Source organism: Eschrichtius robustus, chromosome 4 (assembly GCF_028021215.1).
Source record: "Eschrichtius robustus isolate mEscRob2 chromosome 4, mEscRob2.pri, whole genome shotgun sequence".
NCBI classification, from domain to species: domain Eukaryota; kingdom Metazoa; phylum Chordata; class Mammalia; order Artiodactyla; family Eschrichtiidae; genus Eschrichtius; species Eschrichtius robustus.
This window is the reverse complement of record NC_090827.1, coordinates 145109433-145181521: the sequence shown is the minus strand read 5'-3', so window position 1 is coordinate 145181521 and position 72089 is coordinate 145109433.

The following is a 72089-nucleotide window of genomic DNA, read 5'->3' as shown; positions in this document are numbered from 1 at the left end:
ACAAAACACTATTTGCAGTGTTTAGAATAAACAATTAGTGTCTTCGGTGGCCTGTATAAGGAGTGGTGGGGGGGGGAAGCAGAGGAACCTGCAAACATGGGAGATTGAGCCAAGTTGGTGTGGGATCAAATCCTGAGTGCCCTACTTATTATCTGTGCAGTCTTGAGGAATTTACTAAACTACCCTAAATTCCAGTTCCTCATCTATAAAATTGAGTTAATCATAGAGCCTGGCTCATGAGATTGCTGGGAGGGTAAATTAGGTGTGGACTTTTCTGCACAGTGTTCCACGCACAATATATTATTGCCATTACCATTATTAGTAGTAATGTTACAGCCAAAACTCCATGGGGCAAGACATGAGTGCTAAGCAATGACTCTTTACACTTACCAGATATGGAAAAAAGTTTGGGTCATCTCCAGAGTAGGAACTTTCTGTTTTGAAAGAGTAAAGCTGAGAGTAGGAAACTAGAGTACAGAGCGAAGAATTAAGTACAACTCTGGGAGAAGTCAGAAAAAGAAGGACATTTCTTGACACTTTGAGTCTTCTGTTAGGGTGACAGCTTGCTCATAGGGGAAAAAAAAATAAAAGAGAATCCCAACTTGCACTTCAGGTTCTCTGTCTTGAGGGTGAACGGTATGGAGGACTTCTTTAGGCTGTAGCAAACACCAAGGAAACTAATTTAGAGGAAGAACTTTAATCAGAAGAGAATTATGGACTATAAAGTTCAGATTTGGAGATAAAGGAGATGAAGTGAATTGTAGTTTAGAGGATAAATTGAAAATTAAAGTGCCAGGGGTGATGATAAATATTTAAGAAGCAAAGAGACCTGAAAAGGTACCACATACCAGAAGCCTATGAACTGACTTCTTTGATGTACTGTTGTTTCAGTTAATATACTTGTGGATATTTTTTCCTTTAATATCCTTAGAATTACTTAACAACTTTAAGTAAAAGTTTCCTCCCTTGCACGAACTTTTTTCCATCTAAATGAATTAAGCAAACATTAGCCAAAGCTAGACTGTAGTTTATTTGTTTGAGAAATCGATGATTAATTTAAACAAATAGATGAAGTGGAAATCGAACTTTCATTGTGCAAAACTTGGCGGGGGGAGGGAGTTAATGGTTCCAGTCGATTCTTAGGCTCTCTAAGTACTTGTAGGCACCTACTTTCCTCTCTCCCCTTGACCCAACAAGGCTCCCAGCTCAGGAAGTCTTGGCTTTTTCCTTGCAACATTCTAGGGGATTCATTTAGTCTCTTAACGCTGAACTCGGCCCATCAAATTGTAAATGTTCTTCAGCCATTGCTAATCTATGCTTCATGTTCCATATGAGACAAAGGGCTCCCCAATGAGGCTTGTAGAGCCCCGAGCTACCACCTGGCAAGAAGGCAACTCTACCTTTGCTTTTATCACCCATGCCTCCACCCCACCCCCAAATATTCTTATATTGACTTTAGGTGTCCAGGTTGGACATCCTCTCCTCACGCACGACAATGGCATCCAAGTTCTCATTATATCATGTTGTTCTGTACTTGCCTTCCTCTGGTAACATTTCATTTTATTGTGATATTAGGGTCAGTCATGATGTCAGTCTATTCATTATTAGAAAGTCCATCATCAAAATTTTGCTTAATGATTTTACTAGCTGTTGAAGGTCATTACCTAGATCTATTATTTCATTGTATTATAAAAGACTTGATAACAGTAAAAAGATATTATATTTCCTTTTAACTGGGAGGTTTGTACTCCTTTTATTTTCGTCTTTTTATTTTTGATTTCCCTGTGATACTATATTTAAGTGCTGGAGTCCATAGAGATTGCTTTTACTTTTCTATTCTGGGGCCATTTCGCCTACTACAAAACTTTGAATTTGTATATTGCTATGATTTCCTGGTCCCCTAAACCATGTCTTCAGGGGTATAGACATTATCATTTGTATTTAGAAAATTTATTTAATGAGCATGTACTACTAATAGACTAAGGGAAAAAAGTATTTTTAGAAACTGGGTAACAGAAACAGAGTAGATCTAGTGCAAACTACTACTGGTAAATAATTAAATATGCCTCCCGTATAAAATCCAAGGAGACCCTTTACTTATAATGATAGTCTGGGGACACATTGATGTATTTTATGTAAGTTAGCCTACTTACTAGTACTCTTATGATGAAAGTTTTTTTATGCTATCTTAAAACAAATAAAAGAGATGGCCCTCAAGAGAAGTGTACTATAATTCCTATGGCCCAAAATATAGCATAATGAAATATTATTATCCCTGTTTCAATTATCATAAAGGTTTTCAATAAACTTTTGACATTTTTGAAGGCCTGATTTTCAATAACATCATTATAGAGCAATTGGAATTATGAATCCTCTGTGAGAGCTTTGTTTCTAACCTCCAAACCCAAATTGCCATTTTGCAGATTAGTTTTAGAGGGCATATTTTACTTAACTGGAATACTCACAGTGCAGACCTCTAACAGCCCTTCTAGGGAACTACATCTAATATTTACCGAGGACCCATGGAAGGGTAACACTGTGATTATATTATGTATGTTACGGAAAGTAAAGGGTGATTTCCAACACAAATGCTAACTTGACACAAGTGAGTGTTCTTGGCATTGGTTTTCAAAAAAAGAGGAAATCTCCATGTTAGATTACCTTCTGATAAATGCAGACTAATAAACATCTGCTGCAGAGAGTTAATTTCATGGTTTGTAATTTTTAAGTACAGGTTATATTTATTCCACAACAGGAAAAAAGGTTTAAGTTCCCTTAGAATTAAATGTAAGAATTGCCACAGCAGTGCAAATTGACTAAAATCAAATGATCCTAAATATATCATCTTTAAAAATTTCAAACCTAGATGCCCCAGGATGGGGCAGTATTTGAAATATTGCTTTCACCATGCCATAACTAAAAACTTCAATTCAGTTCTGCAAATATCTACTTAGTAACTTCTATGTGCAAAAAAAAATGGGAAGGCATGAATGACACAGATTGTGATTTTATTAATAATAAATAAAACCACTTGTGCTCTGTTACAAGTGAAAATTTCAAACATACACTAAGGACAAGCCAGAAAAAGAAAGCCACAAATCTCTCGAAGATAAGAGGTGGCATTGTTTAGAAGGGGCATTGTGGCAACCTAGGAAGGCATTGATCATTTCTAATGGGTTGGACGGAGAGGGGCAATTGCTTGTCCACTCTATTGAATTGTTGAATACAACCAAGTTTGGCCTGCAGCCCCAGCATGACAAGATCTAATTGTTCAATGGTATTGAAATCCCTATTTTTAGATAAATTATTGGCTCATTTAAAAAACCCTCTATTCTAGCCAAACAAAATACTTTTTTAGAACCTCTGCACTAAACTCTTAGACACATATGTGATAGCTACTTCATATTCTTTGATACACCATTTTCCCCAATGACATTAGTGGAAAAAGGAAGCAAATGCCTATTATTATTAATTTAAACAATTGTATTTAAATGTAAATTTCTTGTCTAGGAAACGAAAATATAAGACGGTCAGTATCCCTGACCGTCCCCTTCGCCTCCACATACTGGACACCCTGAGGTCTTCAGCACATTTTGACATCCATCCTTCCTCAACCCACTTTGGCTTTTGTTAAGAGTGTATGGAATTTTACTTTCAGATTTTTATTTTCATTGCTATGAGTATTGGCTTTTTATATTTCAAAAATTAATTTTAACGACAGCATTAAACCTCAGTAAGCAATATCAAAACCCTGTTACAATTAAAAAGTTGTGTCATATTTCTTACCATTCTTTCCTGAATACCACAACTTCCTTTCTATGTACCTGCCTTTTTAAATAACACAGTTCTTTCCTTTTCCTTAAAGGAGAAAAACATTAATAATTTGAATTATTCAAAAATCCTGATAACTCCAGCCATCCTGGGCTTTCATTAGAGTGACTGGTTGAAATGGCGATGCAAATCCACAGCTCAAATAGTATCAGTGTGTTAACAATTGTAACTTTTAGTTTCAGTTCTGTGTTTAGATCTGATGTATTTGGGTCTTCTTCTTACCCTTTGGCTAATATGAGCCAACAATGGAAGGTATTGAGAAATAGTTCCACTTGCTAGAAGACTTTTACTCACTGTTGAATTTTGAGTTCGAATTTCCTCTCTGCAGAATAGAAGCCTTCCACATGAAAAACAAACCCATCAAAAGACTGGACGATTGAACATCATTCCCTTCCCTGCTTTGCAATGAATATAAACTGACTCTGTTTCAGTTTATGCACCTACTCATTTTCTACTTTAGCGCAGCTTTTATGCTAAGAAAATGTCTGAAGAACTCCTTTCTCCTGGGAAGGAAAATGTGTTATATGTCAAAGCTGCAATTGTTAAAAGACTGTAATATTTTCAAAGGCTGGGAATCAAGGTCAAATCAAAAGGCTAAGTCCCTTTACTTTCTTGCATATATTGTTTCTGTTTCTCTTTTCTCTGTTAAAATCATGTCTGTTTGCTAAAAGGTTATGCAAAATAAATTAGGCTTTTAGAGCCCTGACAACTCGGCCATAGAGAAATTCTTTCCTCAATTTTTTTTTTTTTTTGCACTTTATATGTGAACACCTGCTACACTTCTAATGAGCTTTAAATTATACTTTACACCCATGTAACAAGAATGGATATTGCTCTTTAGTTATACTCAAAGAAAATATCAGGATGACTTGTTTTTAAGAGCAACAGCTTGACAAAAAAATGATACTTCCTCTAGTAACAATACAGATAGATAGGTCCAGCATTGATAGATGGAAAATATGATTCATACTTCATTGAGAGTTATCAATCTTTTAAATTTTCTTGTCTTCTGTGATTTAGGAATTTGTCATTGCTCTGTGGCTATGCCTAGATTATTTTCTTTTGTTCTTATCTTTGTTCTTTCAGTCTCCTTGCTTCTTATAGGCCAAAGGAAAAGCAAAATTTCCTTATGCTTTTATTTCCGTCTGACACATTAAAATGGATAGACTTTAAATAAGATTCCAAGAGCTCCTTGAAATACCAAAATATAATGTGATATATATTTCTTTTTCGAATTCTGTTTTCCCCTATAATTTGGTTCACTTTTAAATACTTAACCCTATTTAAGTGAGCTTTAGTCATTGTCAGATTTTCTTTTAAAGGAGTTTAATGTACGACAGAAAAGCAAGCATTAAAAATGAACGTTAGCAATTTGGCTCTGTACCATCCTCACATGAGAGATACTAGACATCGTGGCCAACCAGAATTAATTTCTTTTCCACAGTGGTACCAATTTAATGCCACCTACAGAGAAGTGAGATGGTTGAGTGGAAGAAAGGACTATTGTGGAATTAAATAAGATATAATATAGTGGAGACAGAAAACGGGGCCATGGCAGAGAGACCCTGGCATGAAGATTTTGTCCGATGTCCCAGTCAAGCACTGAGAAAAGCAGGATAATACAATGGAAGAGTTGTGGCCACAGGGGTCACCACCAGAGTCCGTAAAGCACAAGGAGGTTCTCTGTTGGGAGGAATGCCTACCTGTTTCTTGCCATTAGGTTGAGTCATGGGGTGAAGATGTGTCCATAACATTTCCTTGATAGGTACATTTGGATTCATTGTTTTGTAAGTTTTTCCCTCTACACTGAGAAGTAGGGCTGACCTCCGTGTGACTATTCTGTTTTTAAAACGCCTTTTTCATATGGAGTTGAAATGTAACACAAAAAGAAAGATGAGGAGAAAACAATAGAATGGAACAGGAAAGAGACTATGGAGATTAGTGAAGAAAGATGAAGAAGAGAAAATAAAGAAGCAAGGTAGGAATATTTTAGCATATTTTCCCATGCCGTTTTATAATCCCCATAAGATTTGGAGAGCAATGCACTGCTTAATTGGAAAAATAGTCAACATAGAAAATTCCGTAACTTAAACTTTCGAATTTTTCATTTTTATAAATATTCTTTTAAAGTTTTTGAACTAAAACGAATAAAAATGCAATAAATATCTTTTCTTTCTTCATGTGTTCCCTAAAATAATATACCTTTGTCTGTATGAGCACACATTACTATACTCTCCTTTTCAAAAAAAGAAATTTAAATGTCTTATTAAAAAGCAGCAGAAGAAATGTACTTTTCCTCTTATCACCAGTAACAAAAAACTTCAAAAAATGTTTGGTTCCAAAGCTCCTCAATATGCAAGCTATCTATTTATACTAATTATTCAAGCCTTGAGAGACTGAAAACTAGAGATAAAATTCTCATGAGAATAAACAAACTCTGTACATTACATATGATATTTCCTAAAATTCACTGCTTCCATTCAGAGTAGCTTCAGAAAGAATATCATGTTGGTATTTTAATTTAGCTAATAACAATGATAACTGTTTACAATACAATAATAGCAATAATAGTATATTTACAGAGAGATTTCTTTCTTTAAATAGGCTATAATTACATTATTAAGTATGCAAAAAATGTCCTTCAAGCATCCTTGCTCATTTTCTCTGAAAGTAACAGACTAGAATACAAAATACTGGAACTAGTGTTTGATTTTTCATGTGACTTTGAAAAAGCACAGAGATAAAATGTATTAAATCCAGTGAACGTGTTCTGCTGTATTCTATAAGACATTTTCCAATTCAGGGAAGTTTTTATGATGTTATCTTACCTTGCTTCTTTCCATTATATCTGTCTCCATGTTCATTAAGTGGTACTCAGTGTTCCCAAAGTGCTAAAGCAGAAGATCAAATACAACTCTTTATCAAGTATCCACTTATATTTAATTGTGTCTATATAAAACTTAAAATCCCACATAATTTGACTCTAGGCCTTGTCTTAATTAAAATATAATAATGTTAGACTTCATTCAGTTATTTAATTGAATCTTTACTATGTACCAACTTAAAGATTCTTTACTATTTAAGTGTAAGCTTGGGAAGTCATCAAACAATTAAATTTGGAAAACAATCTTTTTTTGTAAAATTAGAATTGTCTCCTTTCCTGTCATGCATGAAGAACTCGTTTATTTAAAAAGTTTATTAAACATTGGATATGACTTGTGTGTCTGAGTGTTAGGAGAGGGCATTTTAAGTGGAGGTAAAAGTAAACGGCGACTAGAAAGTAAGAGGCCATCATTTGATATTATTGGAACTTATTGAACAAATGGCAGAATTACAAGACTAAGCAGACTTAGTGGACATAAAGATTGAAAATGAGAGAAAAGAATGCCTGTTTTGATCAGTATGGAACCCTGAGTTCCAGAAGACTTCCTAAACATTGGATATGACAGACACATGTTTGTTGAATTACTAAATGGAGGTAACTGATTAGAAAGAGCAGTATCCATTATTCTACCTAATTTGTCTGTTAATTCTAAGCTGTACAGGCCTGTTTGAGTTATGCTTTATTAAAGTTTTCATGTTTCTAAGTTATTTTTGCAAGTGCTGACAATGTTCCAACTCTAGTCTTTCTCATTCCTTTTAATATTATACAAACTAATCTCAGTCCCCATATTGGAGAAACCAACTTCTAACAACAGCTTCTCTCTCCTTTCCCACCCTCCCACCCAACTTACCTCCCTAACTGCATCTTGATTGGTAACATATATAGGCCCACAAAATAATAATTTTGCATCTTAGCTCCAATATCCCTGTAGTTTTCTGAGCAGTACTCATTAATAGAGTTAACAGGTATACATGAAACTCTCCTAGGTTTTGAGGCCTAGATGGTATTGCAGAAAAAGAGGGACAAAGACTTCCCCAGGCTGATTTATGGTGGATCACCGTAAAACCTCCTGCACCTAACATTAGTCTGAACTAATGAACCCAAATTAGTGATTGTTTTTAGCTAACAAATGGACCCTGGCAGAAATACCCATGTAGGTAGGTTTAGGGACCCCAGAAATGTATATAATGATTTGTAAGACAAAAGGAACAAAGCGAAGACGCATTGGAAGAGACCCTTCATCAAAGTGTTTAACTTTTTGGATGCTTTTTCTTAAGAAGAAGGAAATGTCATATTAGATACGCAATTTTATTTATTCTTTAATTACCTTCAACCTTTTAACACAATCGGGTAAACTCATATATGTCTGTATGGTTTGAAAATTACAGAGATGGGGTTAACATAAGAGTCCTTATCCCTCATTCATTCCCTCAACTTGTCCCTGCGCCACATGATAATATTTTGGCATGCAAACAGATTCACATTATCATATTTTCTTTTGCCCAATAGTTGTCATGTTGCTCCCACATTTCTCTCTCGTTTCTTAACACATTTCAGTCAGTAGATAGAGACTTCCATGCTTTTTGTGTCAAGTGTAGAACATCCCAGGAGAATGGGGGGAAAATGAGAAGTATTTTCTTTGCTTTTGGACTTTGATGGTATAGAGCCTCTGTGAGAAACAAAGTTTTCATCGCCACAGAAAACAAAGATTCAGGAGAATTCAAGTGAGGTGTGAGCAGAGTTTCTCACTTCTAACCCCTCCCTATGTGGGGGATTAGAGGCTCAGAGAGGAAGAAGAAAGAGCTAAGACACTGGCTGGAGCCCTGAACCCTGACTTCAAATGCATCATCATGGGAAAGAGAATGGATACAAAAATCCCACATGGATTTGGGGGAGTCTGAATTCAGAGGGACCTTTAACTCCTTTTCTTGGTAAAATTCAAGGAAGCCCAGAACAGATTCCAAACAGAAATTTTTGCAAGATTAGATGACAGGCTGTAAGACCCTTGGAGAGCTACCCAATGCCCTGCATGATCAAGGGCAGTAGAACAATTCTGATGGCACCTAGAACAGCCTGGAAATGGTGAAGTCCCATAGGTGTCGCCAGGAATTTCTCATGTCTGCATCATGATGGAGAAGCGACAGAATGATCACATGCACTAGAGAGGACAATACAATTTGGCTCAATGAGAGTCAAACAGAGAGGCAAAAATGATGACTATTGTGCAAAATTAATGACTTGTGGCTTCCTTAGCAGATTGCAGATTACCACTGGAAGCAAAAGCATCTCATCAGATATCAGGGTGTATTGTTAATGGCTTAGGTCAGATGGCAACCCCTAATCCCTTCAGGGGAACACTAGTCCTATAGGAATGGGGGAAACTTAAAGTGTCTGAGATTAATTTTCCTTCACCCTGTAGAATGGATGCTCATACTAGAAAGCCCGTTGGGTTATAGAAAATGTAAAATTACCTTTATTGCACTCCTGAATTGTGTGATTAAATTCAGACTCAGAATCCACACCTCCCCAGAATCAGCTTCGTGTTCCCCAAGATGGCACAGAGAAGAGGTGAGTCCTTGGAGGTGTGGGTGTAACTGGGAGGAACGTGGGATGCACATACGCAGCTGCCGGTGGACGACTTAGAGAGACCTCAGAATAGACCCCAACTTTCAGTCTATTCAATGGGAAGGGGAATTTCTGAAGATCTGCTTTTAAACCTTTCAGACGGGTAGGGGGGGTGGTAAATACTTAACATTACTAACAACACTGTTTACCTTTATAAAGACACATTTATACTGTATTAACAGTTAAAAGAGATCATATATGTAAAGTACTTAGATTAGTTCCCTGCTGCGACGGTTAATCCTATATGTAAACTTGGCTGGGCTACAGGATGCCCAGATAGCTGGTAGAACATTGTTTCTGGGTATGTCTTTGAGGGTGTTTCTGGAAGAAATTAGCGTTGGATTCAGTAGACTGAGTAAGGAGATCTGCCCTCATGAGTGTGAGTGAGCCTCATCCAATTCTTTGAGGGCCCGGATAGAAAAAAAAGGCGAAAGAAGAATGAATTCTGTCTCTTCTTGAGCTGGGATGCTTATCTTTTCTCGTCCTTGGACATCAGAAGTCCTGGTTCTTGGGCGTTTGGACTCAGAATGAATTATACCACCAGCTTTCCTGGTTCTTCAGCTTGTGGAATGCAGATTGTGGGACTTGTTGTCCTCAATAATCATGTAAACCATTTCCTATAATAAATGTCTATGTGTATATACACACACACACACAGACACACACATATACATTTAGGGTTGGCCAAAAAGTTCGTTTGGGTTTTTAGTAAGAGGTTATGAAAAACCCGAACGAACTTTTTGGCCAATCCATCTATATCTCTCCCTCTCTATATATAGATATATATCTGTATCTATCTATCTATCTATGGAGAGACAGTGTGTGTATTGGTTCTGTTTCTTGTGGGAACCCTAATACACCTGCATATAAGCAGGTGTACACATTCTCTCAGTTTCCCTTGTGATTTCCTTCAGAGATGGCTCTAAAGTTAAGCAAAAAGCTTTGTATTTTTGTTTTCTTTTGGTAGTGGGAAGGAAAATGAGAAAAGGCAATTGAGGGGTCAGTAAGTCAACCTAAGAATTTTAATTTTAAAGTACTAACTTTGAAAAATAGCTAAAAAGGCAGAATCCATTGAAGAAAACCAACCAAATGTGTATAAAATGCACATATTCTGTATTTTACATATTTCTATTTTTATGTAAGAGAATGTGTTTTCTAATCATTCTCATTTGCCTGCTCACTGAGCTGTTCATTCATTTCAAACTGTTCTGCATTTCCCTCTGCAAGAGATTCTGAGTGGGTAATTTTGATTAGTAGCTCTTTCTACATACACATCTTTTTCTTATTTTCAACTGTTGCAGTTTTACTTTTTATTTTAATATGGCTTTTCATTTTATGACTTGAGATTTAGACTAATGTCTTTGATGTGAGTCATTAATGCAGAGATTTGATCATTTTACAGTGACAAAGGTATGAAAATACATTCATTTATTCCTTTAATAAGAAATGTCATACCACAGGGATTTAATAAGTAATCGTACAGGAGAAAATGAAGGTATGTCAGTGTCTTTGTTAAGTAAAGGCAACAAGTCATGTAATTTTTATCTTTGTGAAGAAATAGGTTTTCTTGGAGATAATAGTATAAGAAATATTTAGCAGAAAAGATTTTTAAAGAGAGTGATGGGTAAAATGGGTAGACTCTGGCACACAGTATGGCTCCACCATAGCACCCGGCAATCTTGCTCGTCTCCACAGGGACCACGTAGGGAAGACTCACTCAACCATGGGCTGAACCAAGTGTGGGTCGAATGTGCCGTGATTCTCCCGGGAACATGGTGAGACAGAGGCTGTCACAAGGCTCCTATTGTAGGAGTCTGTTAGGAAGCAGTCTCTCATCTGCCTCCCTAGTTCCATCAGGACTGAGAAGTTCTATGTCGCCCTCGTTTGGGTACAGCTGCAGACTGTAAAACTGCTTGACGGGGGTTTAGAGTTGGCTCCCTAAAGACAGAGCCTCCACTCTCATGTTTTCTATCATCTGGCTCCTTGTGTTTGCTGTGGGCTGTAGAACTAGGCATGTGGGGAGCTGATATCACTGACCATGGTTTTGCTGTCTGTGAAAGGAATAAACTTGCCAACTCCATTTGGGCTCCTTGTCGCCATTTCAGACGAATCTCTCGAAGTACCGCAAGCCATCCTGACGACTGCCAACAGGCTGCTTAGGGATTGATGGACTGCTTTGACTGGCACAGAGATTGTAACTAATAATAATCTGCTATCCTGTGTAGATTGTAGAACCCCTCTCTTCATCAGTAGTAATCTTCAGTTATTGTCATATGTTTCCCTCTGTGTATTTCTTCCTTTCTTCAAGCACGTGATGTTTTCTTTTGTTTTCCTAGGTGGACTGAGGTTTCTTCACGTATCTCCTTTCCACATATGAACATGTACACGTTCATGGATATTTTACCAAAATGGTAAACAGTATGACTATAAATGTTTAAAATAAAATTCCATGCAGTAAAAGGAGGAACTGCAATACATTCTTTTTTTTTTTAACAGGGTGATGGTGGTGGTGGATATTCTCTTTAATTATTTCTCTATCCTCTACTAATATTCTCTGGTATAAATTAAAAGGGAAGAGAAGTCTGTTTTCCCTTTTAATTTACATTAGAAAATGATCAGCTATTATTTGCCTTCTCTTTCCAATCAGTAAACCCATTCTCTTCTGGAGCTTGTCACTGTACTTTTACTCTTGACCTCATCTTTGTTCTCTGTTTCTGAGAACAATTAGACTTTTAAAGTCTTGCATTATCTTTTATTTTTAACATTTCCTCCTCTCCTAGGTGTTTTGGACAATAAATAATGATGGTCAGGGGTCATTATCATTATAAAAATAAATAAGAACACAACATTTATCAAACTGGAAAAATCACTTAGCTTGAATCCAATGTCTACCTTTTCTCTCACTACCAAACTTCTTGAAGAGTGAAAAGTATCCTACACTCATTGGTCCCAGGTGTTTGCCTCCCGCTCATTTCTCAACCCCGCTATAATTTGGTGTGTACTCCATGCACCCTATTGGAATAGTGAATAGGTTACAAATGACTAATCACAAATTTCTGAGCCTTCTTAACACATGGATTTGCTTATTCTAGATTTTTATCTTACTGTACATCTACTGTTTCTAAATATGCTCTTTTAGCTTCTTCTCCTTTGATTTTCCCTAAATACAGAACTTTTTCAATTTCTTTACTGTTTTTTATCATTTCTCTTCTTTGAAGATCTCTAGTTTGCTAGCTTTAATAATTACATATATGTGTTTGATTATCAAATTTGTATTTACAGTCCATATATTCTGCTGAGCTATATTTCTAGGTATTTATAGGAAATTTTTATTGGGTACCTTACATTTGTAGCCCCTTAAAATTAATATACCCGAACACTGCTCAGCATCTTCAATGCCCACCTGTCTCTCTTATGAATTCGTTATCTCTACAGTAAATGTTTCTTTTTTCCAGTCCTTTAATTACCAACTATTCACCCATCCATTTGCCACTTTCTCTTTATTTTACTTTCCCAATGTCCCTTGAAGCAATCTCATCTTTTCATTCTTCACTGTTACTCTCCTAATTTAGGCTTTCATGACAATTCTTAAAATAGACCCTTTATCAACCAGCTTATTGCCAATATCCCTTCCTCCCCTAAGTCTCATACACGTCTATGTCAGATATGCTTGTTTGTATACACACAACCATCACCTTCCTCCCTACTGGGAAAGCCCTGGTGCTGCTTTGGTGTTTACTATTCCTTGTCCCTAGGAATGATAACTTTCTGTAGTCCCATTGTGTTCTTAATAATTGGTCCAAGGCAGTCATGTTTGTTTTATTTCCTTGACATGATTGTTTTTGTCATGGCCTGTGACTCATTCGTAGCAAATTGTACCTGATGGGAAATCTGTAGGCTTCTGGGAAAGGTTTTTACTTATGGATTAAAAGAGATTCAGTGTTGAAAATGCCCGTTTTTAACAGGACGTCAGCTTTCTGCATGTGAAGCTTAGAACTGGTGCAGCTAATTTTCAATCATGAAGGAAAACATCATCAGCACATGTGAGTGACACGACAGACTGATAGAAAGCCTCTGTTGTTTTTTGTTTTTTTTTTAAATTGGGGTATAATTGCTTTACAATGTTGTGTTAGTTTCTGCTGTACAGCAAAGTGAATCAGCTATGTGTATATATATATCCCCTCTTTTTTGGGATTTCCTTCCCATTTAGGTTACCACAGAGTATTGAATAGAGTTCCCTGTGCCATACAACAGGTTCTCATTAGTTATCTGTTTTATACATAGTGGTGTGTCTATGTCAATTCCAATCTCCCAGTTCATCCCACCACCCCCCCATTTCCCCCCTTGGTGTCCATACGTTTGTTCTCTACTCTGTGTGTCTGTCATACAGAGTGAAGTAAGCCAGAAAGAGAAAAGCAAATATCGTATATTAATGCATATATGTGGAATCTAGAACAACGGTACAGACGAACCTGTTTGCAAGGCAGAAAGCCTCTGGTCTTTAATGAAATGACTGAGCTACTGGATTTGCTAACCCTCTATCTATGCTGTCTCTAGTCACTCTTGTTTCTACTCTCATTCAGGCCCATTTGTAGTCTCGATTCTACCCTTACTAAGTAGCCCTACTTCCTGGGTTTTGGAGCAGCTACTTGGTCCATTTATAAAATGGATACCTTTATTCCAGTTTGGGTCCTTCAGTTAACTCTTGGTTAGAACACTGGTCAAAAGAATGACTCTTAAACTCTTGAATTTTAACACTCATCTAGTCCCATGATTTAAATACACACTTATATTTTCACTATTAATAACAACAACAACAACAATATCTCTAAACCATTTCCCTAAAACTTAAAATTTAGATTTTTATATAAGATACAGAGTTATTCATGTGTTCCGTAGGCATCTAAAAATTATCACGTCCAAGCTCTGCTCATACTCTCTCTCTCACTTTTTTCCCTTCCTGCATCCTATGCCATGTGGCTGTCCTCAATGTTCACCCGCTCACTCAGGTAGGAGACATGGGCTCCTAATCCAACAACTAAGAAATTCCAGTTAATTCTGCTTCTCTAATGTCTCTTAAATTCTGGTCTTTTCTTTCATCACTACTGTTAGGGAAGCTTGCTTAGTTTAGCACACAAACTCTTAACTTCCTTACTTGCCTTCAACGTAACTTCCCTAATTTATTCTCTACACTACTGCCAGTTTGATCTTTCCCCAATATAAAGCTAATCATAATACTCTATTGTATTGCTCAGGACACAGTCAACTCTTTTTCTTTCTTTTCCTTTCTCCCTCCCTCCTTCCCATCCTCCCTCCCTTCCTCCCTCCCTTCCTGCCTTCCGTCCTTCCTTTTTTTTTTTTTATCATAGTGCTACTGACCTGGATTCTTGGGACTCTTTAATCAATAGAAATTGATAAGAGACCAGACAAGAAATTCAGGCAAGGCTTTACTGGGACTCATGCTGCGGCACGAGGGAGCAGAAACAAGTAACAGTTCCCCTTGCTCGCTCCCTGAGAGGGGGTGAGCTGGTCCCTTAAATGGGGTGAGGGTCGGGCCAGATGCGTGGCTTAGGTGGTCTGTCCACCAGCCCCTTGGTGGTGCTGTGTGCAGGGATCATGTGCAGTACCCTGCTTTTGCTCCCAACACCTCAGAAACGGCAGTTAGGTCTTGGTCTTTCTGCGTCTTCTTGCTCACAATTTGCGCCAGTTGCACATGCACACAATTATTTTTGTCCCTTCTAGTTTCTTTGTATCTGCTGCTGGAGAAAACGTTTGTCCAGGTGCCAGCTCTACAGCAGAGAGCCCCAGGTTCCAGGTCCCAGTCTGTCTCAATAGCAAATTAGACACTCAGCCAGCTCCAACTTCTCTTATTCTCTGACATGTACACTATGCTTCAGTTATCTGGAAACATGTACCTTTCATAAAATGAATCATGCTAAGCTTGCCTTGGTGCTTTTTGACATGTATTTCCTTTGCCTGGAATGCTCTTCCCTCTCCGTGACTTTCTTAATTTTCCTTATATTTCTGGTTCACTCACCCATGTGTTAAGACTTAGTTCATTAGTAAGACCCATCCAAATGTAAAGTTTGAGGGAATGAACACTTTCTTTGGGCTTCCAGAGCTCCTACCATGGGCCTAACAGTATTACAACTCTCCTAGATTTAGACAATCTGCATTTATTATCTGTGTATTAATTGAAGGAAGGCAGTGTACTTAATTCTAGAATTAAGCACAAAGTTGGGCATATTTACTGATAAATATGATAAATGTTTGCTGAGTAAATGAACTAACAGTGCCAAGGAGGTAGTGGAGAAAGCACATACAGTGTTTCTAACAGTCACTATCAAGCTCCCTTCCATTCTTTAATCTAAACAATTTTTTGTATTCTTAAGTAACTACCTTAAAAACAGTTCTCTAGCACCCAACTATGTCTTCCCCAAAACCACTTGCTACCCCAAACTATTCTGTATCAGTTATGGGAATTCTGACTTACAGTAACTTTTAAAAATCCCAATTCAAACCAGTTTACAAGTGTAACCAAGCAGGATCCTATGGGGCCTTCCCAGAACACTGGACACTGGGACAGATTCTGCCCCCCTCCTCCCGCCATGTCCTCTGCCTATCTCTTGTTTGTTGAAAAACAGCCTCCTAGGCCTTCCCCAAGTTCCAAATAACAAATTTAATCAGAGAAGTGAGAAAATGCAGAAACAAAGGAAGACAGTCAAGCAAGACAAAATAATAACGGTGTAGCCATTCAACAAAGACCACAACTTTTAGTCGTTTTGGTGTAACCAAAATCCCTATGGGATGCATCCTCAAGGTCAGTCAAGGGGATTGTACAGTTCCCAGGACTCATATTTAGACATCACATCGTCCTCAAGGAGAAATGGCCACCTGCTCCACCTTTTTGTTATAGAAAGAGGAAACCTTTCCTTGTGCCTGTCTCCATTTCTATCACCTCAAGATTCATTTGCAAACTTTAGGTAATTTGTGTGTCTTAATTTAGGTCTCTCCAAATGCTGACCCTGAGAAAATAATTTGAATGAAATAATTTATCTGGGAAGCACTGTGAGAAAACAGTAGGAATGCAGCATAGGAAGGAAAACAGAGAGCGAATTACACTCTGGTTAAGGGAGTTCCATCCTGCCAGGGATCCTTTGAGAGACTGTGCAGAACACAAAGAAAGCTGGGAGATTTATTCTTCAAATCTTATCCTTCTCTAGGTTATAGTATTCCCTGGCACTTCCATTAGCCTTGCACATGGTCAAGAACCTCATAGTGGCCAGAGAAACCCTCAGGCAGTTAGATGCAGGCGATTCAGGTAGAAAGTTGATGGTAGATACAGAAACTATTCATTGAAGGTACCGATGATATTTTGGGTGGGCCAAATAGGGCAGGACACCAATAGTGTCTGCTACAAAGCCCATTCCCAAATAATTCACCACCAGGGTTAATTTGAAAATAATATTTAGCTTAGGCTTTTCAGTTATGCTGGATAGATATTGATTGGAGTGTCAGCCTTCATGGCCACTATGACCTCTATAAAGGACTTTTGGGTTTATACTGAGGAAATGAAACTAAGCTAAGTAGGTACAGTTGGTTTTCATTACTATCACTGTATTTAACTTTCCAGGCTAGCGAAGTTTAAAAGAGACAAAATATAGATAAATCTAGTATTCTAATACCTGATTTATTTCTCCATCTTCACTAAAGTCTCCCATCACCATGCTTCATTCCTCTCAGAATTTTGCTTTTTACTATTCTTATTTTTCTGGCTGATAACTCACTTGACTCCACAATAAAGATATAAAGATGTAAGAATATAATGTCACTCTTACTGCCAATATATTTTTTAAATTGACTTAAAGACAAAACCTAAATCAAAGATTTAATAAGTTTTAACATTCAACTTTATTTGCTTTACCCTTCTATCTGTATCCAAATATGATTTATCTATGGATCTATCCATCTATCTCTCTCTTTATATTATTTGCCAAACAAAGTGAGAGTAAGTTATAGACATCATGACATTTCACTCCTAAATAATTCAGCATGCATTTTCAAAAAACACTGGTAATCCTCTTTATAACCAAAATAATATTATCAAACTCAATAAGTTTAACTTTGATAAAATGATGTTATATAATATAATAATGTTATGTAAGATCCTTATTCAAATTTTCCATATTTTCACAATAATACCCTTTATAACTCTTAGACTGTTTTGTTAATCTAAGATAAACATAATTATGCATTATAATTAGTTGTCAATTATAATGACAATTCTTTAGACTCCTTAACCTAAAATGTTTTTCTCACTCTCTCAAAAAATTTTTTTGGTTAATCATGGCAGTAAAACTTTTTTCAGGCCTAGGCCAGATTTCTTTAAAACAACAACAACAACAACAACTTTATTTTGGGATAATTTTAGATTTACTGAAAAGTTGCAAATACATCCAGAGAATTTGCTTACATCGCTCCTCCCCGCCTATTTTTAACATCTTACATACATGATGTGCTTTTCAAAACTGAGAAAGCAGCATGGATGCATTACTATACTCTAAAATCCAGCCTTATCTGAGTTTCATCAGTTTTGCAGTTAAGGTCCTCTTTCCATTCCTGGGTCTGATCCAGGTGCCACCTTGCAATTATTTGTCTTGTCCCTCAGGTCTCCTCTGGTCTGGGTCAGTTTCTGACTCTTTTATTGTTTTCCATTGTCTTGATAGTTTTGAGGAGTACTGAGTACTGAAGTATTCTGCAGAATGTCCCCAATTTGAGTTTACCCTTTATTTTTTTCAATTAGCTAGAGCAATGGGTTTTTGAAAAGGATACCAGAAGTGAAGAGCCTTTCTCACTTCATCTATCACAGGGGTCTTAATATCCACATGATCTCACTGCTGAGGTTTTAACAGTCATCATTTGGTTAAGGAGGTGTTTGCCAGGCTCCTTCATTGTAACGTTACTATTTTTTCCTTCCTTGTCCTGTTTTTAGAAGCAAGTCACTAAGTGTAGAACACCCTGGGGTGTGGAGGGGTGGAGGGTAGGGTGGATAAAGGGGCGTAGATGTTGGTGACTGGAATCAAACTCCACTGCCTGTAAGGTAGAATATCTACATACATTGTTTGTAATTCTTATGCATAGGAGATTTGTCCACTGTTTTATTTATTTAATCATTTATTAATATAAGTATGGACTTGTATATGTTTCTTTTATAGTTTGGGTTATAATCCAGACTTACCTTATTAATTTTGTAGCTTCAATTGTTCTAGCTCTGGCCATTGGGAGCTCTTTCAGCAGGCCAGTTTCTTTGATAATCATTTTTTATATTCCCCTTGATCTTCATTCTGCCTTTTCCCCAAATCTCATATCTACACTATCTTATAGGATAGAAATACAACTCAAACCATTGACTTTCAGTATGACATAGAACCAAGAAGAATACTGTTCAGTTCTGTATAATTTTGTAAACCTACTTTCCATCATTTGATTTCTGCAACAAATTAATTTGACATACGGTGCATTATTAAAATATATTTACTATGGTGAAAATTAGAACCAATAGAATATAAAAAATAAGCTATCAAGCCATCTGTTGGAGAAATCTTGATACTTAAAAGGACTTTCCTTTCCCTGGCACTTGTACTTTTCTCCCACCTCTCATATGGTGCTCTAAATATGACAGCTGCCATGGGTGATTAGATTCTTCACCTGCAAAACCTATATTTCACATGCTTAATATATCATCTTATCTAAAATAATATAGTCATAGAAAGGCTACCTATATTTATACTGTACCTGGATATATTTGTATGTTGGCAACTTATATGCCACCACAGTGCTGAGAAAGCCTCAATATGTCAGTTGCATTTGACAGAAGACTTACTTATTGCTTTAATTTTTCAAAAAGGGGATGAGTATTTTTATATACTTTTGTCTAATTTTAAGTGGCCTACTCAATGTCAAGTGGCTTTAAAAAAAAAAAAAACAGGTTGATTTTCCAAAAAAAAGTTTGATATGGTGGCTATTGGTTGGAATTGAGCAAAGAACATGTTAATAAAAACAAGGCTGAACCTATCCCCATAGCTTATCTGCTTTTTAAATGGTTTTGTATATAGCCTTGTCTATTACATTTGAAGAATACAGATGTAAAGTGGTATAATGAAACGATATAAAGTTTAGAATTCTGACTCCACTACTTAATATTTCCCATCAGTATAAAGCAGAGAAAATAATAATCTTTTTAAAGGTCATTATAGTAATCAAATAAATTTAAATGCATACTTCGTATTTTTATTTAGTAGTCTGTGGAGCAGTGATAAGTCATATTTCACTTTTTTATATATTAAAACACATGCATTTATTTTCTCTAAAAGTTAAACAAATTATGGTCATTTTAATGAGTACTTTGTAATTATTCCAGACGGTGAGTCAAACCATACATGATCATTCATTGAACAAAATCCTTCCAGGCAAGAATACCCTTTGCCTGGTGATTGAGGATCGTCCTAGCCTTGAACCCACTTGTCAGTTGCCGCCTCCCCGTCCCCTTCCAGAGGATTTAGCGCCTGTCCTCTCAGTGTTGTTACTGAGCGAGAGAGTCAGGAGAGGTGAAGAAGAAATACAAAATATAACAGGGATACTTACAACCATATTCATTCCCTAGTCCTTCTCCAATAAACGCACACACATTTTTAGTAGGGGAGACTGAAGCCCCTCTGGAACACGTAGACTCAGGCTTATGCCGTAACTTTGCTGATTTTTTTCCTAATTAAGGCTTATCTTGAAATTCATTTTCATCTGCTATTGCTTCTGGAAAGTGATAGGGAGACTGTGGAGAGCATAGTGAACTTGTGCTCTGTGATCTTTAATCCCTAGGTGTAACTGTTTTGCTTTCCCTAGTGTTCCATGCTTGTACGTTGCCTCTTTGGAAGCAATATTAATTTATCAGAATTAATGGAATATAAACAGGTAAGAAGTTACCTCTCAATGAATTTGATCATATCAGTGTCTTAGAAAGATAAGTATTGTTTCCATGGGTATATAAAATTACTGAGGCCAATTTTAAACAGTGTGAAAATGCAAAATCATCATAACACCCACTGTTGCCCACACACATTTGCTATATTATTTCCTGAACCTTATGAATATGTATACATTTTTTTGCATATCATATGTCCATTCTACCTAAAATACTTTTTAAGTTACTGAAGAAAGTCAAATACTGTGTACAATGTCAGTGGCTAAACAACTTACCACCAGGGTCACGATTTAAGCACTGTGGCAAATATGTACTTACCTAGCCCATAATTAAAGGAAATATCCTTAGCCTTTATATTGGTAATAATTAAATATATAGTTACATTTAAAAAATGAATCCTGAGTTTAAGAAAGGTAATATGCACAAGCTAAATTATAGAATATCAACACGTGTCCCTTTGCTTTTTATGACATATAACATTTTGTTTTGAATATTAAATATTTCAAAAAGTCTTTTCCCATATATGTGTGTGTGTGTGTATATAGACAATGTGAAAAAGAAAAGAAAAACAGACATCATAGCTAATCTTCACACGTTCTGATAATTTAGTTTGGTACACTTCTACCTAGATCATATACTGTATATAACAGCTTCTTTGGTTTCAATCACAATTTTGTGTGGAGAGAGAAGGTTCTCTCAATAATATCAGAATTATTATAAACAGTTCATAAATAGCAATACACAAAAATCTCATTTCCATTTCTCTGCTCATATTATAACTATATAACTATAAACGTAATTTCATGATAGTTTGCATGTTTTTTATAAAACCTTAAATATTATTAAACACATCAAAAATTAGTAAAGAAAACAGAAGTCAGTTCTATACTCAATATATTAGAATGCAGTTCAAGCTAGATTATATTAATAAAATAGTAAGTAAACCAAAGTATGTACTACCCACTTCATTCAAATTGTGTATACAGCACAAATTTTACACCTTTTTTAAAAAAAAGACAGTTGTTGCACTGACTATACATCCAAGTATAAGACTAAGATTGATCTTCATTTTATTTTCCTCGGTATACCAATAGGAACACTAACACTCGTTATAAATCCATAGATTTTGTGTTTGATATTGAAAACTTGTTCTTATAAAGCCAAAACTAAAGAAATAAGATATTTACAACTATACCCTCCAATATCACTTTAAATTTATACTAGTATGTGATTATAATAGAAAGTTTCGTTTTAATTCTTCCTCTAAAAGACTTCACCATTTCCCTGGGAAACTAAGACAGCTTCATAAAATGATCTGTAAATGTGGTAAAAATTGGAGTCAAGTGTGTCATCCATCAGCAGGTAATCTAAGAAGTTCAGAGATAAAGTGACCAATGTAGTCTTGTGCTGTGGGTGGGAAAGTAAGACCATCCAGGGTAAAAAAAGATATCATTGCCGGGCAGTAAATTGAGATGAGGTAGAATCAGGGAGACGTAGCCATGTTAAATTTGGCCTGAAATAATAGATTAGAACAGTGATACATTTGAATTTTAAATTTATCAACATGAGCAAAAAGATCAAAGCCTACTTAAATATGAAAGATTAACTAAGATCTGACTTTTTTAAGATGCTAAATTTATTTTAGGAATGCGGTCTAAATGATTTCCAGTTCCTAAAAAGCTTAAAGACCGTATTAGTAAAAACCTATAGAAAATCTTTCTCAATGCTTATAACTTTTCATTTTTTCCTGTTTTTATTGCAAGTTTTATTTTATAACTGTTCTAAAACTGTTTCTAAAATATATTGCTGTGAAAATGGACTTCTACCTGATGTATTAATTGATTGATTGATTGATTAATGAAAGGAAAATGCTTCAAATACTTGTTGAGCAAAACTTCTTCTAGCATTGGAAATCATAGGCGTTTATTTATTTCAAAAGTAAATTTGCAGGGCTTCACTGGTGGCGCAGTGGTTGGGAGTCTGCCTGCCAGTGCAAGGGACACAGGTTTGAGCCCTGGTCCGGGAAGATCCCACATGCCGCGGAGCAACTAAGCCTGTGCGCCACAACTACCGAGCCTGCACTCTAGAGCTCGCGAGCCACAACTACTGAGCCCGCGTACCACAACTACTGAAGCCCATGGGCCTGGGGCCCATGCTCAGCAACAATGAGCCACCACAAGGAGAAGCCCGCGCAACGCAACAAAGAGTAGCCCCCGCTCACCACAACTAGAGAAAGCCCGCGTGCAGCAACGAAGACCCAACATGGCCAAAATAAATAAATAAAATTAATTTATTAAAAAAATATATATATATGCTTCTAAAAAAAAAAAGTAATTTTGCCACTGTTGAGATCCCTGGAATCTCTGAACAGTAGAAGTTACTTTAAATAATTTCCTCTTAAACAACTATGTGGTTTAACTGATAACTCTCTATTGACTCTATAAGAAATGCTGACTCATGCTTATAGAATGCTCACGCCTTGTGACAAACGGCCTAATATCTAATGCCATGAACCAGTTGATTACTCCCAAAACGCCTTATGCCAAAATTACTTATTTTTATAATAATTTAATAGAAATTATGTAAAATGATGCAGTATGAGAAGAATACACTAGCTCATTATTTTTATAAAAAGGTATTTGTAAAGATTTGATAAAAGTAGATCACTAAAATATTGTTCTCTAGGTTTTTAAAGACTTTAAAATTCCAAAAATGCTAATATCTAAAAGAATTCTGCAAAGAGATTGTTTCTCTACTCTCTATACTAAAGTTCTCTCATTTTACTTTAAGGTAACTATAGTGGGAAAACGTATTTCTGTGATATATGCCAGAAATAAAAGAACTCCATATTTTAGATATTTAAAGAAAAGATCCTAAATCTCATGACAACTGGATAGTGATTTGATAAAAGATAAATTTTAGCATTTTTTTCTTCCCACTCCAGGATAAATTCCAAATTGATTAGAGAATAAAATGTAAAAAATGGAACTATATATAAACTAGAAGAAAATTGGTGTGAAGTTTTAATCGGAGAATAATGTAGGAAAGTCACAGTAAGCTAAGTCAAAACCAAACAGCAAACTGGAGTGTAATATTTCCAATTTATAAGACCTAGAGTTTATATTCCAATCTACCAAGAGTTCTTAAACGTCGAGGAATGAAGAACAACCAGTAGCATAATGAATAAATGATATAAACTAGACATTCACTGAAAAAGAAAACCTCCTTAAACATAAGAAAAATTGCTCGTTCTCACTTATAATAAGGGGAAAATGAATAAACATTTTTATCTCATCACATTGGTAAAATTCCAAAAGCATGACAAAATATTTTGTTAATGAAGCTGAGGAGAAACGTGTAGCCTCATACACTGCTGATGAGGTTGGGGAAAAAAGCATTACATGTATGGAGGAACAGTTGGCAACATCAGCAAAATTACACAGTGAATGTACCCTTTGATTCCACTTCTAGGAATCTATCACCAAGATACACTGGCAAAAATATGAAATGACGTACTCATGTCAATACTCCTCTTAAAGGGAAATGACTGAAAAAAAACATAGTGTCTTTCAATAGGGAATTGAATGATTATATCCTGTATATAATGCAGTAGGATACACTGTAGCCATGAGAAAGAATGAGTATTATCTATAGAGAGTGATAAAATGTGATTTCTATGATATACTGGCATACCTCCTTTTACTGAACTTTAGAGATTCGGGTGTTTTGTTTGTTTGTTTACAAACTGAAGATTTGTGGCAACCTTCCACTGAGCAAGTCTATTGGTGCCATTTTTTTTTTCCAACAGCCCTTGCTCACTTTGTGTCTCTGTGTAACATTTTGGTAATTCTTGCAATATTTTATTATTATATTTGTTAAGGTGATCTGTGATCAGTGACTTCTGATGTTTCTACCATGACTCGCTAAAGGCTCAGATAATGGTTAACATTTTTTAGCAATAAAGTAATTTTTAATTGAGGTATGTACATTGATATTTTTACACATAATACTACAGCACACTTAATAGACTGCAGTATAGTATAAAGATAACTTTTATATGTACTGGGAAAGCAAGAAATTCCTGTGATTTGCATTATTTCAAAATTTGCTTTATTTCGGTGGTCTGGAACCAAACCTGCAATATCTCTGAGATATGCTTGTACTTATACATGAAAAAGGCACAATATTGAATATTGCATATAATTTTTTTCCAATTATCTGTATGGGAGAAAGAGTCAAAATGGAGGAGACAGGAGTGAAGGCAAGCCTTTACCCAAATACCCTGTTACCTATGTTATAATTTGCAACCGTTTAACAATCTTACATAATCAAAAAAAAAAAAAAGCAGAATCAGAAAGTAAAAAGTTCCTAAAAATCAAAACTAATAAAACTAATTATATATCACGATTGATTTAAAATGTATTTTCTGTGCAGGTTAATCCATAATGTATTCGTTTTTTCTATAAAAACTTAGAGCAGTATGTTTGAAGGAAAAATTGAGCTGCGAAGAATTCTTGAAACTCATTCAGCTTTATTTTATTAACAATGCTGATGTTATTACATTGAAACAAATTTATTTATAATTGGATAAAGTCAAGAAGTAATAGCATTAACTTTATTTTGGAACCAAAATTTTCAGTAAAAGAGAAATGAACCTAGATTTAAAAGAAAACAGGTTAGATAAATATCCTGCGGTAGAAATTTAAGTTGGAGATATATTATGAACACATACACTTGTTTTGTTTCTAAAGTAATTTTTACTAGCTCTTGAAAAGGCCAAGAGGTGGCCACCACCGAGTGGCATCCAGATTGTGACTTCTCTAAATACCTTTCACCTATAAAAAGAGCAGTAAAAGCTGCAGGAGGAAATATAGACAACTGGCTGAAACATCTTATTGTGCCAAAAAACAAGGAGGCTATGGAAAAAAAAAAAAAAAAAAGAAGGTTACATCAAAAGAAAACAGAGACAATGGCAATAGATGGGATACTTTGGGCGCTATACAAAAAGTATTTCCAAGAAAAATGTTAAATATCCAAGTAATAGTATTATATAGATATTTCCGATCAACTAAGCAAAAGGGGAACTCAAGGTACTAGTCTGTTGGTCTTCAATCCAGGCCTAACCTACCACCACTACCCTCACCCCCCCACCCCTACCTCCCTATCATCCCCACCCCCATAGCCCCCACCCCCACCCCCACTACCTTCACCCCCCCACCCCACCTCCCCATCATCCCCACCCCCATAGCCACCACCACCACCACCACCACCCTCACCCCCCCACCCGTACCTCCCCGTCATCCCCACCGCCATAGCCCCCACCCCCATCCCCACTATCCTCAGCCCCCCACCCCTACCTCCCCATCATCCCCACCCCCATAGCCTCCACCCCACCACCACCACCCTCACCCCCCCACCCCTACCTCCCCATCATCCCCACCCCTATAGCCCCCACCCCCACTACCCTCACCCCCCCACCTCCCCATCATCCCCACCCCCATAGCCCCCACCACCACCACCACCCTCACTCCCCACCCCTACCTCCCCATCATCCCCACCCCCATAGCCCCCACCCCCACCCCCACTACCCTCACTCCCCCACCCCTACCTCCCCATCATCCCCACCCCATAACCCCCACCCCCACTACCCTCACCCCCCACCCCTACCTCCCCATCATCCCCACCCCCATAGCCCCCACCACCACCACCACCACCCACCCCCCACCCCTACCTCCCCATCATCCCCACCCCCATAACCCCCACCCCCCCCACACCCACCACACCCACCACTCCTACCCCCACTACTGCCCTCACTACCTCCCTACCCCCTTCACCCCCCCACCACTACCACCACCACCCCTGATCTTAGCCCTTTAGAGCCAGGCTATGTCCTGGACAATGATTGTGGGGTACCTTACCAAAACAAAGGTCACTCCCAAAATAAATGTTATTTGGGAAACAGAGTTGGAGAAAAATGCAATTATCACTCTTTTTTTTTCTTTTCTGAAATATTTTATTTATTCCTTCTACATGGGTCTTTCTGTATTTCTACAGGGTTTCCTTCATCAATGCATTTGATTATTAATTCACTCATTATTGCTTTTGATTACTTCTCTCTGGAAACTGAACAAGAATCTTATGCATGACCAATCATTTAAATTTAATAACCAGGAAGTAACTGTCAATAATAATAGTTAAACATATTCAGCACTTATTATGTGTATTGGTTTAAAGCCTCTAACTTTAATTCTCAGAGAAATTCTATAAGGTAGATACTGTTATGACTCCCATTTTACACATGAAAAAGACTAATTAGAGGTTGGAAGCCTTAACCAGGTTAGAGTCAGTGGCTGAGCCAGGGGATAAACTCAGACAGTAGCGCGCTGGAGCCCACGCCCAGGACCCGTCCTGGGAGCATATTTTTTGTAGTTACCTGATTCCCTCAGCTCTCTTCCAGAAGAGAACTGTTTCAAGCACTCCCATATATGCTTCTATTTAACTTAATGAATATTAAAAAATCCGTTTTATATAATTGTCTCATAAAAATAAAAAGAGTGTGCTTAAAAAGAATTAATGCATACTTTGTAATCTTAAATTGTAATGATTTGTCACTATTAAAATTTGCTAATCTCTATTAAGGGACCCTTTAATGGTCCTTATACATCCTTTTTAGTCAATTTAGGAATACATGTGTTTTCTCCATATAAAGAGTTTTCAGGTGCTAGTAATTAGTGGGCTCTTATTTTTTTTTCCCCCACTTCTCTATTTTAAAAGAAATTAAAACATTCTTTTAATAGATACAGCTGGTAGATATTGCCTCTCTTTACAGTACACGTTAACAATATGTAACATTTACAAAATTTACAGAGCATAAAAATAGCTTTCTCTTATCTTTTGAAAGCTTTCTAATTTATTCTTTTTATTAAATCTTCAAAAGAAAGCTAAAAATCAAAAATGTGAAATTTATAAATTAACTTGTATTAAAGACAACGTTAAATTCTTTGCATTGGAGAGTAGTAGTGTATTAACACAGAATTTGAAGGGAATTAAACAGTCTTAAGCAAAACCATTACATAACTATTTACAGAACAATCTTAACAATTACGAGAAGTTAAAGAGCAGTGTAAACAACGTTGAATAAATTTACCTCATTGTGGCCGATGTGTTATTTTAAACAAACTATCAGTGGCCAAAAAAAAAGCTTTTGGAAAAATGGTCTTTTCTTTTTTAGCTCCAGTGGGAGAATGCACTTTTAAGTAATTTCTATTTAAATTGGCCTATTTGTGATAATTTATTTAAATAAAAATATATGGAGTAATCGATTTTACAATGTGTTTTTAAGGCAACATATTTCCTTATAAATATATTTCACAAGAGACTTTATGTGTATACTTTGATTTTATAGTAGGAAGGGGATGATATATTACTTCTCTTTACTTTTCTGAATCTATGTAATAATAATGAAATACAGCTTGGGTTTATGTTGTATTTTTATTGGACTTTGACAAACATAACTTATGTTACTAAATTATAACATAAACAGGAAAATAATATTATCTTAAAATGCTTATTTTTCTGCATTCATGTGTGCACACACACACTCAGATAAAATGGGGCCACTTGAACACATGAATTTAATTATCTATCATTATTGCTACAATCACCTATCTAACACTAAATTCCCATATGCCACGCATACTTACCCCAGAAGGAAAGTGTTGCTGTTTCTAATTTGTGGCATTTTTAATTTGTCTGATTAACATTTGCCTCCTTTGAATTATAAACAGATTTTAATAATAACCTTATGATTAGTGAATGACTTTTCCTAACTCTAAATGGGAATGAAAAAGAATGTAGATGTCAAGTACATTAGCATATGACCTCTAGCTAATTAAATTAGCTAACCTTTTTGAGTAAATTTACAAAGAACTTTCATATACTTTATCTCCTATGATAGTTGCAGAAGCCCTGTGAGTTTGCTATTACTAGTCTCACCTCCATTTTACAGATGGGAAAAGTGAATTTCAGAGAGTGCATGAGTCGTCCAAGGTCATATAGTAGTAACTGGGATTCAGACTAAGTTCAGATTCTATATCCAGTCATTTTCTATTATTCTACTGCAGCTCTTCATTGTAAGTAAATATTTTATTATTGGAAAAATATAAGCTTGATCATTTTTAAAAATATAAGCACTCTCAGCTTGACACCTTTCCTTCAAAAATAGATATGGTGTTTGTTGATAAAAAAAATGTCACTATGTAAAATGTGTTATTGAATTTTTAAACAGAACATCCAATCAGTTTTCTTGTACTATGAACATCATTTACATGTTTCCTCCAATGTAATTCTGAATCTCTATAACTGCTGATATACATATTATACATTTAGATAGCTAGAATATATATAAATTAGTAGATATATAAATCATTTATAAATAAGTATATCTATTATATATAATTTGCATAGATACATTTATTATATAATTTATTTATGAACCCTTTAAATTAGGATTTATTTTATACAAACGAGGTGCTGTAGAGGACATGTGATATTTAAGATTCAGCGCTTCCCACATTCCTTTATATCAGTTCTAACACGTAACAGAAGACATTGTCTTTCCTGCATATGAATAAAGCAAAAGAGCTAGTAATTAACCAGTGCAGCTAAACTGGAGAACAACTGTTATGTAAGTGCTGGGAGATATTTTAACTAGTTGTATCTCTCCCTCATTTAAATCCCATATAAGCAACATGAAAAATACACTGCTGGAGTCACCATCCACAACTGCCATGTCCTATGTCCAGGAGAAGCTCAATGCAGTTTGAAATGACTGGGAACTATAATAATCACATGCAAACATCCTCATTCTGTTGTTTATACTTGTAACATGATTGGAAACTGCAAGGTTATGTAAAAAAAGTTGTGTTTTAGACAGAAAAATCAAATCATAAAATAAATCAGAGTACTCTAAATCCCTGGGTAAATTTGAAGTCCGATGTGAAAAAAAAATATATCATCAAAACAGGGTTTTTGATATTTGGGATGATTTCCTGATAATACATTATTTGCTTTATAGAGCTATAGGGAACATTCTTGATCTAAGTGGCAATGGAAGGCGGTAACGATCGGCCATACTCTGTGGAAGGCTGCACCTAACTCGTGAATTATTTCTCTTCATATGAGTTTTGGAGAATAGATATCTTTGAAGCATATATTGTCACCTATCAATAAAATACAAAACCAATCATAGCAAGAGAGTCAATTTGTATATTTCATGAAAATTATTAGGATAAAAAGAAAGGCAGAGTATTTAATTCATGATAGGCAACACAGATTATTTTTATTTATTCAATTCAATTTTATTATTTCTGTTATCGAAGTAAAAATTACAGATGGTGAAAGTCAAATGATGCAGAAAACGTGCAAAAAAAAGCAGCAGCTTTTATATACATGTATCTCAGAGATATATATCCCATATATCCCTTTCTGAATCACAGTTTGGTTTCTACCCCTCTGTAGACACAATGAGTTCTAAATGTCTACATTTGGGGTTCTCTGTTTTTCTCCACAATACTAAGTCATTTTTTTATACTAGCATTTCTTGAAATATGAGTGTTAGTTAACATTTTTGTGTTACTACTTTCTATGATAGATAAAATTGAGAACACATAGAATTCACTACAAGTTGCCTCTTTCAATTTAATTTCAGGTTATATATAATAATTTTAGTCATTTTTATAATCAAATAATATTCTGGAAAGTTAATATTTCATGAATTCATGCTTTTGTTTACTGTTATCATAAAAACTTTCACATATACAAAAAAGCAAAAACCAGAGCAAAATGACTATGCATATATTCATACTCCTCATCATATAGGCTTAGCTAATATATTTTTCTATACATGCTATATTTATATATTTTAGGCTGAATTATTTTAAGTTGTTGGCATTATACATCACCTTTGTATACTTATGTATGTCTTAAAACTTTAAGACATTTTCTTACATAATCATAATACTATTTTCATATTTAAGTGAATGATGTCTCTCTCTTTTTTTTTTTTTTAAATATGGCCAGCCTGGGTGCCCTCCGAGCCAAAAGGCGTGGCGTTGAGGAACAGCACCGGGTTGGCCAGGACGCCCTGGAAGGCGTTGCTTCCGTAGCTCCGTCAGCAGCCCGGCTGCGCATGCCCAGTTAGCAGCCCGGTTGCGCATGTCCAGCAGCTGCGCTCGCTCGGCTCCTCCCAGCCAGGTTGCCGCTTGTGTGCTCCCTGCTGCGTCCCTCTGACCCGGCTCAGCCGCTGCCTTCGGTAACTATTTATGCCCATTATATAAGGTAAGAAGATTAACACACCTTCTTTCTTCCCCCTCTTTCCCAGCTTCCTCTCTCCTAACATCTACTCTTTATACCTAAACTCATAATTAGGTTTTTCTGCTTTGTAGTTTGCCTAGAAAAGTTAAAGCAAGATTACGGTAAAGAAACAGTGGACTGGGGCAAATGAAGACCTGTAGCCAGCTCTTGTCTTAGGTCCAGGTTGGAAACACCATGAGGTTCACGTTGAGTGCCTGTCGTCTTGGGGGAAGTGGCCCGGGGTCTCTTACGGTGGAGTGAGGTCGGGGGATTGGGCAGAACGGGGGGTCGAACGGCCAAGCGCTTGGAACGAAAGCACAGGCCTCAGCTGGGCTTGCACGGAGCTCGAGCCGGGCGCTGTTCAACCTGGTGGGCTGGGGGAGGGGGGCTTTACATCCCCCCTTGTACCGGTCATCGCGCCCTGGCTGGTTGTGGACGGGGTGTAACCTCGGGCCTTGGCAGCTTCCTGAGGCTGTGGGAAGTTTCTGGCAGCCACTCACCTGCAAACTCTGAGATGCCAAGGCTGTTGAAAGGTCAGGGCAGTGCCAGGGTCCTGAAGGGGTGTCTGCAGGGCAAGTCCCAGCATCTGCTGCGTCGCGAGCTGAGCTGCCGGGTGCTGCCCAGTGGTCAAGCCAAAATGAAAGTAGTCAGGCCCTTAATGCCGTACTGCAGTGACGTAAGGACGAGGCTAACCAGGAGAAAGCATCGGTCCCGAAATCTTCCACTGGGACAAGGAGGGGCGAGAGTCAGGAAGATCAGTGAAGACCTGGGGATTGTCTCACTGCTGAGGGAAACCGGAACAAAGCTCCTGGGGGGTGAGAAGATGGGGGGGACTGGGTCCTCGATTGCTGCTCCCCTCAGAGACTGCAGTGCCTTGGCTGTGCTCCAAGTCTGGTGTGGGGAGGGCGCCCGTCCGCCCCTCCCCCTCCCCCCTCCCTCCCCAGGCCTGCCAGGGAAGCCTTTGTAATTGCCCACGGTTGGGTGCGGAAAAATCCCACGTGGGTTTTTGTTCCAGAGCTAGACTCCTCGCGCTGCAGCTCATTCTCCACTGTTACCAACACTAATCTATCTGCGTGTCCAGATTTGAAATCTGTTGGAAAATAATGGTCCGAATTAATCCTTTGGCCTCTCTGGGGGTTGGCCCAAGAAAACCGATGTGGCGTTTCTCAGGTATGGGTGAGGCAAACTGTCTGGAGTCCATTGTCAGAGAATCTTTGGAAGATCACAAGGGTGCAGGTCCTGAGAAAAATGTGCCCCCTCAGAGCTCTGGGGTCTGTGGTGGGATGGTTTAAAGTCAGCCCCGTGGATGTCCTTGATCTTCTAAATATCTTAGCTAGGGGCTGGGACTGTGGCCTGCCTGATTCTGTATCACTGGTGCCCTGATGGAGAGACGCTGTTCCTTTTCACTTGAGGGATTGTGCCTAGTATTTTCTGAGACTAACAGGATGGGCCAACACAGCTGAGACAGCCAGAGAGTAAATAAGATTCAGCACTCACAGAACACATGACGGTCGTAGTAAAGATGCTGGAGGAGGCTGATAATTTGAACAGAAAAAAATTAATTACAACAACTAAGGAAATTCCGATGCTTCACCACACATCCACACACTTACACACGCATATAGTTAAGCAGGGAAAACAAATCTGAATTCTGAATAACAACAAAACACTTCCCTTATATAGTTAGAGGATCAAATTGTCTTTTGAGGCCTAAATTAGTGACCTGGCAAACAAGTTGGAAGAAATTTCTTTAAGTGTACTTTAACAATATAAAACGAGGGAGAAGCACATGGCGTGTTAGATTAATTTTAAGGAAGAAAGTGAACATAGAATACAAGCAATGAATAAATAAATTAAAATAGACCTGAGTATTCAGACCAAAGGAGCTCACCAAAATCCAGGGAGTAATGGGAGACTGGAAACACAGCTGGTTCTAGGCATTTATTTGTATCTGTGGCTTGAAACATATGTCCTAATGCATTGGCATGTGATTGTAAGAGCATGGGGGAATATGTATAATTATACACCAGGTTATGAACAGGTTATTAAGTTAATAATATAGCAGGAGGTGGGGGTGGATTATATGGGTGAGGATGAGAGGGAGAGGTAAAAGAGCCTGCCCAATAAGAGAAAAAAAATGGGGCCTCTCCTAACTAATCATGATTAACGTGCTCCATCTGTTAAATTTAGCGTTAATCTTAATCATTTATCTCAGTTGTTTTCAATTAGTATTGGTTAATTTAAAAACAAGAATGCCTGAATAATATTTCTTCAGAAGACATAAAAACAGAGTAATTACAAGCTCAAGTTTTAGAGCCATCGTATCTATATTAAAATCTCAGATCAGCTCTATGATCTTCTTAGGATCTTCTACTCCTGAGCGAGGATAGTTACTAATTCTCGTCTTTTTGTTCCCTCTTTGCCTTGATACTATTCATCACATATTGGACTGGCACAGCTAATCTTTTTGTCACATATTTTCTCACAGTTTGTCTCCACGTACAGCTCTTCCTTGACTTGTGACGGGGTTACGTTCTGATATACCCGTCATAAGTTGAAAATATCGTAAGCCAAAAATGTGTTCAATACACCTGACCTACCGAACATCAGCGCTTAGCCTCACCTACCTTAAATGTGCTCAGAACATTTACATTAGCCTACAGTTGGGCAAGTTATCTAACACAAAGCCTATTTTAAAACAAACTGTCGAATATCCCGTGTAATTTATTGAATGCTGTACTGAAAGTTAAAAAAGGAACGGTCACGTGGGTATAGAATGGTTATAAGTGTTTCGGTTGTCGCTGCCCAGCATCAGGAGAGTATTGTATTGCATATAGCCAGCCCAGGAAAAGATTAAAATTGAAATTCGATGTACAGTTTCTGCTGAATGCATGTCACTTTGGCACTGCTGTAAAGTAGAAAAATTTTAATTGAACCATCATAAATCGGAGACTGTGTATTCCTTCCAGTAGTGCATTAGAATACTTACTGTTCCATATGTTTTAAACACTTAAAATTGGGGTCTGTGTAGTGCTATTTCAGTTTTAATTTTCATTTCCCTGTTTACTAATGAAATTGAGTAGTTTTCTATGCATTTTTTGGTCATTTGATGACTAATTCATTTGCATTTCAAAAAAATTACATTGAATAGTTTTATTTTTTCATTTTTTTCAGGGAGTCAACCTTTATGTATTATGGAGTCAACCCTTTTTCATTTGTAAAAGTTAAATATCTCCCATGCTGTAATTTCCATTTTCACACTTATAATGGTATATTTTGATGAAAAGGAACGATTTTGTATGATGTATTCAAATTTATCAAGTTTTTCCTTCCATAGTTAGTACTTTTTTGTTCTGCTGAAACTTTTTTCTTCTTCATATCATGAAAACATTCCATATTATTTTTAGAAGCATTATTTACTTACATTTCACAATCCATCAAAACTTTTGTGTGTGACATAAAGTATGTCTTAATTTTTATTTTATTCCTGTATGGATATCCAATTGACTCAGCACATTTTGGGAAAGATCTTGCTTTCCACGCTACCTTGTGGTGCCAGCTTTATGATAAATCCAATGTTTCCATAAGTATGGGTCTATTATTGGATCATCTATTCAGTACCAGTGGCTTATTTCTTTATCCTTGCATCGGTAGCATACTATTTTAATCATTGTAGCTTTATAATATGTCTTCATAATGTTACTGTAAGTCCTTCTGCCTTACAAGAGTGCTCCTGTTATTTTTTTGACCCTTTGCATTGCATACATATTTTTACCAAAATATAAAAAGATTTTGCATTTGGAGTTGCACTGAATCTGTAGAATACATTGAGGAGAACTAGAAATTACAGTGCTGAGTCTTACAACCCAAGCATATGAACATCCCTACATTTACTTAGGCCCTTTGTAAATTTTCACAATCATTTTACAGTTTTATAAATAGAGATCTAATACAATTTTTGGTATATTTACTCCTAGTCGTTTCATTTATTCCTAGATGTTTTGATTCTGTGTATAGTTTTATTTTTTTTATGAATCTATGTTCTACTTAACTGTTGTTGATATAGAGAAATGAATTAATTTTAAATTACAGATCCAAATAATTTTCTCGACACAGGCCATTTCAGGTTTTCTGTCTATACTTGTCTCTGCTTTGTTAAGTTTTTTTGTTTGTTTTTCTGTTCATTTAATCTAGCTTTTTTTTTTTATGTTGGCATAAAGTTTGTTTCATTTGTTTTTCTACCTTATGAATTTTTAAAGTTGGTAGAGTCCATAAAATATCCCTTCTTCCATTAGTAACATTTGTAAATATTTCTGTATCAATTATCCCATGAACTAATACATTTTACTGGTCTTTAGTTATAATAGTTATTAGTTAAGAACCTACTCTGACTATTGATCTCTATTGTACTCTAATTATCTATTATTTTATGCTCTTAATTATTTTATTTTTATTTTTTTTGTGGTGAACGAAAGTGCAGTGTTTGTAAAGTGCTGTACAGGGAGAAAGGGGGTGGCTTATGCTCAAAACCCCAAGCTTCTGCTCTTAATTTTTAAAATTTACAATCTTTACTTTTTAGGGTGTAACTTGCTGCTCCTTTTCAAACTTCTTGAGATGGATGTTTAGATCCCTGATTTGCAGCCTTTCTTCTTGTTTAATAATTACATTCAGATCTATAAATTCCCTTTAGCAGGGTTTAGCTGTATCACGCAAGTTTTGATATAATGCACTTTCATTATCATTCAGTTAAACGTATTTCCTATTTTTAATTGTAATATTTTCTTTGATCTACTGGTTTTTGAAAAATATGTTGCTGAATTTCCAAACACACGGGAGTTTCTTTTTTATTTTCTTGTATTTACATTATGCTATGAGAATACACTCTGTATAACTTTAACCCTTTATCATTTTTGAAATTTACTCTATTCATGTCCCAGCATACACTGAAGTTTAGTAAATATCTTGTGACTATTTGAAGAGTGTGCATTCTGTGGTTTTCTGTTAAGGTGTCCACTTATGCCAATAAAGTCAGTTTTGTTTATTGTATTGGTCAAATCTTCTTGTCCTTCTTTTTGTCAGCTTGTCCAGTCAGATACTGAGAAAAAGAAGTTAAAAAAATCCTCCCATAAAGATGATTTTTCTTCTTTTTTTTGTTGCAATTAACTTTTGCTTTATGTATTTTGATACCACTATATGCATATTATACTAGGTTATATTATCAGGTGCATAGAAATTTAAAATTATATGTTCCCAGTAATTTTAACCTTGATCATTATAGAGAATTCTTCTTTTTGCTTTAGAATCTATTTTGCATGTTATTAACTCAGCACTAGCAGCGTTTTTTTGGAAAAAGTTTCTATGTTATATCTTTTTCCATCTTTTTACCTTCACCCTTCCTATATCCTTGTATTTTTAAAATACATTCATTCAGTTTTTTTAAGACTAATAATCATCTTCTAAATGAATCATTAGCTCATATTGTGAAGTAATTATATAATTATTTGGGTTTAAGTCTATCATCTTATTTGCTTCTTTTTTGTTCTACTATTTTGCTTTTCTTTTAATGCATCTTATTTTGAAACAGTACAACATTTTTACTTATTTTCCCCTATTAACTAGCTTGTTAAATATTCACTTTTCTGCTGTTCAGTTAGCAATTATCCTGGAATTTACAAAGTCATACTGGATCTGTGGACGTTAATATAAATTAGTACTTTACCTCTTCCCAGAAGCAGCATGGATATTTAAAACACTTTACCTCTCTTTAAAATTTATATTTTTCTTGTATGTTAATTGTATATATTTTAAATCACATAATACATTTTAAATATGGAGTTATATAGCATATATTTACTTAGATTAATCCATATATTTATGCTTTTTATTGTTCCTAACTCTGTCTCCAACTGGACAGTTACTTTTGGCTTGAAGAATAGTCTTGTATGTCCTTTAGTGTTGGTTTACTGGTGACATACTTTTCTTAGTTTTTGTTGTCTGAAAATGATTTTATTTTACTTCTACTTTGGAAAGTTATTTTATCTGGTTATTGAATTCTAGATTGGCAGCTTTTTTTTTCTTCCAACATTTTGAGAATATAATTCCATCATCTGCTTTTTTCAATTTGTTAAGAATCAGCTGTCAGCCTTAGTATTGCTCCTTTGAAGATAATATGACTTTATTTTTCTTGCTGCTTTTATTATTTACTCTTTATTTTTATTTTCACTAGTTTTACTCTGATGTGCCTTGGTATAGTTTTTTTGTTTGTTTTTTGATTTAACTTGCTTAGAATTTACTGTGTTTCTTTTGTGACTTGAAAAAAGACATAGCAAATATCACTTTATATAAGAATCCTAGCTCTCCCTTTCCCTCCTGGGAGTCAAATTAAATGCATTTATCATCTCACATTTGTATCACTTTTCTCTTTGTTTCTAACTTTACATCTCTGTGATTTTTATTTTCGATATTTTCTTCTTTCTTTTCTCCCAGTTTACTCTTTCAACTTATCAATATATAATTAAACCCATCTACTGAATTTTTTATTTTTACTTTTAGTCTTTATGTTTAAAATTCCATTTGGCTTTTTAAAAAATAATTTCCATTTCTGTCAAAGTTATGAATGCAGTCTTTTGAATTATTGAAGAGTCTGTTTCTAATCCGTACACTGTATGGATACTCTGTTAATTATATATTTTCCATTGTTTCTTTTCCTTTTCAGACACATCATTATTTTATTTGGTTATTTTTGGCTGAATGTTGGACACTATTTGAAAGAAATGTAGATTTGAGCTCTATAATGATATTACCTTAACTCAGGGAGAATTCATATTTCCTCTGGCAAGCAAATAAAGACACTAGGACTCCTGGATTATTTTATTCCATTTTCAAGATGAAGATGATGTGAAATCAGATTCTAGTCCTGTAAGAATTGATATATTTTACATCTACTTTTTATTCTGGGGTGCTTTTGAAAGTCTTAATGCAAAACATGGTATGTTAAATAGCCTTGTTTTGAAAGGCTCTGCACATCTCATCCTAATTTCTAGAGACCAAGGAGGGTCTCAGAAGTTGTAGCTTTTCTGCCTTTCATCTGACTCTTTAGGAATTGTTGGTTTTCTTCTATGGTAAAATTGACTCAAGGGTATGGTTAGCATTTCTTCTTTTTTTCCCCTGGATATCAGCCCCATAATTCTTCTCTGACATTTGAACTTCCTTACTTGTCTTTTAGTTGCATTTTCAGTTGATTTTCTATTTTGCTTAACTTCCTCTTGTTTTTTTTACTCTCTTTTTGCTCTATATTTTGTAGTTTCCTTCAATTACATCTTCTAGGCTGTTGATCAATTATCTTTTTAGAGTGTTTTTTTTTTTTTTTTCGCTTAAATTATTTGTATTACCTAAGAACACTTTTGGTTTGTGGGTTGTTTCCTTTTTATAGTACCCAATTACATTTTCATATAGATGGAAAAAACTTTTAAAACTCTCTGAGCATACTAATAGGAGTACTTAGAAAATTTCTCTTTCCCCCCCCGTGAATGATTTCAGTGTTTTGGGAGGATGCATGTTCTGTTTTACTTTTGGTCCTTTTCTTTCTTATTTCCCTCAGCAGGAAGTGGGGGCTCCTGGCAACATTCCTGCTTCTCACTCTCCACAACATGCACAGCTTGCCACCGATGTCTGCCTTGGGCCTGTTAGGACCAATTGCATCATGGCTTTTATTTCTGTTTATCTGCTAGCACAAGCAGCTCAGAATTCTCTGATCATCTATCATACTCTGGTTCTGATCCACTTATAACTCTAGGGATCACTCCTGTGATCACTCCTGTGATTACATCTCTTACCAGTCTCCATTTCCTTAAAACAAACCAGAAAACCTTTTAGACCTTAAGAGCTCATTGTCTGTCATCAGCAAGTCTCTTATATAATCAGGCACTTTTGAGGACATGGTCTTTGCCTCTTGCTCAGCCTGAAATCTGAGTTCCCGTATCCCAGTCCTCCTTATGCTGGCCTCTCATGTGCAGACCACTTTGAGGTGTGCCCTCTCACTCCTTCTTTCAGATCATCTCCCCTTTCTTCCATAAGAACGACCAGCTTGGATTCTCATGTCATCAGACTCTACCAGCCCATTCTTTTGCAGCCAGTTACTGCAACTTGGGAGTTTCATTACCTGGCTCATTGTCACTCTCTCCACCACTAATTCTGCCGTTATTCCTGGTTATTTCAATATACTAGTTATTAGAATCTAGTAGATTATTTTCCCAGTAACCTGATTTATTAGCTTCTTGGCCTCCTCTCCTTCATTTCTTGACATTCATCCCATTTATTCCCCTGATCACATTGTAGATCTCGTCTTTACCAATATAACTGCAATTCCTGAAAATTCTTAGTTTCAAATATTCCACTCTTTACTCCACCAACTCATTTTTCCAGCTCTCTCATTCTAGGACTCTATCAATTCTTCCACCTCAGTGTAGCCTACAATATTTAGTTTCTTTCAATTTTCCAATGTATTTTATCCCATCAGGTTCTCATTTGTAGTTTAATTTCATAGTCAGTCATTAACTTCACTTTCTCATACTTTTCACCAACATCCCCCGCTCCATAATTTGTCTCACTTGCTTGTCTAAATCAAAACCTTGATGAATGTTTTTTATCTCCTCTTCTATTCTCTGCCGAGCTAAATGTGACAACTAAAAACTACAACCAGCTGATTATCTCATTTAAGATTAACATTTACCAACTTTAATGGTGGCCACTGTGTGGAAATTATACCAGTTTATTTACTTATACTCTCAGGTGAACACTCTTTCCAGTCTCTTCAAATCTCCAGTATCTCCTACCTAATTCTTCCCCTCAGCTGATAACTTTTACTTCCTATTTCAAAAAAAATAGCTATCTCAGAGTAGTTTATCAAGCTCTCAAAACCACATTATGCCACCTATATAGCATTTTTGCCCAAATACTCCACTTTTTCTTCTTTCACCACAAAAGAAGTGTCTCTGTTCTTGACTTTGTCTAAGCATCCACTTGTACACTAGATGGCATATTCTTATATAAATATATTGCTCAGGCAGTTTTCCCTTTTGCATCATATAGTTTTCCTTTTCTGCTGTACTGTTTCCATGAGCTTGCAAATATACTATTATTTTCCCCATTAAACAAAAAGCAAACAAAAGAAACACTTTTCTTGCTCTCACTTAATCGTCTAGCTAGCTTCACATTTCTTTATCTTTATAATGTAACTCTGTAAATGAGCAGTCTGCATTTGCTAACTCCAATTCTTCATTTTGTTTTCTTTGCTAACTCCAGTTCTTAGCATTTCATGAGAACTGATTCCTGTCAGGTTTTTGCATAACTACTGCAATTGAGCTGCTCTGCCAAAGCTTTCTCCCATCCTGACACGCCTCCCTATGCAATGTGACTTTAGTGTTCCCAGCATCTGTCTCTTTCCCAACTCTTGGAATCTGGAGTGTTCCCATAACAAGAACCTAAAGTGTTCGCTGTTGGCTTTGGGACTGTGCAGTAGGGGAAGGCGGGAAAGACAATAAATAGACTATTGGTGGAGATTGAAAAAACTGTGAAGAAACATATGTACAAAGTATAAACTACATATTTATAAATATGTCAATTATTAGCTTTCACTGATCTTGCTGCTTTTTTGAACTTCGGTCCATCTTAGACTATGGCCCTCTAGAAACTGGACTATAGCTGTATCTGTTCTAGTACTTTCTTGCAGTGTTTAACTCCCTTAAGTGGAGCATTCAGAATCTTGCTTCTGGCCAGCTCCTCATCTCTGCCCAGTTGTGCTTCTTTTTAGATAGCCTAGGTGGAATGATTCTGTCTACACTCATGTAAATTCAACTCCTCCATAAGCGAAGCTGAGCTTCAGAAAACTACATACAACTCATCTTTGCTCAGCATTTTCTTTGGGAGAAAGATGTAATGGTATAAGGGGTTGTACACTAAAATGAAAAAAGGGGACTTGGGTGAGGGTATCGGTAATGGGCATAGGACAGTTGAGCCACTGGAGAAAGAATCAAAAGCAAATGAAGCTACAGAGTGATATCTGAAATAATCATATCACAGCAAAACTACCAGTAGTTTCATACCTTAAAGTGACGTGAAATTTAATATATTGGAATCCTTAAAATCAATGACTAACCTTGAAAGATGGCCAGAGATTATTGAGTAGACATGTAGAGGACAAGCAGAATTTTAGATACTTTGATGGTGAGATCCATGGGGACAGACACTGTCTTTTTTTTAATCTCTTGTCTTCCCAAAAGCCAGTCAAACTATTTGCATATAATAGTGACTCAGTAAATATTTGTTGAATATGGACAAATACATGTTAAAAGTTGTCAATCTTTATGTAAAAATAGTACGGGGAGAAGAAACATTTATATATGTTTGAGAAATAAGTAGTGTAGCTTGGCTGGAGCCTAGAATGGTAATAATGAAAGTCAAGGGACCAAACTTGAAAGGGAGTTAAGACACTTGCTATCATATTAATATCTTCCTATTGTGTAATGTAATCAGTAGAAGATAAGCATTGCATAAGAGCCTTAAGGAGATGATAATTTTTTCAAGAAATGAGAGTGTCAGCTTTGTAATAGGGAGTGTACATATTTAGGGTATTGATACGCTTTTAAGCGTGTCTCAGATCGCACCACTACACGTAGGCAATTTTATTTTGAGACTGTGAATAAGGTTATATTTTCCTTGTATAAATAATATGAGATGAGACTTACCTTATTTGAGGAATAGTTTGTTTTAATTATTTTGTATTCTTAAATACATTCATGGAAAGCAAATTGGAAATTATTTTCTGGGATCCTTGCTGATCAATATTCCCAACTATTTGGGGTATATCTGAACAGGTGATTTAACTAACATGTCTACCAATATGTAATATAGTGTCTTATTCTGGTCAGGAACAAATTAGTTAATAAACTGGGATGTTGCCTTCAAAAGTAGTCATTGTCTGTTGCTCAAAAGACAGCTTCCGTTTTCATCGTAGGACGCCGACACTGCGGAAGAAGGGAATTGTGGAACTGTGTAGCACAGCTGCACAAGGCAGTGACAGCAGCAGCAGGAGACTGGGGTGGCAGGTGCAACTGGCCAGAAATCGGGAAAGGCATGCTGTGCTATTTGCAGAAGAAGGTTCAGTCCATACCCTTACCCATGGTGAGGACACATTAGATTTGTTGCAAATTAATAGGCTAAGCCTAGAAATTGGATACAGTTCAGGAAAGGTTGGAGAAGCAGTGAGTTCAGAAAGTCAAAGCAAGGGACAGGAAGTTACCAGGAAGCCGAGCTGAGTCTCTGTAGGCTTTGAGTGGAGAATTAGGTGTTCGTCTCTTGCTATATTAGATCTCCTGTAAGAAAGTTACAGCTGTCCAAGGACATTAAATCAATATTAAGAAAGATATGTTGCTTTTCTTATGTACTTAACATCTAACTGTAAACCTGGGTTGAGCATATAGTTAAAAAGAGGTGCATAATCTCATAATTCAAACAATCTCTGAAATATTCTAAATAGAATATTATATATAGCTCTTGGGAAAGAAAGAAAGGAAGGGAGGATAGGAGGGAAGGAGAGAAAGAAACAAAATTATTTCTTTAGGATTTTAGGCCAGCATATTCTTCTCTGCTGATGGCAAGTAATAATAATATTGCTTTGACTCCCAAATTCTCCAATTTTTACTCTCTTCAAGTACAGCAATTATATTTATGTAAATGTGTGTTTGTGTATGAGAATGAAAGGGGAAAATGACTCTTTCTGAAACAGCATCTAATGTTGAGAATGAAAATGAGCACTGAAAGGAACTTTAACTTTAGTTAATACTGTATTTGACTATTTGAAATTAATACTATTGTATTTTTATTTGGGGATATTTCATTGTTTATTTGCATGGTGATAACTTAAAATTTATTAGAAATTCTTATGCACTGGAATAGTTTAAGAAGCATATTGATTACTTGGCAGTTAAATATATATAAAAGATCTTGCGTATTTAATGATGGAAATTAACACTTAATGGGTGATATATTATTGGATAGTTTTCAATATATCATACATATTTATGTGTAATATTTATTGGTCTCCCTTCTTTTTTTTTCTCTATGAGTTTCTCCCTGTCCCCATGCCTTCTTAGAGAATCTCATTATATGTATAGCCTTTTCAGAACCCATGCTCTGTTGGTTAAGCCATATACCATGGAATTCTTGAGAATAAACGAATTAGTTTCAATTACTTTGAAGACTGTTTTACAGACAGACGTATTAAACCAAGAGTGTATCGGTAAATGTTTAGAATCTATTTTTAAAATAGTGTAACCTTAAGGGAAACGTGAGTCACTGGATTTACATCCCTTTAAAATAGAAATTTTAAAATATCTTTATGTAGGTAGATTCTCTTTTAAGTAATGACCCATGTTCTCTTGGTCCTTGGGGAAGTTTCACTGGGTAGAGTGTGGATGTGAATGTATATGTACATGTGTATGAGTTGTGTTTAAGCAGGGGGCCATCTCCATTACACATACCACTCAGCTTCCAAAACGCTCTTCTGCTTGCAGGTTTCTCATAGGTCCTCAGGCCACGAGGGTGCTATCAGGATATGACAGGAGACATAAGAGCACGTGAGGAGCCAGCACACTTTCAGGCTGGGGCTCACAGGTGCATCTGAACAGGGTCATTGTGGGTCCAGAGAGAGCCCTAGAGTTCAAGCCAATAGCCTTGAATTCAGATTCAGTCCCTGCAACTAAGCGGTGATTGTGAGTGGAACTCTCAACCCTTTTAAGCCTCATTTCTGTAGCTGTAAAATAAGCAGAATTATATCCCCAGATTGTTGTTAGGCTAAAATGAGACAACATGAAGATGCAATTCCTGGTACAGAGTTCATGCTTAGTAAATGTTAGTGGAAACAGAAAAAATATATATCTTCATGGATAAACAATGTCAATTCTGTTTCTTTACCATGTAAAGATAGGAGTGACTGGTGAAAGCTAGAACTGACCTCCACATTTATTTATTTTCTGTGGCTTTTGTTGGTTGGTTGATTGGTTGCTATTTTAACATTCATTTTTAAGTGACAGCGCCATTGTTTCCTCTTGGGATAACTTTCTTTAGTAGGGAAAGCCTGAGTTTAACTTCTGAGCTAAAGAAAAAATTGGAAGAAACCCGCATTATTCCTCAAAATGGTAAGCTTGATTCTTCACCCAGAAGCCCTCTGTTGGAGGAAGCACTTGAGGACTGTCTCTGCAAAGCCTTTACATACCAACCTGGATTGCGGCTGATGGGCATCTAGAGGGAAATAAGGCAGCAGTGGAGTGTGCTTGCCCAGTGCCTGCTTTAGCGGCAATACTTCCATCTCTGCCTCTAGAAGGCCCTGTCCCTTGTGCCCCTCGGCAGTCTCTGTGAAGGTACCCAAGGAACTGGAGCACTTCCTCCCAGCAAACCGAGGAGGATAACTCCAGGTAACTAGACTCGAAGAACGCTCAAGGATTCGTTAAAGCACAGCTTCGTACAATGCTACAAGGCTGCCGATTGCTGGGAAACCGTAAGAGGAGAAAAGCAGATGTTCAGCAAACACGTTGAGTTGTTAAAGCCTTCGGACAAGGAATTCTAGTTGACTATTAATTTCATTTCATTCAGAACTGTTTGAATTTGTTTAAATTTGTACCTGATATCCTCCTCTATCACTACCCTATGATTTAAACTGTGTTTTACACAGTGAACACTACAGAACATTTTGTTTGAAATGAGCATGTTGAGTAAATTTCCCAGGGAATGTGTCTGTGATGATAATGATTGCTGAAAATTAGTCCTTTCTGCCTGTCCTTACCTGAGGATAATAGAGCACCAACAGTAAACTTAATCTTTTTAGAATTTGTCACCTGGCTTTGTCAAAGCAAACAACACTGACATAATGCTTAGTACTTATTCTAATCACTGTTTACCTTAAACTGTCAAACAAGATTAGCTCCATTTCTGCATCACTTTTTAGGATATTGTTTAGTGTTCACATTTAAATATTGTATTTACTTTCTGTATCTAGTCTCTCAGCTCTTCCACGTCCAGTCCTGAAATTAGAGACTCTAGTTTGTCCTTGATTCTTCTCTCACCCTCAGTTCACAATCACTGTTCTTACATTTGTCTGTTCCGCTCCACCATTTTAGTATCACTGGAGATAGTTCTAGAATAAATTCTCATCAAGACTGATTTGCATTGATGCCAAAGTCTTCTAATTCCTTTTTTGTTGTATGTTCCTCAAATCCAGATCTCACACCTACACTAGAGCAATGGATTAAAAAAAAAATCAAGTGCCATTTGTGTAGTCATTTTGTGATTCATGGCATAATTATTGACCTTTTATTTTGTGATTTTTGGAAATATAATTCATTTATCAGGAGGAGGAGGTCGGCAGTTCAACAAACAAATCATATTCGATTAGGGCTGTTTACAATATAAAATTCTATTGAGTCAAATTCGTTCATCTCTTTCTCTCTTTGATTTCATCTTTGAAATCTTTCCAACTCTTTTCACCACTACGGTTTCCAACACACACATAACTACCACCCCATGCCAGAAAATACATGCCCCAGAAGTGCTGGTCTGCTTTATTTCTCTGAGCACATCTTGTTGTTTGTGTCTGTCATTACCACACTCTGTTCTTGCTGTTGCCTCAGTCTGTAATTCTTCCACTGTTCTCCCGTGCTTGACTAATCCTTCTTGACTTTTAAGATTTGGATAGATAGTCTCTAATCCAGAAAGCTTTCCTTAACGATTTGGAAGCATTCATCATTAAGAATGAGATTAAAAATAGAAAGCTTTTTTTCTGTTTAAATAATCATTAGGACATGCTATATCACCGCATTTGCCATAAGGTATGATAATTATAGTCCTCATGTCTGATCTGCTCTAACTACAAGCTTTCTGAAGATAAAGACTGTTATTATTCATCTTGTTTTTTCTGGTACTGGCACTGTGTTTGGCATATGGTAGGGATTGAATAAGTTTCTTCAATTAATATATGGAGAGAGGAAAAAAAATTGACAGCATATTCCTGCATTTTTGAGGTCAGTTTTAATTGAGGAATTTGGGGATAATGTTACGTGGTAAAAGAATGAGGGCATGTAATTAGCCATATATGTGAGTGTGTGTATATGATACGTATCATGTATATGCATATATGGTATTATATAGTATAATATATTAACTATGATATCATATATTATAATCATATATATGATAGATATATATAATGAACCAAAAATATATTAATTTCTGCAATATTACCTTATTCCTAACACCTGGTAATGGGAAGATATTTCATACATTTTGAAGGCAGTTGGTGACAGATGTATTTCTTTTTGAAAAATGTTGATTAAGCATTGTTTGTTATTAAGCCGTTAAAATACAGCATAGGGCATTTTAGAGGGTAGGGATGAGGAGGATGATTTCCCAAGTAAATTAATCTTGCAATTGGAATTCTTTCAGTCTTGAATGGGTCCCACCTGTCACACCCCATATCACTAATAGCTCAACTGCCCTCTTTCTGATCTGATACATTCTCTTTGGCAGGCTTTCACCTCCATCTACCCCTGCTCACACTTTTTGTTTGCTCTCAGAAATTAATGTGTCTTGCGGCTCACCAGAGTTCACTCTTAGGAAATTGGAGTTTTTTTGCATGTACCACTCTTTATATTTCTATAGATAATCATGATTTTGTATATTATCATGACTTTTTTCCTGGTGTTCCATGAAGGTGAAGCTTATGTAAATCTCCTCATACCTTAACTGTTTCAAATTCAAGCTTACTTACACTTATAGCTATGATTTGTGTTTGTTTTTCAGTTCTGCCACATTAATGTGTATTTTATTTCTGATTTGAGCTGCACTTTTTAAAGCTGTGATTTTTTTTTAATTTTTAGGGAGTTTTCTGTTTATATATATGTATATATATTTTTTAATTTTTATTTTATATTGGAGTATAGTTGACTTACAATGTTATGTTAGTTTCAGGTGTACAACAAAGTGATTTAGTTATACATATATCTATTCTTTTTCAGATTCTTTTCCCATATAGGTTATTACAGACTACTGAGTAGAGTTCCTTGTGCTATACAGTAGATTCTTGTCGATTATCTAGTTTATATATATAGTAGTGTGTATATGTTAATCCCAACCTCCTAATTTATCCCTCCCGGCCACCTTCCCCCTTTGGTAACCATAAGTTTATTTTTTAAGTCTGTGAGTCTGTTTTGTAAATAAGTTCATTTGTACCATTTTTTTTTAGATTATGCATATAAGTGGTATCATATGATATTTGTCTTTCTCTGACTTCCTTCACTTAGTATGATAATCTCTAGGTCCATCCATGTTGCTGCAAATGACATTATTTCATCCTTTTTTTTCATGGCTGAGTAATATAATTAGCAATGTTGAGCATCTTTTCATGTGCTTTTTAGCCATCTGTATGTCCTCTTTGGAGACATGTCTATTTAGATCTTCTGCCCATTTTTTGATTGGGTTGTTTGTCTTTTTGTTATTGAGCTGCATGAGCTGTTTGTATGTTTTGGAGATTAATCCCTTGTCAGTCGCATTGTTTGCAAATATTTTCTCCCGCTCTGTGGGTTGTCTTTTCATTTTGTTTTGCTGTGCAAAAGCTTTTAAATTTAATTAGGTCCCATTTGTTTATTTTTTATTTTACTTCCATTACTCTAGGAGACAACTGAAAAAGATATTGCTGCAATTTATGTCAGAGTGTTCTGCCTGTGTTTTCCTCTAAGATTTTTATAGTGTCCGGTCTTACATTTAGGTTTTAATCCATTTTGAGTTTATTTTTGTGCATGGTGTTAGAGAATGTTCTAATTTCATTTTTTTAGATGTAGCTGTCCAGTTTTCCCAGCACCACTTATTAAAAAGACGGTCTTCTACATTGTATGTTCTTGCCTCCTTTGTTGCACGCTAATTGACCATAGGTGCGTGGGTTTATTTCTGGGCTTTCTATCCCATTTCACTGATCTGTAAGTCTGTCTTTGGGCCAGTACCATATCGATTACTGTAGCTTAATAGTATAATCTGAAGTCAGGGAGCCTCATTCCTCCAGCTCTGTTTTTCTTTCTTTTTTTAAAATTTTTATTTATTATTTATTTATTATTTATTTTTGGCTGTGTTGGGTCTTCGTTTCTGTGTGAGGGCCCTCTCTAGTTGTGGCAGGCGGGGACCACTCTTCACCGTGGTGCGCAGGCCTCTCACTGTCGTGGCCTCTCTTGTTGCGGGGCACAGGCTACAGACGCGCAGACTCAGCAGTTGTGGCTCACGGGCCTAGTCGCTCCGCCGCACGTGGGATCCTCCCAGACCAGGGCCCGAACCCGTGTCCCCCGCGTTGGCAGGCAGACTCTCAACCACTGCGCCACCAGGGAAGCCCTGTTTTTCTTTCTTAAGATTGCTTTGGCTATTTGGGGTCTTTTGTGTTTCCATACAAATTTAAAAATTTTTTGTTTCAGATATGCAAAAAATGCCATTGGTAGTTTGATAGGGATTGCATTGAACCTGTAGATTACCTTGGGTAGTACAGTCATTTTAACAATATTGATTCTTCCAATCTAAGAACACGGTATATCTTTCCATCTGTTTGTGTCATCTTCGATTTCTTTCATCAGTGTCTTATAGTTTTTGGAGTATAAGTGTTTTGCATCCTTAGGTAGGTGTATTACTAGGTAATTTATACTTTTTGATGTGGTGGTAAATGGATGGTTTCCATGATTTCTCTTCCTGATATTTTGTTGTTAGTGTATAGAAATGCAACAGATTTCTGTGTATTAATTTTGTATCCTGCAACTTTACCCAATTCATTGATGAGCTCTAGTTTTCTGGTAGCATCTTTAGGGTTTTCTATGTATAGTATTATGTCATCTACAGGCAGTGACAGTTTTACTTCTTTTCCAATTTGTATTCCTTTTATTTCTTTTTCTTCTCTGATTGTTGTGGCTAGGACTTCCAAAACTATGTTGAATAAAAGTGGCAAGAGTGGACATTCTTGTCTTGTTCCTGATCTTGGAGGAAATGTTTTAAGCTTTTCACCATTGAGTATGATGTTAGCTGTGGGTTTGTCATATGTGGCCTTTGTTATGTTGAGGTAGGTTCTCACATCCTAAGAGTGTCAAATTTAAGCTTACTTACACTTACAGATATGATTTGTGTTTTTCAGTTCTGCCACATTAGTATGTATTTTATTTCTTTTTTTAAAATTAATTAATTTTTGGCTGCATTGGGTCTTTGTTGCTGCACTCTGGCTTTCTCTAGTTGTGGCGAGCAGGGGCTACTCATCGTTGTGGTGCGCAAGCTTCTCGTTGTGGTGGCTTCTCTTGTTGTGGAGCATGGGCTCTAGGCGTGTGGGCTTCAGTAGTTGCAGCATGCAGGCTCAGTAGTTGTGGCTCGCGGGCTCCAGAGCGCAGGCTTAGTAGTTGTGGCGCATGGGCTTAGTTGCTATGCGGCCTGTGGGATCTTCCTGGACCAGGGCTCGAACCCATGTCCCCTGCGTTGGCAGGTGGATTCTTAGCCACTGCGCCACCAGGGAAGTCCTGTATTATATTTCTCATTTGCACTGTACTTTTAAAGCTGTGATTATTTGGTTAAACCTTAGTTTACTTTGAAAAATTAGATTATTACACATTCTTCTGCTTTGTTAGTACATTTTAGTGGTGTGTTCTTTTCTTCTCTTCAGCCATTATTTATGACAATTAGTGTGGGATTAAAGAAAACCCTGTTTCCCATGTTTAAATAAGGCACCCAGACTCTTAGGAGGAGTAGGTAGTAATATCCTCACCTTTGCGCTCCAGGGGGTTCCTCTGCTGTCTTGGGGTTTTTTTAGGTGTACAGTGTAATGATTTCATACTTGTATATATTGCAAAGTGATTACAATAAGTCCAGTTATATCTGTCACCATATATAGTTACAATTTTTTTTTTGTAGTGAGTGCTTTGAAGATTCACTCTCCTAGCTACTTACATATATATAATACAGTATTATTAACTATAAACACCATGCTATACATTACATCCCCATGATTTATTCATTTTATAACAAAGTTTGTACCTTTTGACACCCATCACCCATTCTTTCCCACTCCTGCCAGGCAACCACCATCCTGTTTTCTATATTCATAAGCTCATTGTTTTGTTTTTTGTTTGTTTATCAGATTCCACCTATGAGTGAATCATACGGTGCTGTCTTCCTCTTCTGTTTTAAATGATGCGGTATGTCCTTGCTGTGGAGCCCTTCCTCTCTCTGACTCTGTAGAGCACTCTACCTCCCACCCTACACTCGGGATTTATGGCTCCACGGGATTTGCCCTCAAGGTGGCACTCTCAGTGTTACATACGTTTGCTGGTAAAATGCTTTCTGAAATAATTTTCCTGTGGGCTCTACTCCTATCCAGTATCAGAATCTTTTCATTTTTCTGATCCCCAGTGTTCCTGCCTTGTTTACCTTATTTTTCTGTTTATGTAAATTTCCTTCAGAGTTAGGCATTCCATTCTGCAAGAATTTACGTGCTGTGTATTTCTGAAGTTCTCAGAAGTTTAGACTGTCAAAATTATGCTTTATTTGCCCACAAAACATGCGGTTATTTCCTTTTTTCTGCTTTAGGCACCATTTGAAACTTGTCAGAACTCTAGTGGGTCTCTACTCAGAATCTGGTTTCTTATTTTTTTGTGTTTTGTTTTTTTCTGTTTTGTTTTTGGTTCCCCAGACTATAGAGTACATCAGTGATTTCCTTTTACTCCTGGTATTGGATTGGTTAAGAATGTATATTTTATAATGACAAGGTGTTATGCTTGCCACCACATGTGGTATCAAAGGAACTCAGGGATGATATATCTAATTAGAACCACAGACTTAATTTTATGCCTTTAAAGTTGCAGCATAGGTAGCATAATATCCTGGCCTTGAGACCAGAACAGGTGTAGTATGCATTCAATAAATCTATTTGCTTCTTAAGTGAAAAGTGATGCTACGCGAATATCACTAATATCATCAGTAGGTACAGACTATGTATTTTACGTCTGGTAAAAAACAAACAAAAACTTGCCTTGTATTTGTTAAACTGTGTAAATTGCAAAGAAGTAAGTAGCGCTGCATTGTATTAGGGTAAAGCATTGCTTTACAAAATGTGTTCTGTGAAATATCAGTTCAGTGGATACCAGTAAAAATTTAAAGTATTCCCTCAAATTCAGGGACTAGACAAGGTGTCTTTTGTCACTGATTATATTCAGTGTTGTATACTGGAGTTACGAACCAGTGCTAGAAGAAGAATTCAGAACTATAAAGAATGGAAAGAAAGAAAGAACATTGTTATTTGCAGAGGGCATTAATACATATATTGAAAATTCAAGAAAATCTACAGACAGACTGAAATAACAAATGAATTTAGCAAGTTTGTTGGACCTAAAACCAATATACATGTTAATTGTTTTCTTTTATATTTTATAAAAATTAGACATATAGTACTATTAATATGAATATTCCATTTTTAAGAGTAATGAGAAACTATAATATACCTAGGAATATATTTAAGATAGAATGGTAGCAGACCCATAGGGAAATCCATTACTTTTCCTGAAGGGAAGAAAAGAAAAATCTAACTATATGAAGGTATATACCATATATAAGGAGAGGAAAATTGAATGTCATGAAACTGCCATTTCTTTTTATATTAATCTATAAAATATAATGCAATTCCAGTTTTATAAAAATGAATTTTTATATTGATTGTCAAATTATTCTTGAATTGGCAAAAGGATCAATAATCCCTAAGACAGTTTTGAAAACAAATTAAGGAAGATTAGCCTGCTCTACCAGATATTAAGGTTTACAGAGCTATAGGACATACTCATGATACTCGTGCAAGTTGATCACAATGTTGAAATTTACAGCAGCCCTGTAATCCTGGTCAACAGTCATGGTTAAAGAAATCCCCCCACCATTTTGTGTTCCCAGGAAACAGCTTAGTGCAAAGAGGCAGCCAGCCTCCCCAATATGACTTAGATCAGACTCATGTTTACTTACCCATGATTCACCAAATATAGAACCTCCGAATTTCTTTTCTTGGCTGTATAAATGACAACTGAACTGTTTTGCCCCCGCTAATCATTTGGAATAAAATGTTTGGTAACCAGAGTTTGGTTAAGTTGCTCTGCTTCCCCCAGGCTCCTGAGCTTTGGTCCACCCTCAGCCAGAGCCAGTAGACAACCTCTCATTAACAACCCCTTCTGAGAATAGGCTGGCTCAGGGTAAAACATTCTCTGATCCACTGATTACACCACTTTCATTCATCCCCTGGTTCTTTGTAGTCTTGTTCACTTCTCTCTATAAAAGAAAACTCCTCTCCTGCTTTATCTTTGAGAAGCTTGCAGATCTCACACTTGGAGTGTTCTATTACAATAGTTCTTCTCTCTATCATAATAGTCCCCTCCCTCCTTTTGCAATAATCCTTTCTAATAAAATCTCTCCCTCCCTAGCTCTGGAACTGTTCATTATTTTACATTGACCAGTGGAACAGAATGGCCAACCCATAGACAGACCCAAGAATTTATGGATGTTTTTATTGTAAGGAAGAAGGAATTACAAGTCAGTGGAGAAAATATTAACTAGTCAATAAATTATGATGGAAAAACTGACTAGCCTCATGGAAAACGTAAAATAGAAGCCTGGCTCATTATATATACAAATATATTAGAAGACCTAAACATGAAATGGAAAATTGTTAAGTCCTAAGAAGTAAATACTGGATATATTTATGACCACAGTTAAACAAAATTTTCTTTTAGTCACGTTCCCAAAAGTGCAACTCATACTAGTAAAGGTATACATTTGTCTTCATTAGAATGTATATTTCCTGGGAGGAGAAACGATATTAAGTTAAAAAATATGGATCAGTCTAGGATAAAACATTTGCAATGTATAGAGTGAGAAGAGATTGCATACTTGGAATATATAAAGAAATCCTACCTTTTCTATTCTTCTCTCTGAAATTTTCTAAACATTTCAGTTTAAAAGGCATTCAGTGCTTAACCAGGGAGGACAGGAGTCCTGGTCACACAGGAGATTGTTGGGGCCTGAGCAGTACATGGAGTGAGGCTCTCTGTGCAGGGGAGGGGGAGAGTTTATGGCAGAGGGGAGGAGCCGACCCAAAGTGGAAAAGGTCTAAGAGAAGTCAGTTTGGGCAAATTGAAGTAAAACTCCTGGGAAGGTAAAATCCAGAATACAGTGAGGATAACCCTTAGAATAAACAGCGCTTTCCACAGGAGGAAAGATAGCTAGAATGATGTAACAATTGAAATAATCTTGTGTAACAAACGACTTTAGAGCAGCTTACAGTAGTATATATTTACTGCTCACTCTCAGGTCTGTAGGGAGGTTGTGTTTATACTGGGCGCTTCTGGGATTGGCTGGGCTTGAGGCTACTGGTTGGGTTCAGGTCTGCTCCAGTTGTCTCCTGTTGGCTATTTAGGAAAATTTGTATCAGTCTGAATGGAATGGCTGAAGTACCAGAGGCAAAGCAAAACAATGTAAAATACTTAAAACCTCTGCTTACATAGACTCACTAAATCACATTGACAAAAGCAAGTCACATACCTGAGCCCAAAGTAATGCCTTAGGGAATGGTACTCTGTAGTCTGCAGGGTGGCACTGCAAAGTCAGACATATATCAAAAGGTGTGGATTTAATCTGCTGCAGCAGGGTCAGAGGAAAGAATAGGATCAATCGTATAATTTACCACGATTAGGTACGTGCTATTTGGACTCCTTAGGTAAGGGACAGGAAGTTGAGCATGTGTCCCCTTCATTATCGGTGCGAGGTGGGATAAGACGGTCTGTACTTGGTAGAAGTAGTGAGGTGCTGGTGTAAATTGTTTGAAGAAAATGGTGAAGGTTTTAAATATATGCTCAAAGGAATGAAGATGTGGGCACAAAAAAATGATTCCCAAGCAATGAATCCACTTGAGGACCTAGCAGAGGTTTAAGACCATGCATTTGTGTAGTGTCAGCAAGTCAACAGGGTTTAAGCCTGGCTATGAGAGTGGTTGCTAAAGGACCGTAGAGTTTTTGATGACTGGATATGAAAACAAAAGACTGAAATCAGGGTGTTGATATCAGTGTCTACATAGTAAAATTGTTGTTCTTTGATGATAGTATTTCGGTGGGTAAATAGGTTATTAGCCAAGTATCAACACTGTTAGTACAGTAAAATGATCAGTTGAATTTTTAAAAAAAGTCCTGAGAGCTTCAAAATAATGGGTGATTCTTATGACTTTGCCTTTTGAATAGGCATTCTCAACCATTCTCCAATGTTTGAGTATTTTCTGTTTTACATGATTCAATCTGCTAGTTAGTTTTTACCAGGCAGTGGGAAATAATGGTTTGGAGCTAGGAGAATGCATTACACCTCCACTTCTATCCTCCATTTATGATTATGTGAAGTTTGTGAGGAGTGGGGGAGAGTGAAACTAAAGACGACTCAAAAGAAATGATCCTTGAGAGAATTACAGACCTCAAATAAAGAAGCTGCCAGATTCGTCCTTTGGTAGAAACAGTTCCACAAGTTTGCAATTTCCCATCTAATAACATCTAAGGTTGTTGGTCTGAGATGTAACTGTACTCAAAAGATGATATATCCCTAATTTGCGTGTAAAGTCTCATCATATGCTTTAGGTAATTTGAAAACCGTGCTGTAGGGTCTTGGGGTGGGAATCCTGCACTGATTACCCCTGTGCGTACTCCAGGATTCACCGTATTTTGCATTTGTTACACATTTATTGAATTAATTAATGCATTAATATTTAATAATATAAATTAGTGAGCATAAGCTTGAGGGAGTTACTCCAGAAAAGACACTTTTTACTGAACTTCTTTTAAGGGATAGGTTTGAAAATTGTTTGAAACAGACACACCTGTATGGCCACTAAAGTGGGAGAATAGGCCTTGAGAAGAAACCCTTTGTTTCTGTTGTTTTATTTTCTGCTTGATATTGTATAAGATGCAGGGTCTAGGTAGTGCAACTCTGACAGTTATATCTCAAACAAATTACTGTTTAGAATGCACGTTCTTAATATTTCTTAATATTTGTAGAGGAAGAAAATTCTCTTTTATCCTTCTAAGTTCTCTCTCGGGCCCCTATAACAAAAGATAGACCAACAAGAGAAACACATATGCAAGTTCATTAACGTGTACCTGATGTATAAATAGGAGAGATCCAGGGACAAATGAGTAACTCAAAGTGATGGCTTAGAACTGTGGTTTATATAGCCCCTTCAACAAAAAACAATATATTTGTGCTAAGTGACATGACAAAGGAAAGCAGTTATAGACTTCTAAGGGCAGCAAACTGTGAGAAGGTAAATTTTGGGGTTGTGTGGAAACTAATGGTAGATATAAGCTAGTTAGTAAAGTTTGTTATGCAGATTCCTCTGATTCTTTCTCCGGGCTAATAGGGTCCAAAGTTGTCTCCAGTGATTAACTTTTGTTTTTACTGGTAGAGAGGGAAGGAGGGAACCTTTGTCATTTTATGCCTTGCATTTAGGCAAATGGAGGGCAAAAAGCTTTTCTTTTATCTGCTTATTCTCAATTGCCTTCAGCTCAAAATAATCTTTATGCCAAAGTGGCATATTTTGGGGTGGCATATTCTGCTGCCTTTCATGATGAAGCATATTCAAGGAAAAGGTAGTAAGTAAAACACTTAAAATATTATGTTATTTTAAACACCCCAGAGTACTGTACCTCCTAAGATTTAAAAGCACTCCACTGTGATGTATTAGTATTCTTCCTATTTGAAAACTATAATTTTAATGTACTAGTTAGAAAAATATTATTAAAAACTTATAAATGCATAATTCTGAGTTTGTTAATGTAAGATGAAATATTAATGAGTTCAAACCAGATAATGAGCTTTAGAAGCAATATGTAATTGAAATGTTTTAACATTTTGTGATTTTTAATATATATCACTTCATTCAAAAGTATTAAATACTTACATTTATAAAGCATTTTTAATAAATCAAAGGCTATTTGAGATTTTAATTGAACATTTATAAAGTAGAATTTGATACTTCATGTGATATAATCCCAAATACAAAGCAATTGCGTGGTTTATACATATATTTGAATGCTGATTTCTTATTTCTAATGTCTTTAGCTGGTTTAAAGTTTTGCAGTATCTTTTCTCCTGTTAATATGTTTGATTGATATCTTTAAAACTTCAAAGATGATATTTTGTCGATATTTGATATTTGTAGAGCATCTCAAATTGTAGTGTGATATTTAATGATGGCTTTAGACTGATTCTTGACATATTTTAACTCCAATCAGCTTAAATTTTATCTGCTTTTCTGGAATAAAGCCATTTAGCTACAAAAGATTCAAGCAGCTTGAAAATTATCAAACAGTATGTGTTCTTTTAATAACGTAGCTTAAAATGTTCCTATTTTGGGGGGAAAATCCTTGAGGTGGAACAAGCCATCAAATAAAATACATAAAGTGCCACAAAAGGCCTTATAATTCATTTATTTTGCTAGTATTCTTCTTCATATTATATTCCTTAGCTTTAGTAAGGTTAATTTTAGGAGGAAAGAGATTAAAATTTATTTTGAATCATGATCTTATCAGTTTCATAATTTGTGAACATCCTTTAAAATTGATATGCTGTGTTATTTCCAGGATTTTCAAATTGAATAAGGTATTCAAAGAATAGAAGTAAGAGATCCAGGTGCTTGAGAGGGCCTTTTTCATGCAAATCATTTTTGTGGAAACGGCCTGTGTTAACACAGGCAAATGATAGTCTTAAAAAAGTGCTGTAATAAAAATTAAGAGAATAGTGTCCTTTTTTTTTCATATATTGAAAGTCTTGGCACCTTCTGAAAATCAGAATTTTATGTTACGAAGGAGAGGGAGAAATGAAGATCAAAGGAGATTGTGCATGCATAGGTTTGTCTAGTGGAACTTGGTTCAGGTTATTTGACATCTTCAAACTCATTTTAGAGATTGACTATCAGGGAGCAGCATGAAGAAAAGTCAGCTTTGGAAGTTCAGGCTTGGGAAAATAAAATATTTGTAAAAATTGAAATGTACAAAATTGTATCTCCCAATCCATACACTTTTTATGGCTGCTTTTTTTTTTTTTTTTAAAGAATTTTCAGTTTTATCAGTTGTGCTGCAGTGACACAACAAAGGCTTGCTTTTTGGTTCTGCCACATGTTGTTTGAAGGCAAGCAGGAGGCACCGCTCTCCTCCATCCTCAACGTGGAAAAGAGTGGTGAAGCACATGCTGTTTTCTCAAAATGTCAACCCAGAAGTGACCCGAGCCTCCCTTGCTCACATTTCATTGCCCAAAATGAGTCACATGGACACATTCAATTTCAAACTCGAGGAAAATAGAGTGGCATGGCAGGATCGACGTGGAGTTCTTGTGGAAAAACACACATCTTCTATTGAATATAAAAATGTTGAAATATATGAAAAAATAAATGTCAGTGGTATAAGGAATCCATGAGAAAAGTCTAAAATAAAAGTAAACACAGGATAGACCCTCAGGTATTTCACATACCATAAAGATTGCTTCAAACTATGGGAAACCGTAACATAATACAATTCTGTCTTAAGTGCATGGTTTGGATTGAGCTTCTAGTTTCTGGTTATTGGGTTAATACTCTGTTAATACAACTGTCATGTGAAAATAGTTTTGGCAAAATTAAACATGAATAATCTCTGTGAGTTGATATGCAGCTAAGTTATTGTTTGGATATACACTTTCCTTTGCTCAGAACTAGAAGGGGAGGTTTTGGTTTCTAGGCTTAATACTAAAGGGCGTAGGCAGGGGGGGCTGTTCCCCTTTAAGTGGGGCCTGCTGGAGTCAGCACGGTGGTACTGTCTCAATCAGACTGCACCCTGCTTGCTACCTCTTGCATCTCCCGCACTCTGAGTCCAGCGCTTTACTGCCCGTGGCCTCAGATGTAAGCAGGACACAATAACACCACATGTATTTTGACTTCTGAATATACTGTGTAATAAGGTCTGGCGTGAGTTATTGCAAAAACTATCTTCTCCTATATCAATAAAGAAAACAATCCCAATATTTTAGTGAAACTCATACTTAGTTTTCTAATTTTTTAGCATTAATAAAAATGCATTTGATTATTTTTAAACAAATTCATTTTTTTAATACTTAATTGAAGAAAATTAAGTAACCTGTCTTTTATGTAGATACAAGGAAACTTCTCTAATTGAATGTGTAAAGATAATTTTTGAATATTTTTAAACCAGTGATTTATAAAGATTATATCCCTATTTTAATCTTCTTTATAAAAGCACAAATGTATAAGCAGTTCAACATAAAGTGTTTTCTTGGAGTTCCTGAATGAAAATTATAAAAGAACGTAGAGCCAAAATTTTTGTTTGAAATTTGTTTTAAATTAAGTCCTTTATATATTTAGAGATCACAAAATATTTCATTATATTATTTTCATCTGAAAACACCAAATAAATAGTTTTTTCTCTTTTAGAAATATATATGGTTTGGAAATAGCCTCATAGGCTTGCAGGGGTAAATTATGATATTTTCCCAAAACGTAAACTTTTCTTGGATGTCATTGTGTAGAATTTTGAGCACAGTTGTTCATGCTGAGTTTTCTAAGCTGAAAGATGTCACTGCCGGGTCTTAAACACATGAGGCAGAGTGCCAGTGAGAACAACTTGCCCAGTATCTGTCAAGCCAGGCCGAGCACGGGGCAGTGCCCAGAATCCATGAAGAATACTTTGAAGGTCAGGACATCAGCTAACTGCAAAGAGCTCAAAGTGAACTTTGAAAAGAGTGTAAAGTATGCTTATCACTTTTAACATGCAGAAAAGGAATCAGCTATCAGAAATTAAAATAGATATTGATGGCTTCGTTAGAAGTCACACACTTTAGGTATTATGGCTCAATACTAATGCTACCATAGTTAGAGATAATATGATCAATTTCTGCTTAAAAATGGCTGGACAATTATTCAGGCACTTAAAACACATGAAAATATTTTTAGTTAAAAATGCACAGTAAGATATTGAATGAAGTTCCCTGTGCTATACAGTGAATCCTTGTTGCTTATCTGTTTTATGTAGAGTAGTTTGTATCTGTTAATCCCATACTCTAATTCAGGGGTCCGCAACCTTTTTGGCACCAGGGACCGGTTCCGTGGAAGACAGTTTTTCCATGGTCGGGGGACGGTTCCGGCGGTAACGCGAGCGATGGGAAGCAGCAGATGAAGCCTCACTCTCTCACCCGCCGCTCACCTCCTGCTGTGCGGCCCGGTTCCTAACAGGCCTCAGGACCGGCATTGGTCTGTGGCCCAGGGGTTGGGGACCCCTGCTCTAATTTATCTCCTTTTCCCCTTTGGTAACCATAAGTTTGTTTTCTACATCTATGAGTCTGTTTCTGTTTTGTATATAGATTCATTTGTATTACCTATAATACAGAAATTATGGAAACTATCTGAAAAAATATATAACCGAATCACTTTGCTGTATACCAGAAACTAACACCAGAAACTATTGTAAATCAACTGTCCTTCAGTTCTTAAAAATGCACAGTAAATCAATCTCAGCATACTGAATACATGAGAGATTATTTATCTAGCATTATAATCAGTGGAGAACAGGTATGCTGTGATTCAAAATGAGATTTTGTGTCACTGTATAGAAAAAGGGAATTTAATATTCAGTCTCTAGAAGGGGCAAAGATGTAGTTACCACGTTTTTTCCCTGCTGCATAAGCAAGGAGTAAATGACAGATGTTTTTAAGCTCCACATTTAAAGTGAAAGTAATAAACATGATCAAAGTGTTCTTTTTGTGTAGGTGTTTCTCAACTGGTACTAGCAAACAAGACAAGAAAATAACTAACAGAAAAAATATGCAGGATGAAGTGAGGGGAAAGTGGGTGAGAGAATCTCAAATAAATGGATCAACTGAAACCAAATGAAAAGATGCCTTCATATAACACACATTGGAATTTTCTTCCATTTCTTAATTTTCAGTGGTTTTAAGTAACATGTTATTCATAATAGATTGAGGACTTGGAGCCGTTTTTTATATTTTTTACAATCCTCCAACTGCTGTTACATTTTTAATACCTATCTGTCATTTGATCTATTCTCATTTCCTGTGGGGACCATGTTGCAATAAAATGTTGTCCATTGGGTTTGCTAACATGTTCCTAAACTTGACCTAGAGCACAGATCATTCGTATTACCCATTTGAAGTAATATACTGGATAGACATAAAATCAGAATGATGAAATTAGGAGATTGTGTTTCTTAATTAAAAAGGGGCATATGTCTTTTATTTCTTCTTTGATTTTCTGACAGTTACTAAAATTAAAAAGTATCATGAGAGAAATAAAAATTGTTAAAAATTGATAGGAGAAAAGTGTTGTGATGATTTTAGTTAAGGTTTAAATACATTAAAAATGTTAGCAAATGCACAACAGCGTAATGTTTTTCATTATAGAAAAGCATTCTTTTGTATAGAGAAGGTTTGAAACTATAACTTGATTCTTAGGGAAGTCTTAAGGTAATTTCTTTGTAAGCTTCTTATTAATCAATAATGGCTTCAAATAAATAAATGAGATGTGTCATATCACTCAGTATATAAGATACCATATTCGTTAAATGACTGACTTGCAGTCTGTAAATGTGGAGAGGAATTGGCTTCAAATTTTATACCAAATTTGATACTTAAAATTTTAAAGAAAATTTTAAACAATGTGACATTAAAGATTTGTTTAAATAAAAGGAGAAATGGGATGAACTGTTTTGTTTTAAATACAGTAAGTCCCCTACATATGAACCTTCAAGTTGTGAACTTTCAAAGATGCGAACGTATATTCGCATGTCCAATCATGTATTTCACGTGTCTGGCATACATTGTCACCTGCTTGCACCCTCTACAAGTGGTTGTCCTTCTGTGTACTTTACTGTACAGTACTGTATAGAGTACAGTAGTACAGTATCTTTATTTCAAGCCCAGGATATCGGGAAGCAAGCGTAAAACATCTGTTTGCTTGTGATTTCCACATATTGGCAGGTGTAGATTTATTAGTTGCAAAAATGCTATTGAACTGGTGCAATCTGAAAATGTTCAAGGAAGAACCACAGTACCTAAGAAACAACTTTACCAAGCAGTAGGTTTTATGTTGACCTTTTAGTTCTTGTTGTCGTCGTTTTCCCACTTTGTGTACAGTAATGCAATCTCAGAAAGTTATTTTGCAGTAGTGGTGACAATATACTTAAACTATCCGTGACTAAACCAGCAACACCCTGTGGAAATACATTTCAGGACTGAAAGGGTAAGCTGTGTTACTCTGTTTCTTTCCCTGTATTGTTGCTGCACGGAGTAGAAGGGCATTTCAGCACATTGGGCCAAGTTCTTCACAGTGGAAACACAAATTAAATTCTTTTTAGAATAGTCAGATCACTTAAAATATGGATTGTAGATACATTACAGCTTGCAGCAAGAACATGCTTCAGCGGTTACAGTTACACCCATTAGTGTAAGTGCAGGAGCATGGAGCAAAATTGTAGAGGATTAAAACTCAGATTTGGTTTTTTTCTGCCTTTCTCACCACCACCCCTCCAACCCCCTGCCCACCAAAAAGAAAATTCTCACATTTTTAATCTCTTGAAAAGAAAAATGATTAAAGTGAAAATAATAAAAACGCCCTTGGGATTTTAACATATGTCGAAGTAATACTTTAAAAAAAAAAAAAAAGAGCTATCTTAGGTACTTAAGGTTTGTAAGCAAGGGTGTGACAGGAGCAGAGCTGATGGACAGGATCATTCTGACCCAACACACAGGATGAACTGTGTGTGAAAGGATGTAGGCAGGGAGCCCTGTGAGAAAACCATTGCAGTAGTCCTGTGGGGACAGCCTGAACTAGGGAATGTAAGAAGGGAAGAGTCCTGAGAAGCATTCCGGAAGTTGGCATCCCATCACCTGGGAGGAGTTTTACACCTGTGCAGGACACAGCGTTACCATGACCTTACGTAACTGAGGCAGAATCATCACTTAGGCCTCTCTTCCTGCCATCCCCATGTGTTGTGCTAAATTCCTCCCATATAGGGGCTACTACATATTTTGAAGCTGTTGAGTACAAACAGTTCCCAGAAAAATAGATTAAATAGGTTTAACTTGTTACTCAACAAGTTGTTTCCATCTTCCTTTACCTACGGCCCAAGTCCAAGACTCACATTTTAAAGGGCAAAATGCACTTTTTCTCTTTTCTTTTTTATTTACCACTTTTATTATTTCTCTTTTTCTACTAAATTCAGGCCAACAAATATGTATTTTCTATTCACAGAAGCTGTGCAACGTGTTATGGATATAAACTTAAATAAGAAAGTGTCTGAAATTATCTCCTAAGTAAGGAGTCAGGAATTCCAGTACACACAGCTAACCTTGAGATGAAGTGCATTGGCCTGCGTGAGCCTGGGTTGCAGGAACCCAGAGAGGACGCTCATTCTGGGGGGTAGAGTGGAAAGGCAGTGACATATGTGACCTGGGCATGGCCACATACATAGAACACTCCTGGTTTGAGAGATGGGGAGGGGTATTCCAGGCCATGAGCAAAAAAGACAGTAGCAACCCATTGCCAAGGTTGGGAATGTTAAGGGGTTTAGTACCTTGGTCAGGAACTGAATTCAAACTAACTTAAGCAGGAGAGGCAGACAAGGCACTACACTAGCTCATTTAAAGCAAGCTTTATCGTATCTCGCTTCAGGTAGATCCATAACCTCAAATGATGCCACCAAAACTTTGTGACCATTTGTCTCTTAGCACTCCAGTCTTCTGTGTCAGCTTCATACTGAGCTAGACATTTCCCCATGGTGGCAACCAAAAAAAAATTTTTTTTAATTAAAAAATAAAAACTCTGTAGGGGAGAACCGTGCCTGAATCATAATAGACATTTGCTGCAAGAGGCTGTTTCTGTAAACAGACTTAAAAAGCTTTAAAATTACATTTTTTCAGGTCTCATGAGTATTATTTTCAATTTACAAAAACAAAAAAAAACACAGTTTCTGTATTTAGAATCTCACTTGAGCAAGATTAATAAGCTGGTACCATGTAGCTTTCCAGTAGATGTTAAAACAGATTTTCAAAGCAGTGGATAGGTGTTCTAATAGTGGGGAACCAACTGGACTGACTGAAAACAGCTTCAAGAGACAACACCACTTTGCAAGACTCAAAGTAATCCAGCAGAAATAATGTAACTGTACTGATTTCTAGATGGAACTAATTTTAAAAATTAGTTACATTAACTAACCTAATTAATTTAACCATGTTCTCTTTTGGTAAATTTGTTAGATTTTAAAACTCCACATAAGCCTAAAGAAAAGTCCTTTTTAATATAACTCTTAATTCTTTTCAGTTATACTTCTAATTATGTTAATAAATAATGCTGAACTTCATAAATTAATACAGCTAAGAAAAAGTTTCAGAAATGTGTTGATAATTCTCAGTAAGTAGTTAATTCTAAATGAAAAGAAATATATTAATTAAAAATGATAGATTGAACTTTGAAGATGTAATGCCTGTATGTTTAAAAGAACCATATCGAACTTTTATTTTTTGTTCTTCTATGTTTACATGTCCGTATCAAACTGTTAGTCTGCCTTTTTCTAACAATTTTGATCAGAAGTATCAAAATATTTTTCAATTTTATAATTTTATAATTCAGTTTCAGCCAGTTGAATGACAAAACTAATTAAATGCTTTAAACATTCAGTAAAAAATATTAAACTTGGAAAATATTGAAAATAGAAACATTGCAAACATCAAACCACTCATCGTGTATATGAATATGTGTGTGTGTATTTTTCTTGCTTTTTCAAATTATTTTAAATGTTTTTGAATTGTTTTTTAAGCAGACTTTGCCTTTGTGAGCACTTTCAAGATAGACCAAATGATCTGCTTTCCCCTCTTGTGCATAATTGGGTGATAACTGTGTATACTTTCGGGTTTGTTGGGGGCTGTCTGTAATTCATCACTACTACAATTTCTCCCTTTTGAACAATACTCTCTTTGCAGCTCTCTGGTTAAGAAATCTGATTTTACACCACAGGTGAAGAGCTTGGCCAGTCTGGTTTTGCTGTTGACTGATAGGTGACCATCCTCATTTAACTTGTTTTCTCTAGTCTCAGGTTTCTCTGTGATAAAATAAAAAGTTTTGACTTAATGATCTTCAGGGTCTCTTGAGGAACTAATATTATGTTATATTCATTCTATGAAATAAAAACATTTCGGTTTCCGTGCTCTTAGTGTCTCACCCTCCTCCTTTATTTAGTTTTGTTTCAGTTATTGTCAACGTCCAGCTCCCTAATGAAATAGGGTGCTATTTTATTGTATATGTGGCTTTTTGTTAACCCATATAAGATTGTAGTAAACAGCTGCTTCTATCTCTTTTGCTACCTGACTTGTCTAAGATATCTTTTGTTTCAATCTAATATTTTTGTGTTAACATAGTGTGAATATGTGGTTTGAAAAATCAGTTACTACAATATTCTTGCCCTGTTCTCTCTATATGTATTAACCGAATAATGGTCATGTATTTATCTTTCCATTTTACACAATATCTACCAGATTCTTACTTTCAGAGATAAGAGTTTCACTTTCTTACTATTGGACCTTTTTTCCTGGAGTAACATGCAGTTCAGCCTAAACTTTGAGAGGAAATAATCATTAACAGAAATCTGTGTAATTAAACCAAACTGCAAGACAACGGAAGGCTCAATATGTCAGGTTCCAGAACACTCTAATACTGTAGTATGGTGGTGTGTTAATCACTTAACTCTTGTATAAAAAATGGCTAAAGGACAAAAGTATTAAAAAAAATAGCTATAGCTTCAACATGAATATAAAACTGATGATATTCTGATGTTGTAACAGCTGTCATGTGGCAAGACAAAGCGTGATCACAGAACAGAAACAGTAAAAGCCTACTTTAAGGATTAAAAGGCATGTGAAGTGCTTTTTGCAGTAGAATGCAAATATAAAAGAACATAGATTTAAGGATTGGAGCATCATAACCATTATTATAAGCCTCTTCTGAAAAATAGGTGTGAATTACAGGGGTAGATAAGAGATATCTGTATTTAAGAGACAAGTTCACTGTTAAATAGAAGAACCTGGGTGCTCAATCAAATGATCATTTAGAAAAAAGTGTATAAATATTATAAGCTCAAAAATGTATTTTCTATGCTGTTGTTCACTGTATGAAGCAAGTATGACTTTATTTTCCTTTTTAATAATAACCTGTAGGTTTAGTTTCTCATGTATTTCTATGAAAATAATCACTACATGTCTGGGAACAAATGCTATTGATAAAGTAAGATGTTTGGATCAATGAATGCCTTATTCTACTTGAGTTAGTTTTATTTATCTAGGTGCTATTTCTTTTCTTTTTTTTAATTTTTATGTTTATTTTACATTGGATTGTAGTTGATTTACAATGTTGTGTTAGTTTCAGGTGTACAGCAAAGTGATTCAATTATACATGAACATGTATCTATTCTTTTTCAAATTCTTTTCCCATTAGGTTGTTACAGAATATTGAGCAGAGTTCCCTGTGCTATACAGTAGGTACTTGTTGGTTATCTTTTTTTTTTTTTTTTTGCTTATCTATTTTAAATATAGTAGTGTATATATGTCAGTCCCAAACTCCCAACTTATCTCTCCCCCTCACCTATCCACTTTGGTAACCATAAGTTTGTTTTCTAAGTCTGTGAGTCTGTTTGTAAATAAGTTCATTTGTATCACTTTTTTTTTTTAGATTCCGCATATAAGTGATGCCATATGATACTTGTCTTTTTCTGTCTGACTTACTTCACTTAGTATGATAATCTCCAGGTCCATCCATGTTGCTGCAAATGGCATTATTTTATTCCTTTCAATGGCTGAGTAATACTCCATTGTATATATGTACTACATAGTCTTTATCCATTCATCTGTCGATGGACATTTTGGTTGCTTCCATATCTTGGCTATTGGTAACGCTGCAATGAACATTGGGGTGCATGTATCCTTTCAGGCCATGGATTTCTCCAGGTATATGCCCAGGAGTGGGATTGCCGGATCATATAGTAGCTCTATTTTTAGTTTCTTAAGGAACCTCCATACTGTTCTCCATAGTGGCTGCAGCAGTTTACATTCCCACCAACAGTGTAAGAGGGTTCCCTTTTCTCCACACCCTCTCCAGCATTTATCGTTTGTAGACTTTTTGATGATGCCCATTCTGACTGGTGTGAGGTGATATCTCATTGTAGTTTTGACTTGCATTTCTCTGATAATTAGCGATATTAAGCATCTTTTCCTATGCCTCTTGGCCATCTGTATCTTCTTTGGATAAATGTCTGTTTAGGTCCTCTGCCCATTTTTTGATTGGGTTGTTTGGTTTTTTTGGTATTCAGCTGCATGAGCTGTTTGTAAATTTTGGAGATCAATCCCTCATTGGTTGCATCGTTTCCAAATATTTTCTCCCATTCTGTGGGCTGTCTTTTTGTTTTGTTTATGGTTTCCTCTGCTGTGCAAAAGCTTTTGAGTTTAATTAGGTCCCATTTGTTTATTTTTGGTTTCATTTCCATTACTCTAGGAGATGGAATGACAAAGATATTGCTGTGATTTATGTCAGAGAGTGTTCTGCCTGTGTTTTCCTCTAAGAGTTTTATAGTGTTTGGTCTTACATTTAGGTCTTTAATCCATTTTGAGTTTATTTTTGTGTATGGTGTTAGAGAATGTTCTAATTTCATTCATTTACATGTAGTTCTCCAGTTTTTCCAGCACCATTTATTGAAGAGACTCTCTTTTTTCCGTTGTATATTCTTGGCCTCCTTTGTAGATTAATTGACCATAGGTGCATGGGTTTATTTCTGGGCTTTCTATCCTGTTCCATTGATCTGTATTTCTGTTTTTGTGCCAGTACCATACTGTTTTGATGACTGTAGCTTTATAGTGTAGTCTGAGGTCAGGGAGCTTGATTCCACCAGCTCTGTTTTTCTTTCTCAAGATTGCTTTGGCTATTTCAGGTGTTTTGTATCTCCATACAAATTTTAAGATTTTTTTGTTCTAGTTCTGTGAAAAATGCCATTGGTAATTTGATAGGGATTGCATTGAATCTGTAAATTGCCTTGGGTAGTATACTCATTTTGACAATATTGATTCCTCCAATCCAGGAACATGGTATATCTTTCTTTTTGTGTTATCTTTCATTTTATTCTTCAGCATCTTATAGTTTTCAGAGTACAGGTCTTTTGCCTCCTTAGGTAGGTTTATTTCTGGGTATTTTATTCTTTTTGATGTGATGGTAAATGGGCAGGTTTCCTTGATTTCTCTTTATAATATTTTATTGTTAGTGTATAGAAATGCAAGAGATTTCTGTGTATTAATTTTGTGTCCTGCAACTTTACCAGATTCATTGGTGAACTCATGTAGTTTTCTGGTAGCATCTTCAGAATTTTCTATGTATGGTGTCATGTCATCTGCAAACAGTGACAGTTTTACTTCTTTTTTTCCAATTTGGATTCCTTTTATTTCTTTTTCTCTGATTGCTGTGGCTAAGACTTCCAAAACTATGTTGAATAAAAGTGGCAAGGGTGGCCATCCTTGTCTTGTTCCTTAGCTCAGCGGAAATACTTTCAGCTTTTCGCCTCTGAGTATGGTGTTGGCTGTAGGTTTGTCATATATGGCCTTTATTATGTTGAGGTATGTTCCCTCTATGCCTGCTTTCTGGAGAGTTTTTATCGTAAATAGGTGTTGAATTTTGTCAAAAGCTTTTTCTGCATCTATTGAGATGATCATATGTTTTTTATTCTTCAGTTTGTTAATGTGGTGTGTCAAACTGATTGATATCGGGATATTGAAAAATTCTTGCATCCCTGGGATAAATCCCACTTGATCTAGGTGTATGATCCTTTTAAAGTATTGTTGGATTCGGTTTACTAGTATTTTTATTAAGGATTTTTGCCTCTATGTTCATCAGTGATATTGGCCTGTAATTTTCTTTTTGTGGTTGCTTTGTCTGGTTTTGGTATCAGGGTGATGATGGCCTCATAAAATGAGTTTGGGAGTGTGCCTTTCTCTGCAGTTTTTTGGAAGAGTTTCAGAATGATAGGTGTTAACTCTTCTCTAAATGTCTGATAGAATTCACCTGTGACGCCCTCTGGATCTTGACTTTTGTTTGTTGGGATTTTTAAAATCACAGTTTCAATTTCAGTATTTGTGGTTGGTCTGTTTCTTCCTGGTTCAGTCTTGGGAGATAGTACCTTTCAAAGAATTTGTCCATTGCTTCTAGGTTGTCCATTTTATTGGCATATAGTTACTTGTAGTAGTCTCTTATGATCCTTTGTATTTCTACGGTGTCAGTTGTAACTTCCTTTTCATTTGTAATTTTATTGATTTGAACCCTCTCCCTTATTTTCTTGATGAGTGTGGTAAAGGTTTATCAATTCTGTTTATCTTTTCAAAGAACTAGCCTTTATTTTCATTGATCTCTTCTATTGTTTTCTTGGTCTCTATTTCATTTATTTCTGCTCTGATCTTTATGATTTCTTTCCTTCTACAAACTTTTTTGTTTGTTTTTCTTTCTCTGGTTGCTTTAGGTGTAAGATTAGGTTGTTTATTTGGGACTTTTCTTGTTTCCTGAGGTAAGATTGTATTGCTGTAAACTTCCCTCTTAGAACTGCTTTTGCTGTGTCTCATAGGTTGGTTTCTTCTTTGATTTCTTCAGTGATCCATTGGTTGTTTAGTGACGTATTGTTTAGCCTCCATGTGTTTGTGTTTTTTTACAGTTTTTTTCCCTTGTAGTTCATTTTTAATATCAGAGCATTGTGTTCGGAAAAGATGCTTGTTATGATTTCAATTTTCTTAACTTTACCAGGGCTCGCTTTGTGGCCCAGGATGTGATCTGTCCTGGAGAATGTTCCATGTGCACTTGAAATGAATGTGTATTCTGCTGCTTTTGCATGGAATGCTCTCTAAATAGCAATTAAGTCCATCTGGTCTAGTGTGTCATTTAAGGCCTGTGTTTCCTTATTGATTTTCTGTCTGGATGATCTGTGCATTGATGAAAGTGGGGTATTAAAGTCCCCCGCTATTATTGTGCTATTGCTGATTTCTCCTTTTATGGGTGTTAGTGTTTGCCTTATATATTAAGGTGCACCTAGGTTGGGTGCATATGTACTTACAATTTTATATCTTCTTCTTAGATTGATCACTTGATCATTTGCTTCTTGTAACAGTCTTTATTTTAAAGTCTGTTTTGTCTTATATGAGTATTGCTATTCCAGTTTTCTGTTGATTTCCGTTTGTGTAGAATACCTTTTTCCATCCCCTCACTTTCAGTCTGTATGTGTCCCTAGATCTGAAGTGCGTCTCTTGTAGACAGCATATATATATGGGTCTTGTTTTTGTATCCATTCAGCCAGTCTGTGTCTTTTGGTTGGAGCATTTAATCCATTTATGTTTAAGGTAATTATTGATATGTATGTTCTTACTGCCATTTTCTTAATTGTTTTGGATTTGTTTTTTTTTTTTTTTTTTTTGGATTTGTTTTTGTAGGTCTTTTTTCTTCCCTTCCTCTTTTGTTCTCTTGTGATTTGATGACTAACTTTACTGTTGCATTTGAATTCCTTATTCTTTTTTGTGTCTGTCTACTGTAGATTTTGTTTGCAGTTACCATGAGGTTTTGGTATAGCAGTCCATATATACATATATATATATATATATATATATATATACACACACACACACACACACACACACACACACATATACACACAAGATTGTTTTAAGTTGTCAGTCTTTTAATTTCAAATGCATTGCCAGTATCCTGATTTCATACTTCTGTCTTCTCAGGATTGCTGGTTTTGATAGCATATTTGGGTATGGATGATTTCCTACCTTTACTGTATGTTTGTCTTTATGGTGAGCTTTTCCATCCATAATTTTCTTGTTTCTAGTTGTAGCCTTTTCTTTTCCACCTAGAGAAGGTCCTTTAGCATTTGTTGCAAAGCTGGTCTCGTGGTGCTGAATTCTATTAGCTTTTGCTTGTCTGTAAAGCTTTTGATTTCTGCATCAAATCTGAATGAGAGTCTTGCTGGGTAGAGTATTCTTGGTTGTAGGTTCTCCCCTTTCATCACTTTAATTATTGTGCCACTCCCTTCTGGCCTGTAGTTTCTGCTGAAAAATCGGCTGATAACCTTATGGAAATTCCCTTGTATGTTCTTTGTTGCTTTTCCCTTGTAGCTTTTAATATTTTCTCTTTGTGTATAATTTTTAAAATTTGATTACTGTGTTTCTCAGTGTGTCCTCCTTGGTTTTATCCTGCCTGAGACTCTCTTCGCTTCCTGGACTTGGGTGACTTTCCTTTCCCATGTTAGGGAAGTTTTCAGCTATTGTCTCTACAAATATTTTCTCAGGCCCTTTATTTTCTTTTTCTGGGACCCCTGAAATGTGAATGCTGGAGTGTTTAATGTTGTCCCTGAGGTCTCTGTGACTGTCCTCATTTTTTTTCATTCTTTTTTCTTATTTCTGTTCCACAGCAGTGACTTCCACCATTCTGTCTTCCAGCTCACTTACCTGTTCTTCTGCCCCATTTATTGTGCTATTGATTCCTTCTAGAGTATTTTTCATTTCAGTTATTGTATTGTTCATCTCTGTTTGTTCTTCAGATCTTCTAGCTCTTTGTTAAACATTTCTTGTATCTTCTCAATCTGTGCCTCCATTCTTTTCCGGGATCTTGGATCTTCCTTACTATCATTACTCTAAATTCTTTTTCAGGTAGATTGCCTGTCTCTGCTTCACTTAGTTGTTCGTCTGGGGTTTTATCTTGTTCCTTCATCTGGGACATATTCTCTGCCGTCTCATTTTTTCTAACTATCTATGATTGCAGTTTCCATTCCGTAGGCTGCACAGTTGTAATTCTTGCTCCTACTGTCTGCCCCCTGGTGGATGAGGCTTCTGTAAGTGGCTTACGCCAGCTTCCTGGTGGGAGGGACTCGTTCCTGCCTACTGATGGGTGGAGCTGTGTCTTGTCCCTCTGGTTGGCAGGGCCATGTCAATTGGGTGTGTTTAGCAGGCAGCTGAGGGCTCAGGAACACTTTAGGAAGCCTGTCTGTTGATGGGTCGGGCTGTGTTGTCACTCTGTTGGTTGTTTGGCCTGAGGCAACCCAGCACTGGAGCCTTAAAGGCTGTTGGGTGGGGCCAGGTCTTGGTGAGAAATGGTGGCCTCCAGGAGGGCCAATGAATACTCCCCAGAACTACCACCACCCATGTCTTAGTCCCTGCAGTGAGCCACAGCCGCTCCCCGCCTCCACAGGAGACCCTCTAATACCTGCAGGTAGGCCTGGCCCAGGCTCGTGTGAGGTCTCTGTTTTTTCCCGGGGTACTGGTGTGCACGAGACCTGTGTGTGCCCTCCAAGAGTGGCGTTTCTGTTTCCCCCAGTCCTGTGGAATTCTTGCGAGCAGACACTGCTGCCTTCCAAGCCCGATGCTCTGGGGGCTCCTTCTCCCAAGGCCACACCCCCAGGCTGGGAGCCTGACGTGGGGCTCAGGACTTTCACTCCCATGGGAGAACCTCTGCTATGTAATTATTTTCCAGTTTGTGGGTCGCCCACCTGGCGGGTATGGGATTTGATTTTATCACAGTTGCGCCCCTCCTACTGTCTTGTTGTGGCTGCTTCTTTGTGTTGGATGTAGGATATCTTTTATGGTAGGTTCCAGCATTTTTTTTGTCGATGGTTGTTCAGCAGTTAGGTGTAACTTTGGTGTTTTCGTGAGAGGCGGTGAGCTCACATCCTTCTACTCTGCCATCTTGTCTCTGCCCCTTAATTTAGTATTTTTATGTGTACTTTCATTAATTAGGCAATTGAGACTTTTTAAATGTCCCATATATACATGTTTTTCTTGTTACATAGAGATGATGCTACTGACTGAAATTTTTGTGTGAACGGGTGTCTCAAACTGTCCATGCGTGACTAACACAGTCAGTCCATGTGCAGATAATGCTGCAATCTGCAGGTATTACAGAGCGTGTCACTGAGTATTTGCCCCTTAAACTCGTGGTTAGCCCCAGAAGTCACTTTCAGAAGAGTTATTCTGGTTTTTCCTGCTTCCCTTTCCCATCCTGGAGTCTTTCAGCTACAGGACAGTGTTGGGAAATTCCCTTCAGTGTACACCTACAGAACTCATCAGCTCCTTCCATGAGTTTCTGCTTAGCTTACCTGGCTTGGTTGAGCTAGGCAGAGGTACTGCTGTTCATGTGTTCTCCTGTGTACACCTCATTGTTTTTCCTATGTTTACTCTTTCAAAGTACTCGTAAGAAAACTGCTCCAGAAGCAA